We start from the raw sequence: 72,089 nt of genomic DNA on the forward strand, positions 1-72,089 counted from the left end.
CTGAAAATGAAAGAACACACTGACAATACAGTATCATTTGAGTTTCCAAAAAGTCTAATAATGAATTATCAACAGGCAGGTAAACAGGCAAAATACACATCATTTCTCTGAGTTGATTGCTCAAAACTGTCATAACCAGAGGGTTTTAATTCCAGGTGATTAAACCCTCCCACCCCCACACTCAATATCCACAGGCTTCTTCTGAGAAATCGGAGCAATTTCTCCATTGCTACATTAGTAATGTAGTATAGATAATAGATAATAAAAAATAATAGATATTGAGTTTCAAACTACTGTAGTGGATAGTAATAGATTCTATATATTCTAGTATTATTCTAGTATTGCACTGCACTGCTCCCCACCAGAAACTTTCCCATTTAAAATAAACCCCTTACACAACACTCTGCAATCAGGGATCAGTCGTTATCCATCTAAAGAGGCTCTGTTCACAGTGTGTCACATCCTCATTTGGATTTTTTTCACTTTAATATTTACAATGCTCAGCTTTTCTGTGTTTGAACAATATAAAAAAAGTTTCTGACTGTTGACATGCTGAGTATCTGAATTGGTCCAGTCTAGATTCTCCTACATGTTAAAGACAGTTAATACCATATTAGGTATTTTGTTTTTGAGTGTAAAACTTGGACTACAAGTTTGTTGTTTAAGGGAAAAAAAATGCTTTATTTGCATGTTGTTAATATTTAGTATGAGATTATTTTACAAACAAAATGTATTAGTTCGGGCAGTGCACTTCTGTTTCCGCCTGGGTCTTTTGAATATGAGACTGCAAAGTGAACACAAGTGTCTAAGCAAATGAGAAAACTGTGATCATCTAGTGTTTACGCACTCGCTGCTTTTAGCTCACTTCCAGTTCTCCATCCAGTTCTGACCTGTTCATCATGATCAAACTGATCCTTTCTCTGACTCTCCTCTGGGGGCTCTTCAACACAGGTAAGGCTACAGTTTCTGCAAATACTAGAGTCTGGCCTAATTTAAACCCTCAATGAACTTTTTACATTTAACTAGAAATAATTTTGAGAAATACATCTTGGTAAAACATATTGTTGAATTTGATTAATTATTTTGGGAGTAAAAGTTCAATATAAGTCAGAAAGTGGTTCCCCTGAAGGTAAATGTCTGTTACAGGTTAAAGAACTACATTTACATTTAGATTTAATCATTAAGCAGCTGCTTTCATTCAAAGCAACTTAGAAATAACCAGTGAAGGGAAGCAGCCAAAAATCTAAGGCAAAAAACATTAAAGCAAAGCGCAAATAGAAAAAGCATTTCCAAAAAGAAAATGCTGTCAATGCTTCAGCGCTGTAAGGATTTTCCAAGCAAAGCTAAAAAAAAGCTGAACCGTCTGCTGAAATAGCTGAAATTTTTGCTTTTGCTGAAAACTGAATTGAAGCTGAACAGGCTAAAAAAGGTGAACGTTTTGCTTTTGTTGAATTAGATGAAATTTGTAAAAAATTCAAAAATAATTCAATGAATAATTCAATCAATTTAAAACAGCTGAATCGTTTCTCTGAAAGTAACTTTAACATGAAAAATTTGCATGAAAATCCTGAAACTGTAGAAATGTAATAGCTGAGTGCAAAGTTTAAGCTAAACATTTATTAAATATAAATATTACAAACAATAATGTTAAAGTTGAAATCTCAATAGGTCAAAGAAAGTTGAAGAGATTCTAACAATTGTCCAATCAGTGAACCTGGACCTATTATTGCAGGTCGACTTCACCACAAACTAATTTTACAATTTAAATGCTAAAAAAATGGAAAAAGCTTCTGGCCAAATACTAGAAGAACCGTCACTATGAGAGTTAGATTTCCTTGAAGAACGCAGAAATACCTACGTTTGAATGTATAATTTGTTGAAGAAAGAAAAAAGTTGACTGAAGAAGAGAAGAAAAAGTAGAAAAAAGTAGATAAAAGTGGAAGCTGAGAAGTTGGAGTTCATGCGATGTCCCCCACTCTGGCTGCACCAACATTCTGCAATACACACTAAAGGAGTGTGTACAATTGCCTCAAACTAAAACTGTGATTATTCCAAAAAAATGCTGAATAGAAGACTAATAGCTGAAGGTCTTCTGACTTGCTGAAAGTTTGAATGGTTTCTATAGGCTAATGTATGTACAAAGCTTACGAGAAGCTGAAGATTTCCTCAATTCATTTGATTAAGAAACAAATTGCTGAAAAAAGCTGAATATTAAAAAGAATAAAAGATGGAACCAATGATTTCCTTAATAACATTTTAAAGTTTGAACAGTGTTTGAATGCTGGAGCATTAACAGTAGATAATAATAATAATAAAGATTAGAAAAAAACATTGTACGTTTAATGAGATGAACGTAAAAAGGGAAAAAGTTAAAAGTTTGCTCTGCTACTGGTCACATGAGAAATCAGATGTCTTTCCATTATGTCTCAATAATGAGACATAATCTGTCTCAGCTGTTTCTCCTAGTGAATGTTAGGATGTTAGTAATTTTTTTTCAAGCATTATAACACTTTTTCCATTGATTATTTTTCTCTCCATTGCAGATGAAGCTCTTCAGTGTCAAACCTGCACTGATCCACAGTGTTCAAACCCAAAACTAAACAACTGTTCCTCAGAGACCATGTGTGCAACTGCTGTTTATCAAGGTAGAGTTTTCTTGATGTCACTTTTTACTTTTTAATTCAACAAGCAAAGGTTATGTTTTCTTTCAGGTACTATTAACAAACTACACTCTTCTCTGTAGACATGTCTGGATCTACAGTGCAGATAACAAGCAAGACGTGTGCATCATCCTCCCTGTGTCCAGACACAGGAAATTACCAATTATCAGTGAGCTGGCGTAATTACAGTGGTGCTGTTTATTGCTGCGATCAAAGTAACTGCAACACAGCAACTTTAAACTGTAAGTACAGATGGATAAAACAGGGCTGTGCACATGTATTTTTGAGGGGCAGGAGCTCAAGCCACAGAAGCCCATATCTGTCAGTGACAGCTCTTTAAATAATTGTTTAGTGCAAAATAATAATAATCTATCTTCTGGCTTATTCCAAATGTACTTTGTGAGAGAAATATTAATTGTGAATTGTTTTTCTGTTTCAGTGACTGCTGCTCAGCCAAATAGGTTATTGTGTTACTTTTGTATCACCAACTCTTCTTGCTCCTCCCAGTTACAATGTAAAGGAGCAGAGGACCGATGCTTCAGTAGTGAGTCTATGATACTTGTTTTAACAAATATTATGTCCAAATGTGCTCTGCTGCCTCAGAGTATTTCATAAAACTTTCCTTCTGTGAAGTTTAGAAAATCTAATTGGTGAAGCAAATAAAATTTCGCTGTATACATAACTTATATTTCAGAGTTTCTTTATGTCATAGTTTGACAGCTGTAATGACTAGAAACTGCACAGATTATGATTTTGTGACAGGGCCACAGTGAGTAAAGAGGTGAAATACATTTCCTCATAATCCAGTTCCACAGTAAAACATCAAATTATGGCTGTAACCAACGATTGTTTTCTGTATTAAATAATTTACCATATTCTTTGCGATGAAATGTTTTAATAAAACAGCAGAAAACAGAACAACAATCCTACTACATTAAATGTACGATAATGTGAGACAAAGAAACTCAGCATATTGACAACAACATGAAGCATGAAGCTGTAGTTATTTGTCCATCAAAACTTTGAAGTTAAAGTGTTGCTGTAGCTTTAAAACAAAGAATACAAGTAAAACAGGAAGAGGATCGATTCTGTGTAAATTTCTCTATTTCAGTAAAAGTACACTTAAACTTTAAATATACCATGTGACATTATTATTCTAATGCAAATTATTGCTCCTTGTGTATTATAAATTGTGTATTAAACTGGTTTCTCAACTACAGCAAAGAGTGGAAACACTTCAATTATGGGCTGCGCATCTGCAAACCTGTGCTCATTTGCCTCGAACATCCCTGCTAACATCACCTGCTGTGGGACCAACTTGTGTAATTCTGGTTCAACAACAGCTACAACATCCATGTATCATCTGCTTGGTCTCCTTGTCTTTAGCTTGTATTAAAGCAAATTAAGGAAAAACATTAGAAGCTACTAGAAAAACTCTGAGGACTGTGACTGGCAGGGAACCTAATTTTTGTCCTGTGGCTTTTGATCTTATTTAACATGTTGATTTGTTGTCATCAGTCATCGTCCCCTCAGTTTTGCTGTTCAGCTTAGGAAGTTAGTGAGTCACAGCCCTAAAACGAATGAAACATTAACACATTAAACGATGATTTAAAGAAAAGTAAATGACACACAAACACCTGCACATAAAAAAATATGATTTTGCAGCTTTGTATGGCAAATAAAAAACTGATTGTATGATGATTGTGTTCTTGTACTTTGTGAAGCAAAACTTTCTCGGAAAGACTTTAAAACACAGTCACTGACCAAATAATAATTAATAATAAATTAATAATGTCTTTAATTCTGACGTTGAAACTTTGCTCCTCAGGCCACATGAACATTGAAACGTACACTCACTGTCCACTTCATTAGGTAAAACCAGCTCATACAGCAGCTCTGCTATGAATTCAGACGATAAAACATTTTGTTCAACGCTGAGTTCATTTCGTAGAATTTTTAACCTTTATAATAGTTTTTCTCTGTTGCTGTTGTCACAGTAGAAGAGACGTCAGTAAAGACATATAACTGTTTTTCCTCTTATTAATAATTACTATCATTATAGGCAGCTACAAAATGTGGAGACTGTCATGCATTATGAAAGGAACAGTTATTAATCACACACTCACTTCCTTTCCCAATCTCTAACCGAATTCTCTTCTACAAACTTCGAACTCAGTCAAACACTTAAACAACTTAAAGTAACAAAAATCCAAACCAAGATACAAAATCTGCTTCCAGCTCAGCTAAACTTAAAATCAGTCAGTGTGTCGAGATGTGGGTCCCACCAATGTGAGGCTCCAACTAAAGTATAACTGTCAATACTATTATTCAAGAGAAAAACTACAACAGAAGGTGGGAATGTGGATGAGAAAAGCTATATATAACAAGATATTTAGTATGTTATTCTAACATGAGGCAGTTTCTTGTTATTCTAAGAGAGAATGAACAATTTTGTTCATCAATTTTATTATTATATAATTTAAGTAAAAGTCCAATATGTCATATTCTAGATAATTCTCATTTCCTGTGTGTCCATGAATTGCACTGGGAATAAGTGACAAGTCTTTGGCTATAAAGAAGCAGATTTGTCCCACATTTTGTCACAGTCCAGGATTCCGGACTTCAGTTTTCTTTAGCTTTACTTCCTGCTCCTGGCTTTTATTTTGTTTTCCCTCTGCACCAGTTCCCTGTTAGTTTCATTAGCCTCTTGTTTCTCATTAACACTGATGGTTTTCACCTGTGGCCCCTTGTCCTTATACCCAGCTCTCCCCACCGTTTGCTGCCAGATTGTCTGTCTGTCCTCCTCTGTCCCCTTCCATGTCCTACCTGATCCTCGTGTTTGGACTCTCCCACTTACGTTTTGGTCTGAGGTTTGCTTTCCTGTCTGTTTCAGTATTTTGGTTTTGTCATGGACTGTTTATTTGTCGCCTTCAGTGTCTCAGTGCATTATGTTCAGTTTGTTCGTGTCTGCCTCCCCTTAGTTACTAACTTAGTTCCGCAGCACTGTTACTTAGTTTATCTTCATGTTCTGTTTACTTTCTTTAGTTATTACTTAATGTGTTACTCCAGGGATTTTGACTTGTTTACCTTTTGTTCATAAATCCCACTTTTGACATTTCAAACCTCCCTTTTGCTGTCTCCTCTTTTCGGATCCTATTAAAATATACGCTTAGAAAGTGTGACACATTTGAGCTGGACATTAAAGTAAAGAAGTTTTCCCATGTGCTTTCTTGCAAGTTACAGCCCAACGTTAATGACTTATCAGAAAACCACACAACTTCTGTGTTTCATCATTACCAGTCAAAGTTGTGTCTCATTATTTGACACTACTTACTACATATTTAGGAAACACACACTAATTTTCATCTGGACTTCACTTGGCCTAAAGTTTGACTAAATTTCATAGTCATTTAATCCAGTGTTAGCTAATGTTAGTCTGTTGTTAGCCCCAAGCATAAATGTCTGAAACTGATATAATCTAATCAGCCACAACATCCGACTGGTGGTTTTAATGATACGGTTCATCTCTTTACACTGAGAGTGAGATGCAGAACATTGTGGCCTAAAATGTCAAGAATAAAGTATATTACAAGTATCTGTAATTTGTGCTGTATGCACAGTAGTTATCTGACACTGCCCCTCACAGCCTGATACTCAGGGTGAGAGATGACACACCCGTTATTGTACTGTGTTTTTAACACTGTAACTCTGTGGACAAGTTACACAACATTCCTGAGAAGTAAAGCGTCAAACAAACAAGAAGCATCCGGTGTGAGAATAACATCACACCAAGGTTCTCAGCTATTGGCCTAATAAGACACCTTCAGAATAAATTAGGGCAGATGATCCTGCTCAGCAGGCTCATGGGGAAATAGGAATATTCAATTTAGGGGGGTGGGTACAATACTCAGGAGCCCGGGTTTGTATCGCACTGTAACATCTGTTCCTGTATCTTAGCTACGGTGTAATGGTCACTAGAAACACGAGATTCTGCTGTGGTATTACATTGGAATGAGCCTGTACATGATTTCTGTACTGCTCGCATTGTAAGCTCCTTTATTTATGCATTAAAATATACAAAAATAAAACCAGAACTAAACGTTATTTAGTAATGTTGAGCAGTGATGAACAATAACTACATTTACTCCAGTTCTGTGCTTTTGTACCATTTTGGCGACTTGAACTCCACATGTCGAGTAAAAAGTACAATATTTAGCAGAGTACAAGTATCTAACATTGTACTCAGGTACAGTAGCTGAGAAATGCCACACCTGGTGAAACCGGGTGTGGCATCTGTCTGCGTAAGACAATGTCAATATCAGTTACACATTGATATTCACGAGGAGGAAATTGTTATTGTGTCTCATATTTTTATTGATATTTGTGATCTATGTTGGCTGATGTGCAGGATAACAATGGTGCTGAATGTTCCTCCGTGAACTTCCTGACATTCAAATGGTGGAGTTCAGCCTCTTTAGACATTTTCTGTCCCTTTTCAGCCGGGTGGGCACAAACAACTCTTCTCTTATGGTCTCAGAATTCTCCTTTGTTCAACATGCCTTCACAAACATGTGGGGCTCAAATAAGACTTTTATTGTGAAGACTCAGATTTAAGAAGCTCAAACCTGATTGTCGTCCCACTGACTCTAATTCCTCCTTCAAATGAAATGATAACACTAGAGGTTCACATACTTTTCCCACACACATAAATGAATAGGTATAGTTTTTTTAATCACATTTCCTGCCATGTGATCGGGAATCTGATGGATCTGCAGATCATGTGTGGTGCTGTAGAAGTCGTTAAAGTGTGATTTATTGGTCAGAACCTTTGGTTGTGCCAGATCCTCATCCTGTTAATAAAACAAGGTTTTGAAGACGACAGCATGTGCAATTTCATTCCCCCACAAGATCTTACTAATCTTCCAAATTGTAATCTCACCATGGTTTTAGTCCAGGGTGTAAGTATGCAAACATGAATGCTTTTACACTCGGACTTGGACTTCCCTATATTGAAATATAGAGTATTCCTCTTCTTCTAGCTGAAAACCTCCTCCGTGATGACATCATTAGAAGTTTAGATGATCTCATCTGCAGGAGCTCTGCATAACCAGGTTGACTATGATCACAACAAGATGACATAATCTGAACCAAAGGTTCCTCTGTGTGACGTCATCCGAAGGCATATTTCAGCTAGAAGTAGAGAGATAGTTTGATATAGGGAAGTTTAATTGCATTCATGTAAATGTACTATACCAACTAGAACCAAAACCTGTTAAGTAATTTTCAAAGTTAATTTTTTCTGGTCCAATTCAGTGGACAGTTTGAAGACTTGGTGGTTTTTTTCCCTTCATCTGTTTCTTTTAAACATAGAAAAACACCAAAAAATTCAATGCATCACTACATGTCAAAGGAGAGTTGGTCTTGTCCACCCTAGAGTGAATGAGTTGGAAAATATTTCTCTGACGTTGGAATGAAGGAATGGACGTGGTTGTTTTGATTGACAGCTGAGTGCAATTGCTGTGTTCAGACACATGAGCGACTTTTGGAGATTTCCAAAATGTGTGCGTGATTCAAATGGGTGTTTGAGAAACACTGTGAAGCACTTTGGGAATCAGAGCACAGATCTACACCTTTATCATTTTCCACTGTCAGTGCAGATGAACGCAGCCCTAAAATGTACAAAGATCTCAGCTATCCACTAAAACATAAAAACTATTTTGACCATGGCACCTGCCATAAAATATAATTGGCAGAGATGCTCAGACAGAGAAATTTGGAGGAGGAAACACACAAACATTTGCCAAATTCTTTGTTGATTCAAAGGCCTGATGGCAATACTAGCAAAATAGCTGTTGAAGAGCAGAGGAAACATTTGTGGGAATCAAAGAGCTCGAAAACACAAAATACCATTTATTGCACAGCACAGACCACCTTCCAATTACTCTGTGATGGAAGCTGTGTCCACTGAAGTGTCTGCAGGAGTCCCCGTAAGGACATCACAGCACACTGTCAAAGCACCAAATCAAGCCGAAGAACGGTGCACCGTTAATCCACCAGACTTCTCTACTCAGTGCTAAGGTGCATTGAAGCTGCTCTGGTGGCACGTGGGAAATCAACACCTATAATTTACACGGCATCTCCTTTAAGCCATGTCTAAAAATAACAAAGACGCTGCTCCTGGTGTTTATTTGCTTAACATTATCAGTGCAAATGAACATTCCGCACCATGAGAAACAAGAAGCAACAGTGAGAGACTCACGTCATAGGAAGGCCGTTCCTAAGTGAAAAATGTCAGACACGTCCATACCTGTCAAACCGTACCAGCCCTAAAGACGTGGTCATAGTTTGTTTCAAAGAAGGAAATGAACCCGACGCATGAACCAAACAACAAACGCAAACCTGTGCGTGACAGAACTAAGTGTCATGGAATCATTGTAGTGGACCACATGTTGGACATGTTGCAAGCATGAGGTGCCTGGGTACAGCGTGCAGGAGGCACAACATGACACAAAAAAGTTTGACTTAGAGCAAAAGTGTGGATGGATCAGGACAGGTGTCCTGCACACAGACAGGAGGTAGCGTGGCTAACAGCCTGGTGAAGCAATACCAGCCTGGGGTTTATATAGAGCCGATAATGAGCTTTAGTTTCCACTGCAGCCAGAGAAAGACACAAAATGGGACATTGTCTTTCGTTATATTGCTGTGAGTAAATCGAGAAGCTCTTCATTGAACACTGCATCCCCGTACATTTCAGCTCCAGCAGCACATGGAAGCAGAAGCTCGTCCATGCAAAACACAATGCTGAAAATAGTCCACACGTTTGATACTTTTAGGTTGGGCGACTGTAATTCCATATCCTAAGATCCTGCAATTAATCGTTAATGCTGCAGCAAGAGTGCTGACTGGAATTAGCAAGAGAGATCATATTTCACCTTCACTAGCTTCTCTCCATTGGCTTCCCATTAAATCTAGAATAGAATTTAAAACCCTGCTTCTTACATATAAAGCTCTGAATGACCACTTTGATCTCACAATGCAGGTCTACTTGTGTTTCCTAGAATTTCCAAAGGTAGAATGGGAGGCAGAGCCTTTAGCTATCAAGCTCCTCTCCTGTGGAACCAGCTCCCAGTTCAGATTCAGGAAACAGACACCTTCTCTATTTTTAAGTCTCGGCTTATAACTTTTATTATTGATTTTATTCTGTAAAGTGCCTTGAGATGACGTTGTTGTAAATTGACGCTATATAGATAAAGTTGAACTGAAGACAGCCTTTATAGCTGTTCAGTATTTAACTCTTGTGACCACAATCAAGTCTTAAGGCCAATGGATCCCATCCAGTCAGTCAGTGCCTTTCAAATCATAGGGGAAACCAATGCAAAAACAGCCCTTTAACAGAAAAGTGGGACGCTCTCTGTCTTGATGCTGAATAAGAATGCAGGATTGATTCACATTACAGGATTGTAAGCATTTACTGTTTTATGGCTAAGTGCATTCATTTCATGAGGACAATGATGGATGCAGATGCCGGATTCCATTCAGAGAAGTAAATTCCTGCAAGTCAACCAGTACTTTTTAAGAAACTGCAGGCGCTGTGAAGCCTGTGTGGTTTCTGAGAAGACTCTTGTTTTTTTATTACATTCTCTACAAGTGCAGGTACATAAAAATGTTGTTAAAGACACATTTAGATTAGAGAAGTGGCATCCTGGCATCTTTTTCAGGATGTCGATTTCATTTTAAAATACAGGCTACATATTTCTCTTGAAACCCCCATCACACTTTATATAAATGGACTGTTTTGGAAATATTACAAATATAGCATATTACTGATGTTTTAGGTTATAAGCAGCATTTGGGGTCAATGGGTTAGTTGTAGCTGCTTAATACAGACATTTAAAACACTGATTCCATCAATCTAAATATTTTTTTAAGTTATTTTAATGTTAGTCATGTTCATGAATAATTGGACAATGATGCAAATGTTATCCTTTTGGCTCTGTACACCACACTGGATTTGAACATTTGATGAAATCAAGATGTGTTTACAGCCATTGTAATTCATACAGCCCCAGTTTCTGTGGCTAATAAATATTCAAATAATCTTAAATTGTAGAAAGCTTTGTTTTCAAATGCATTGCAGTCAATAGCTCCTCTTCAACACACTGCTGTGAATTTCCACTGAAGAAAAAATAACATGGTGACAAGACGGTTGTGAGAGATGGTTTCAAACTACTTTTTAAAAATCTTACTTTACACCTAAATTGTAATTGTTCCAAAGCTTTAGCACATAAATTGCAAAAAGTGTCACATTTTGTAAAACTCTTATCAGGATTCTTTATCAGGATTAAAAAAATGGCCAGATAATATTTTTATCAATATTGTTGCCACCTACACTATAGACGAAGGCATCGTTAGTGCTGAATGATATCTAATAATAATAATAATAACAGGCTTTTTCTCTACAGCACCCTCATGTACAAGTGCCTTAAAGTGCTGTATATCAGCTACATGAAAATATTAATAGAAGCACTTTATATTCAAATCTGGAGCTGTGCCAGGACAGGTGTAATGTTATTGCACCTTTTAGTTCTGTGATTGTATGTATATGTTCATGCAGCATTGGGGACTTACATATTCCAAATATAGGATGCCACACCCGTGTGTGTAATGTCTTACAAACCCTTTCATTATGATCAGCATGAGTCGCATAACATTCTAAAAACAGCGTGGGAGCAATGTGACCCTGTAACATTCTTCCTGTTAAATATTGCAGGTAGTTTTTGTAGGAATAGAGTTACACACTGCAGCTCTAAAACATTAAAGACCTGACAACTCCCCCCCCCCACCAAAAAAACAAACAATGTAATGACCATTTTAAAGTGTAAGTGTTTCCTTACACTGGAATTTCCCAACCAAATCCAACTCAAATCAGAAGTGGCCAGTTTGTCATCAGGTGTTGCTGCTTAAAAAAAAAAAAAAAAAAAGGTGTGGTGAAGTGTGATGTCATAACGGTTTTGTAAAGAATTCTGAAAGCTGATATGATTGCGATCACGCCCAATTTGTCAGTCCAGACTGACAGCAGTGCATAAAGCTCAGAAAGATCGTTGGCTGTAGTATCACCATCCAGAAGACTAGTCCACACTACTTTACTGTTCATCATGATGAAGCTGATTCTTTCTGTGACAATCGTCTCATGGATGCTCTTCAGCACAGGTAAATGCATTTTTGTATTATTTATTTAAAGAGCCCGGCCTAGTTTAAGCCTGTTTTATATTATCAGACCTACCATATGATGTACTTTAATAATCCCTGAAGTTACACATCCAGAGGGGAACTTCCTTTTTAAAATCTATGACCACCAGTAACCGTAACAACATTCCACATCTGACTTGTGTTTTTCCCCATTTCAGCTGCAGCACTTCAGTGTCAACAGTGCTCAAATGAGACCTGTTCAGCCACAACAGACACCACATGTGAAAAAGACTCTGCATGTTTGACGTCTTCCGGTCTACGTAGGTTTCCGTCATCCCATTTATTTCATTTTCAGTGAAATACATGTATTACCAGACAGTGTGTGCTTCCTGTCCACCCTAACGTCCCGCTCTTGGTCTCTGTAGTCACCGTGTCTGGAGTTACGGACCGGGGCATTATCAAGACGTGTGTACCTGCCTCCACGTGTGCTTTAGGCAATCAGACATTCTCACAGAGTGTTTTTAACCTCAGCATTATTTTGAATGCTTCGTGCTGCAACACAGATAACTGCAACTCTGGAACTCTGAACTGTGAGTACAGATGGTTAAGTCTCTTGTTTGAAATCTAGGATAGATGAGACAACTGGATACTTCACTTGCCGCTCTGTTCTATTGTTGAATCCCCTCATCCTGTATCAAATGATGCTTTCTGTTTCAGTTCCTACCACTCCACTACCCAACAATCTGCAGTGCTACACTTGTGAGTCCACCAGCCCTGGCTGCATCAAAACACAAATACAGTGTAAGGGAGTTGAGGATCGCTGCTTTCGATCTGAAGGTGAGTTTTACCAAAGCTTCACTTTTACGGACGTTTCTATTTTAATTATCTGGCTTTATTTTATTTACAAGACCTGAATGCAGTTGGGTGCAAAGGTTTGAGTGCTTCTATATTTTGAAATAGCAACAAGAATTTTTTAACCTTTTGTTCTGATTTATAAAAGTCATCATTTTACTAGAACTTTTCATATATCCTCCTTGAGGACATCTGATGATGAAAAAACAGTTGTACCAGCTCAATGTGCATTATTACTATTATTAGTGTTACATTTGCATCCCCCCGCATGCATTTCCCTGAAAGGGGATGCAAACTTAACCCTTAACCTCAATTAATAATATCATCGTTGCGTCACTAACAGTAATCCAGAGTAGTGGCAGACTCTGCACTTATATAGTGCTTTTCTCCCTATTGGCTCTCAAAGTGCTTTACTCTGCTTCTTATTCACCCATTCACACTAACAATCACACACACACGCACACACTGATGGGGGAGCTGCTATGCAGCTGGCCAACACTCGCCGGGAGCAACTAATTTTCTTTTGGATTGTGTAAATATTCTAATCTGTATTCTAGTAGTTGTACTTCGTGATTTTTTGTAAAACTGACTTTTCCTCTACAGGGACAGTTGCAAACACCACCGTTGTGTCCCTCGGCTGCACATCTACAAACCTGTGCACAGCTGGTTCCAACTTAGATTTCACGGCCAGTGGTTCTAAGATCCAGTGCTGTGGAACTCCTTTGTGTAACGCTGCTTCAACAACAACTACAACAACCATGTATTTTCTGCTTGGACTCCTTCTCTTTAGCTTCTATTAAGTCAGTAAATGTGGAAGAAGCACCTTTGAAATCACTCTGAAATGACCTTTTGACACTTGAACTGGGGTCTACTTCTCACTACCATCTTTAATTTGCTGTTACTAGAAAATCCAAATGTGGAAAAAGCTGAGATGGGATAGCAAGTTAATTACCACATATAATACCTGAATATTTACTCTTTATATACTGAATACCATATTTTTTGTACAGTTGAAGTTGTTTTCATAAATGTATAAATACAAAACTCCAGTTAATGCTACGATATGTGACATTTGAGAATCAACTTAGCAGTAATATGACATCTGAAATCAGTCCAACAAGGACATTTATTGACCACACCTTGGTCCATCTTAAGTCATCTGCAGGCTAATTTGTGCACAAGTCTGTAGGACGTAACAAGGCAAAAAGGCCTCACACTGCCTCCTTCTGGTAGAAACAATTTACTGCAACGTGCAACGTGTCAACACAATATTTTGCTGTTGAATTACTTTGGAATATATGGATCTATATATGATAGAATTGTTGTTCCAATCCAGACTAACTTCAATAATGGATTACAGCTTTGGTCATTTGCTTAGACACGTCTGTCCACACACACAGGCCAAAACGCAAGTTCACTGCACAAAATGACACATTTTGTTCTTAACACCAGTAAAACATTCCAAACATGCAACGAAAGCTAATTTTCCCTCAGCACAACCTGTGGTGCCTTCCTTTCACAACAAACCACAAAATACACTGGAGATAACCAAGCTGTTTCAAAAAGGCTGCTGAAATACTATAAAGATTTTCTGAGAAAGTTTTGATCCATGTCTGTGGGCAGATCTTTCTGTGCCCAGCTGTCTGACAGTGAGTATCCAGACCAGACCGGCTCTCACTAAAGACCAGCACTGGTTCTGCATTCTTCCTTTCATTCCAAGATTCAAATAACTGTATTGATCCCTCAAGGAAATTACATTGCCTTGCTACAGCTGATCTGGCTGGAAAAGTAGAACAGAAAAGAAAAGCACCTCAACAATCTGAGGGGAAACCACATAGACAAAGAAAAAAAGTTACTAACTACTGAGATACAACAATAAACAAGCTGATCATCAATGAAAAAAAACCAAAGGTATTGCCACCTACAATCAGAAACTTTTAGTTTACTGCTTCAGATTTCTTTTTATTCCATTTTGCTGAGTAATGTAAATGCTACAATGAAAATGTATTTAATTATTTATTTGATGTAAAATAAAATGTATCTCTTAAAACTGTCAGTTGTGACAGCACTGAATTGGTAATGTTGCAAAGCAGCATCTTTCCTGTTTCTGACCTGACAGAATCTATTCTAATAGCTCAAAGGAAGCAAGAGGTAAGTACAGTTTGGGAAGGAAATGGTGCTAAAGTTTGCAGTGCACGATGGTTTTCAGTAACTCTGAGCCACTGATGTCCCACAGCCTTCCACACAGATCACTTTGAGCAAAGTGATTATCTACTGTGTGTAAACTGCTACTCAATCGTGAATATTTACTGTGGGGACGTATCTTCTAAAAGTGTCCTGCAAAGTTGGGTTAACATGAACATAGTCCTAAATGGATGCTTGCCAAAGCCAGAATCTCAGCCAATCCCAACTGTCAGTTGAAACCCCAAAAACTGTTTGATCTGGCATCAGACGTCCAGAGGATGAAACATGCGTCAACTCGAACTAGTTTAGATACATTCTTGTTGATTCTAAGGCTTAATGGCTTTGCCTTTCAAAGCAAGAGCAGAGTAAACATTTCTCAAATTGGTCATAGTATGTGTTACCCATTGTACGTCCCTTTGGACAAAGACAACTATAAAAATACTTAATGAATGATAAATGGTCTGCACTTATACTGCACTTTTCTACCTTATTAGTGCTTTACACTGTTCCCACTTCACCCATTCACACTCACCAACTGGGCCTTCACTCAGTGGGGGCAGCTAACTCGGGTTCATATCTTGCCCAAGGACACGACATGTGACGGAAGGAGCCGGGAGTCCAACCAACTAACATCCCTAAGGTTGATGGACAACTGATCCACAGTCGCCTCTCTTGCAATTGTAAATAACAAAAATGAAGTCACAGTGGGTCTAAAGGTGACACCATTACCACCATTACCTGGGGTTGTAATAATGAACATCATCAGTCAGTGTGAACTCTTCAGATGATAAAAAGAAAAAGCCCAAAAGGAGCAACTAGTGTGAGGGTCACACTAAAGTATAAATAAATATGTCAAACAGGTTTAACCAACCTAATAATACGATCATTGTCTTTTGCATGAAGGAAACTCACTCACTTCATTTCACATTAGGCTCTTTAGGCTTGTCACTATACTTGTTCTGTTAGATCTTAGTGCTGCATTTGATACCATTGATCATAACATTTTATTAAAGAGACTGAAACATGAAATTGGGATTAAAGGAACTGCACTAATTTGGTTTAAATCTTATCTGTCTGATAGATTTCAATTTCTTCATGTTAATGATGGATCCTCCATGCACACAAAGGTTATCTATGGAGTTCCACAAGGCTCTGTGTTAGGACCAATACTTTTTACTTTATATATGTCTCCTTTAGGCAACATTATTAGAAAACACTCCATACATTTCCACTGCTATGCTGACGATACCCAGTTATATTTATCTATGGAACCACATCAAAAAAATCCGTTAATCAAGCTTCAAGCGTACAAGACATAAAGGCCTGGATGTCCCACAATATCTTAAAGATATCCTCACATCAAAAACTACAACAAGACACCTTCGTTCCACCAACACTTATTGCCTCTACCCTTCCAAAACCAAACTCCACACAATGGGGGAACAGGTTTCTCAGCAGCTGCTCCAGGGCTCAGGAATGCGCTCTTCCTGTGAACCTGAGGGCACCACAGACTGGAATGTTCCAATAAATGTTTTTTTCTGTTCAGAAAAGCATTTTAAAGTGATCATTACTTTTTTTATTATGCTATTATGCGATGAAAGTAGAGCGATCTATGTTTTACATGTTTTTTATGTTTTATTCTTGCTTTTAATCTGCTTGTGTAGCACTTTGACATTTGTCAACAAATGTAAAGTGCTTTATAAATAAAATTAATTATTATTATTATTATTATTATTATTATTATTATTATTATTATTATTATTATTATTATTATTATCATCATTATTATTATTATTATTATTTCTTACTTCTAAACTCACACAAAACTACAGTTATAGGATTTGGGCCAATAAATCTGAGATACTGCTGTCCTACCATATTGTTACTCTAGATGGCATAAGTCAGGCCTCCAGTACTACTGCAAGGAACCTTGGAGTTATTTTTGATCAGGATCTGTCCTTTAACTCACATATATAACAAATCTCTAGAACAGCCTTCTTCCACCTACGGAACATGATGCCGAAAAACTGGTCCATGCATTTGTTACCTCTAGGTTGGACTACAGTAATTCCCTACTTTCAGGATGCCCCAGTAACTAAAGAGCCTGCAATTATTCCAAAATGCTGCAGCAAGAGTGCTGACTGGAACTAGCAAGAGAGATCATATTTCACCTTCACTAGCTTCTCTCCATTGGCTTCCCATTAAATGTAGAATAGAATTTAAAACCCTGCTTCTTACATATAAAGCTCTGAATGGTCAGGCTCCATCATATATAGAAGACCTCATAGCACCATATCATCCCAGTAGACTTGTGGTTCCCAGAATTTCCAAAGGTAGAATGGGAATCAGAGCCTTTAGCTATCAAGCTCCTCTCTTGTGGAACCAGCTCCCAGCAAGCAGACACCCTCTCTACTTTTAAGTCTCGGCTTAAAACCTTCCTCTTTGATAAAGCTTGTAGTTAGTTATAGTTATGCTGCTATAGGCTCAGACTGCTGGACTGCACTGAGCTTCTTTCCTCTTCTTGTCCCTCTCTCCTCTCCTCTCACCCCACATTTATTTGTCACCATCGTGTGAGATTAACTATGTGTCGTCTTCTCCCCGTAGTTGTCTTTGTCCACCTCTGTCTCCCTCTCTCTGTCCCTTTCTGCAGATGTCCCCAGCTTTGGAGCTGTGTGTTTTCCAGTGTGCAGCTACTGGTCCAACCAACCTGCCCGATGTTTTGTTGTTGGTTTTGTTGCTCTTTTTCTTTTCTTTTTTCCTTTTCCACTCACCCCAACCAGTCAAAGCAGATGGTCATCCACCCTGAGCCTTGTTGTGAATTGGTGCTATATAGATTTGAATTGAATTGGATCCCAAATAAAAACAAAAGCACATACAACAGAACAAAGCACTCGGCCACCCTGAAACTTCAAATCATGACTATATACACACAAAAACTGGCTTAGGGTTAGGGGAAACAACGTAAGGGTCAGGTTACATTAGGAGTAAACATAGGTTAGTGTTAGGTGCAAAAACTTCAGGGTAAAGTTAAGTTACAAAATAAATTACATAAAATCAGAAAGCAAGGTCACACACATACTTATTTACTATAGTAATCACTTGCACCACGTTGTGTTAAAATCATCATTAAAGCGCACAACTCACAATAGTTGAGAATTTACCCTGTCAATGTCCTTATGAGACTATTTCACTATATTCTTCATCATTGCAGTTGAAACAGGGTTAACTGGGCTTATCCAGGACAGGGATGGGTCTGGGTACAAACACCAAGTTGCACGGCGAACATCCTATGGCAAAAGCAGCCTGGAGTCACCCTACAGATACTAGAGCTGGTAGGTAAATTTACAGAAGAACAAACGGAACAACGTCGTCATTCAATATGTCACTGGAGTGTCTGAGTAACTCGAGAGACTCTTCATCATAAACCACATCCAGGTGCATTTTAAACCAAGCAGCATAATGAAGCAGCTTGTCAACCCTGAGGATACAACACCTAGACATATGCAGTCAAAAGAATCCATAAAAAGTATCAAGACAGTATTTCATTTTCATGTTTATCATACGTTACTTTTTGTCGGTGTTACTTTCCAAATGTTGTTACACACATTTTTACTTTTGTCCTTGTGGGTCCTCATTAGTCTCAGCTATGTGTGAAATTTAATGGCTGACCTGTCTTTTCTTATGTCAATCTGGTAAATCTGCAATATTTTTATGTCCCAAAAAATGCACAAGCACAAATCCAAAACACACAATATTTAGTAACTTTATATGTTTTCACGTTTAGAGTCTGTATTGGTTGAGCCTCTAAAATACAGATGTCCACTTCGATTTAAAAAGGTATTTCTTTACAAAACAAATAATGAGATTTTGTGTTTTCTGAGGAGACTAATTAATGGGAAGATCCTGGTATTTTTACCACTCTGTCTGTAGAAGTAAACATGGACAAGAATTTTGTCTAAGGCAAAACCAGATTGTGCCATCTTAGTTTCTTTTTGAGACACATCCTAAAGTGTTTCTGTTTGTAACTATGTATGTTTCATACCACTCATTTCCTCCCTGATCCAATGCAATGGACAATGGACATGGAGATGTAAGCCAAGACTGTAAAGGCTGCTTTGAATAACAAATGGTGGCACACAGTTCACTTTATATTTTAAAAAACTCAAAAGTTTCTGTCTTGATTTTTGTATACTTAACTACTGACTTTATGATAACCATAATAACCATCCAATCATTCAGGCTCATGGGTGGCTGGAGCCTATCCCAGGTGTCACGGGGCGAGAGGCTGTTTAAACTCTTTGTTTGAGCATGAAAACACAAAGTGAACTTTAAACAGATGACAATCTCTGTACCTGGATAATGCTGCCACTGTCTAGTTAAGTTAGTGTGTCCCTCGTTAATAATATTATACATATTTATTCAAATTGCTGAGTTTAGATATTGATCTTTTGATATAAAAATTGATCAGCTGGGACTGTAAGTATAAGTAGTTACTCTGCTCTAGGAGACTATCAGCATCCAGTGCAGCTGGAACTTGAGTACATGTTCATTACATTGCTGTGAAGATATTTTTAAAAGTACCGTATATCACATAACAGTATTGTTTTGGTTGCTGGTGTGTTTTCTAGTAGCTTAATAGCATTGGGTTAAACACTAGCTTCTAAATACATCAGTTCATTGACTATTTTGTTATTATTATTTCTCTAAAATGTAAGAGAATATTTAGCCACAGGCCAAAGCGAAGGTAACTTTTAAAGCTGTCAGATAAATACATTTAGTATTAAACGCTCTGAGTGAGTGCTGACGTCCTGCTCAAATATTTGAGAAATAAAAGCCACACCTGCTGAACTACCAGAATTACTGAAATGAGTATCTCAGGTTGGGTTTCATAACATTCCAGCTGATAAAAAGTGAGAACAATGGGGAGCCAGGGCGTTGCTTTAAATGCAAAGAACTATGTCTGACAGTTTCCAACACATGATGATACCATCACTGGCTTGTTCATGAAGGATGTTCTTTCACTTTGCTTTAGGCTGAAACAAAACAGAAACAGCCGACAAAATGCTGCAGCACGTTAAAACGCTGAGAGATTGAAAGATTAAACAACCATTATAAAACAAACTTAATCATGTGGTTTATCCTGCATCAAGGCAGCCACATGCAATAATAATAATAAGTGCAGTTCATTCACCTCGTAATTCAATTAGTCCTTCCATACAAAAGGTTGGACTTATTCGATTATTGTATATGTATGTTTTACCAAACAACGATTTTTAATGCAGACATCTTTGTTTTAAAACATGTTCCGACAGAATTTACTTTCCAGAGTCGGGGATAAAATGTTGGGGATCTTCTGGTATAAAAGCCGAGCAACTGTTACTTTAAAATCACCCCATTAATTTCACAAACTGCTCTGCGTCTCCTTTAAGACCATGTCACTTGCTTGACAGTCTTACGGGACTGTCCTCACCTGTCATAAAATACAAATGAACGATCTCATAGCAGAGAGCAACAACTTAAATCAGAACTTTACTCCAGCATTATGAGCTACAATTTTTGTATTTTTCATAGAGAGGGAATGTTCCAAAAAAAATATGTGTTATCTTTGAACTATTTATAATCAAAAAACGGTTTAATTATTGTTTCAGTGTTTTTATTATCAAAATCTTCTGAAGAATCAAAATTACAAGGACTCCTCATAATTAATGGCCTCTGTCCTTATTTTATTCAAATACTGACTAAACAGTAAATATACTATTGTATTTGCTGATGGCACAAGATGACAACTTTAAATACATTATTATAACTATGCCAACCTGTGCTAGAAATACCAGTACTGGAAGGATTTGTTTGCTTTGTTTCAAACTACACACACCTACTAAACTGGCATTCTGGTGTTTTCCTACATTGTTTTAGTTTCATTTTTACGAAACAACTTGATTCTCTTTTAGACCTGGGCACATTTACAGTGCATCCAGAAAGTATTCACAGCACTTGACTTTCCACATTTTATTATGTTACAGTCTTATTTCAAAATGGAGTAAATTCATTATTTTCCCAAAAATTCTACAAACAATAACCGTTAATGTCAACGCGTAAGAAGTTTGTTTTAAATCTTTGCAAATTTATAAAAAAAAAAGAAGAAGAAAAAAAAATCACACGTGTATAAGTATTTGCCAATGTACAACTTCTGCGGTCAAAGAAATTATTTCAACCACTTACTGAAAATGAACTTGGACTGGAAATTCAAGTAGTGTAAGGGTTTCCATGAAGCCTATTCTTGTTTTTCCAGATGTAAAGTATCTTAGTTAATACACATTTCCAATTTAATAACCCACCATTGACAATATTTCTGTTTTATATAGAAACACATATTTTCTTTACAAATCCCATCACAATTATAAAATACAATGACAGTAATAAAAAGTATTACACTGAACAGAATCCAGAGTCTGTATAGTAAGATTTAGAGTAATCCAATCATATATAAGTATATTAAATTATGTTAAATACTGCAAACAGATACAGTGCAGTAAATGATGGCTTCTGGAAGGAATTACTTTCTGTATTTTTCTTCATGAATCAAAAAACCTTTTGACCTTTTGACAAGTGAGGTGTTTGATGCTTTTAAAATGGAATAAAAATGGATTCAATTCATTATTTTCCTCAAAATTCTACAAACAAAACTCCAAAATGACAACGTGAAAGAAATTTGTTTGGAATCTCTGCATATTTATTAAAAATAAAAAATTCAAGCTTGGTTGGATGGGGAGCACGGCCATTTTCAGTCTGGGCTCTGGCTGGGCCACTCAAGGACATTCACAGACTTGTTCCATCTGTGAATGTCCTTTGTTATCTTGGCTGTGTGCTTAGGGTTGTTGTCCTGTTGAAAGATGAACCGTCGCCCAGTCTGAGGTCCAGATGGTCTGGAACAGGTTTTCGTCAACGATGTCTCTGTACAATGTTGCATTCATCTTTCCCTCCATCCTGACTAGTCTCCCAGTTCCTGCCGCCGAAAAACATCCGCACAGCCTGATGCTGCCACCACCATGCTGCACTGTAGGGATGATATTGGCCAGGTTGTGAGCGGTGCCTGGTTTCCTACAGACATGACACTTTGCATTCAGGCCAAAGACTTCAATCTTTGTTTCATCAGACCAGAGAATTTAGTTTCTCATAGTTTTAGAGTCCTTCAGGTGGGCTGTCATGTGCCTTTTACTGAGGAGCGGTTTCATTCTGACCACTCTACCATACAGGCCTGACTGGTGGAGTGCTGCAGAGATGGTTGTTCTTCTGGAAGGTTTCCTCTCTCCACAGAGAAACGTTCAAACTCTTTCAGAGTGACCATCGGGTCACTTGTCCTGAAATAGAAACCACTGGTGAAAATCCTTGAGAGACCTGGAAAGAAAAAAACAAAACCAACAGTCAATGACAATAGCAACAGTGTCCACATAAGAGGGGTGAAGATTTCACAATCCACCATCTGAAGAAAAAGTTCATGAGCAGAAATACTGAGTATGAACCCACAAGAAGATTAAGAGATGATCCACAAAAGTTCTGAAACACAGTTTACTGACTGATCAAACCAAAGTGTGGAGGTAGAAGGAATCTGGGAACGGTCATGGTAAAGCTCATTTGTGGCTGCTTCTGAATGAGGCTCACTGATCTTTATTGAAGATTTAAATCATGATGACAGCAGCAGAATGATTTTGACAGATGAGTGCATCAACACTATTTGGGAGCAGCTCCATTGTGCAGCAACACAATAAGTCAACTTATGTGAAAGTGAAAGAGGCAGCGAAAACCTGGAAAAGCAAATCAAACAGTTTGGTGATTTCAGTGAGCTGCAGGTTTGATGCAGTTATTGCAGAAGATATTAGCCCAAATATTATGCTTTATTTACAAAACTCTGCATTATTCAATTTAACAGCTGAAATATGTTTCATTTTGGTTTATGTCTTTAGTGTACAGGAAAGACAAGTAAACTGGTCTTGGTGTTCCAGTATTTTGAAGGGACTGTAGGGTGTGGTAAAATGTGCAAACATCTCGGCTAAATAGGAAGTGGCAGTCTGAAAGGACATGTGAAAAATTGGAACCATTCCAAGCCCTGAGATTTCTACATATTCATCAGCTTTGTGTGACACCTGTGCAGTATATAAATCCCAGCAACACTGAAAGTTGCAGTATCACAGTGAGAGAAACTGCCTACTGGACCTGTTCATAATGATGAAGCTGACTCTGTCCCTAACTCTCATCTGGATGCTCTTCAGCACAGGTAAGTTTTCTCATCCTTACAACAAAGATTTCACAGGTGCTATAGCTACACAATTTAAACCTTTTAACATTTATTTTAAAATTAAATCAAACATTTTTTTATCCATTTAAGATTTAGGGATTTGGATGATAAATTAAATAACACACACCCTCAGTGAGGAACAACTCTGAGCGGTAACGTCACACAGATCTCGTCACTTTATTCTTATTTTTCCACCATGTAGCTGGAGCACTGCAGTGTGAGTCCTGCCAAGGCCAGTGTTCAACCACAATCAGTACTGCATGTCCCTCAGAGACAATGTGTGTGACAGCAGCCATTCAAGGTAATCTTCTAATGATGCCACTTTGTCAGTGAAGTTCACTTTTTGTTCAGCTTTCTGTCAACTTTAACAAACTGCACTTTGACTCTGCAGCCTCTACACCTGGAAATAGTTTTACGCAATTCTACAAGACATGTGCACCAACCTCTGTGTGTCCAGCCACTGGAAGTCAGACATTTGCGGTCAACACAAGTAGTCTGAGTGCATTTGCATCTGTTCAGTGCTGCAACACAAATAACTGCAACACCGCAACTCTAACACGTAAGTAGAGATTATGAAAGATGAAAGAGACAAAAAAAGACAAAACTCTGGCGCCCTGCCATCTTATACTTTCATTTTGTTCTCCTATTGTAAAATGAATTATGTTCTGTTTCAGCCCCTCCTGCTCTGTCAACTAGCAAGCTTCAGTGTTACTCCTGTGACTACCTGAGCACCAACTGCTCCAATAAAATACAATGTACTGAAGGGGAGGACCGCTGCTTTCGAGCAAATGGTGAGAAATGATTATACGTGGTTTTTTGTTTGCTTTTGGCTACTGACTTACAGATCACAGTATATTACAGTAAGTCCAGTAAAGTAGTAAAATGAATTCCACCATGAGCAGTTCCAGTCAGTGAGGTAAGTATGGTTGTAACTAATTATTGTTTCCGATATTTAATCATTTGGCCGATGTTTACTCAATAAAACAGCAGAAAAGTGGGAAAAAACAAAATAAATTTACCGAAATGTAAGATCAAGAAAAGCATCGAATTCTAAATAAACAAAAAACATTTTTTCTTCAAAATACATTTAAATGACTATTAGATTATAAATAGATGAGCTTATTTACTTGTGATCAACCTTTGAATAAGCGACTCAAGAGAGAGTATGTGAACAATAGTATAGTTACACACAGACAGACAAGTTTATTTTTGACAGTGTAAGTACTTTTGCATTGTAATAGCAGTATTTGTACACAGTGGTATTGTTATTTAGGTTTTAGAATTGAGAATTATCCGAATTGATGTTTCCTGAATTGACTACACAGCTTGTATAGTAAAATGGATTTTTTTATCTACAGTGACGATTGAGTCGACTTTTCTAACTATGGGCTGCGCATCCCGAAACCTGTGTGTGGCTACTTCCAACCCAGCATCCCTAACTCTGGTGAAAGGTATCTCCAACATCACCTGCTGTGACTCCAATCTGTGCAACGCTGCTCAAACAACTACAACAACCCTCTATCTTCTGCTGGGACTCCTTGTCTTTAGTCTCTATTAGGACAAGAAAGGAAGGAGCTTGGACTTAGGCCTGGACATGGGCTGGAAAATCCAAGTTTACGTAAAAGAGAATAAAGTCAGGGTGAATCTGAGGTGGGCAAACAAAAATTAATGTACTTAGTAGCTATATAATCATTGGGGTTTGTCTTTGTGTGTGATATAATTTAAAAGTTGAAGTTTTGTTAAAAATAATACAAATCTAAGGCTGTGTTTTAAATATATATATATATATATATGTATAGAAATATTCAAAACTAAGTGGATCAGTGCAAGATTCTTAATATATATTATCACATTAATGTGACAACATGTTTTTGACTTTGCTTCACACTACGAACGTACTGCATTTCTGATCTTAATCATAACCAATTCTGAACCAATGCAATAAGGTAGATGTGCACATAACAATCAATAGTCGGATGGTAAACAATTACTCTGAAATTAATCTATATTTATCTTTGTTTTGCATATTTTTCCGCATGTTCCAATTTCCCCACCTTTAATTATATCCCATTTCTGTTGTTAAAATAAAGACATTCTGAGAAAAGTGTGCTGCAGTGTACAATTTCTACACTTTGGAAAATCTAACTTACAATGATATTATGGTGAAAAAATAGAAGTGCATTTACTCATGTTTGGTGTTTATATAGAAATATTTGAAATTGTGTGGATAGTAAAATAAAAAGGCACAAACCATTCAATTAAATATGCAAAGTACAAGAGCCTAGAAATATAAAGTACAAATGGTAAGTAAGGAAGTGGAGTGAATGTGAAATAAATCACTTTACATATCGGTGACTTTAAGATGAATAGAAACATGAGATTCGTTTCTGTTAAAACTATGTCCAACGCACAGAAATGATCATTGGAAGTAACTAAGTTTGACCATCCAGGCTGAATTACAGAAGCTGCTTCCACAGCATTTTATTTTCCTTGTGACGCTAAAGAGGCCTGGAAAATTCCAATCAGGAGCAGCTTTACACACACTTGACGATGCACAACCACAGACCTGTCTGCTTGTTGTCCCGATCATCACTGTAGATAAAAGAAAACGAGGTTTTTTCTTTAATGGGACTTATTTCAATAGGTTTACAAAGCAGCACGGGGACTCACCATTCACCCTGACACAGCCATCCTGAACTCCCAAACAGTCTAATGTATCGTTGCAGACACTGCTTTCAGAATCAGCATGAACATACGGTACAGTGTGTGTGTGTGTGTGTGTGTGTGTGTGTGTGTGTGTGTTATTTAACCAATATTCACTATCGAGTGACATATGCTATTTTATAGTAACCTTACTCTAAGACAAAAACTTCTACAACAATCTAGAAGTGCTAACACTAACACCCCTGACACTCCAGGGCTTCAGCTTCAGCTCCGTTTTTTAAGAGGTCCTCAGTTGAAAGGTCTGTTAGCACCAGGGTGTGTGAGTTCTCATCCCCATCACACAGGTCTAAGGAAGAACCGACGGCTCCACAGTTGCTTTGTGAACTTTAAAGTACAGCAAAGAGTCACTGTTAGCTATTGATGATTGACAGCTTATTCACCAATCAAATGCTCTTTTGGATCCACACCTTTGAAATATAAGGCTTTGTAATTGCCAGAATATTGAAGGTGCAAAATGTGTTTGATTTTTACTTCAGTTAAGCTGTACTCATCATTCAGCATCTGGGTCAACAAAAATCTTTTTGAATAAAAGCCATTTAAAAATGACAACACTTGTCTTTGATGATTGTCACATCAGATCAAAGGAAAGTTATGAATCATGTTGCTTAGTAGCGAGAGTCTGCTCATATCTTCACAATCATTGTCAGTGCCCTTCCTGCCGTTACAAACACAAATAAATTTGTGTGCGCAGCTAAAAACTTTAAGAGACGAGGCCAGAATGTCTGAGCAACAATATCTGAACGACGGCAAAAAATCCAGCGTTGCACCTGGTCAGCACACAGGTGAGTTCAGGAGTTTGCAGAGACAGAAAAACAGCTGGTGAGAGATTAAAGAAGTTCGAAGAGGTGGAAAAGATGCTTGAAGAGACCAACACCCGCGTTGGCAGAGTGGAACAACCTGTTTGCAGACAGTTCCAACTTTCCCGGAGAGACAAAAAATGGCCTGACAGAGAGAATAAAGGTGTTCGAAGAGGTAAAACAACAGTTATCAGAGAGAATGAACGAGTGTGCAGAGACAGACGAACAGCTAGCAGAAAGAAAAAAACTAGTCTGAAGAGGTGGCAAAGATGTTTGAAGAGACCAAAACCCAATTGGAAGAGATGAAAAAGGATTTGGCAGCAGCAAGCCCCCCGTGTGTGTCCTCCCACAGTTTATGTCATTAATTAGAAAATAATACAAATTACAAAAATAAAAGAATAAAGAAATAAAAATAAAGCTGCTGTGACCCAGTGTCATTGTAGAAGTAAGACAAAGCTCAGTGATATTTAGGAGACGGTTAAAGTGAATGTCCACCAGTTTCCTGCGGAAGCAGCAGTGTGGCTGCATCACTGTTTCTCCACCAACACATTTTATCAGGGAACTGAACTGATGCTTCCTCTGAAATGGAAAAGTTACACAGTAAAACAACCACATACAATAAAAAAGCTCAATAGACAAAGACTGTTGTTATGAATGAGGTCATTTCGAATGTTTAATGTTTGACTTTTGCATTTCTTCTAAAGGATGAACAGTAGATTCTGTGAACTGATGTGAACTGGCAGATATTTGGTGATATAAAAACATGAATGTGAATCTAATATTATCAGGTGGGGAGATTCCTTTATTGTGTCCTTTCAGCTTATCCAGTGAGTCCAGGGTCACCACAGCGGATCATTGTCCACATGTTGATTCGGCCCAGTTTTTACCTCGGATGCCCTTCCTGACGCAACCCTCCCCAATCACTACCGGCCTTGGATCAGCACTGCACAGCTGGGGAGGGGAATGGGCTGTTAGGGGTGTAGTGTCCTACACGCTTTGTATATTAAAAAGCCCTTTATACATTGTTCTAATCTGTGTAGTAAAAAACTCTAGATGAAAATTCCGACATCATGTGCAGAAGTTTTGCTGCAGGTTTCTGCTGAAACTGCACAGTGTTACCAGCAGAGGTCTGTGTTTGTCCAGATCTACTGAGGATGTGTTGAGACATCAGCATGAATTTAGTGCCTGTTTTCACTGAGGGTGTGAAACTGGTGGACATTCACTTTGACAGTCTCGTAAATATCACTGAGCTTTGTCTTACTTCTACAATGACTGAAGACACTGGGTCACAGCAGCTTTATGTTAATGATTCTTTTATTTGTCATTTGCATTATTTTCTAATTAATGACATAAACCGTGGGAGGAAACCGGAGCACCCGGAGTAAACCCACTTTGTTCAGAGTTATGCCCCCTTTGCATGCTGTGGGTAGCAGATCCTGGTCCGACACACAACCATTCACCCTGTTACACCTGGCTGTCGACGCTTTTAAATTTTTTTTCAATAAGGTTTTCGATTTCTTCGAACCTCTCGTCAAACTCTGCCAGCAGTTCTTTTTGCCCTGCGAACAGCCTTCCTTCCTCTTCCAACAGTTCTTTTTGCTCGGCGAACAGCCTTCTTTCCTCTTCCATTCCTGCCACCTGCTTTTTTCACTCTGCCAGGTCCTCGTACTCCTCTGCCTCCAGTTCTTCCTCTCTGTGGTAACTGTTTTTTAGACATTTTGGTCAAAACCTAATCTGTGTTTGAAGGTAATGGGCTGAAAATGATTATGAGAATATGGGCAGACTCGCGGTAATTTGCTGAATATGGGTCATAAAATGACTTTGATCTCATGTTTCCTTTGATCTGATGTGACATCAGCAACCATCAAAGCCGAGTGTATCGATTAAAAATGTCTTTCATTTGTGAAGTCTGACTGTGTTTGTCTGAGAGTTTTTTGAACAGAGAATGTTTTTCTCAGAGACAAATGTGTCAAATACGTGTTCAGGTTTCATTTCCTTTTATGGCTGGATTTTAGATGAGCATCCTGGATTTAATCTGGGGAGTTTTCCGTTCTTCAAAGAGCTAATAATTATCCTCCATAAATGTTTCCACATGACACCCTGGATGTTGGTGTGGTTCACCAACAGGCTGGGTTCTGCACACTAGTGATTATAAATTAGGATATGACATTATAAATATTGTAATGGCCTGGCTAGCCAAGCAGCTAGTGGACTAGCATAGCAATCTCTGGGGCATTATGGGTAGAGGAGATCTATCAGCAGCACAATCTCCATCATTAAGGACCCTCACCACCCCTTTCATGGCCTGTTCTCCCACCTGCTGTCTGGACAATCCGTTGTCATTTTAGGATTTTCTTGTTTGTTTTTGCAAACCAAAACTGATACGGCTGATTTGGCACAGTTTTTACACCGAATGACCTCCCTGACGAATCCCTCAATTTCTACCGTGCTTACACCGGCACAGTGCAGCTAGGAAGGGGAATGGGCTGTTGGGGGGTCAGTGTTTTACCCAGAGACAATTTGACATAGAGCCAGATCCAGGGATTGAACCACTGACCCTGTGGTCCATGGACGACTGCCTTCCCAACCGAGCTACAGCTTAACCAAATCAAGTGGCTGAGAAGAAACAGGTTTGACATGGATCCAAGAAATTAGCATTGGTACTATTTACCTGCTATTTGCAAATTTGTTTCAAATAATGTTTGGAAAAACCTCCCGGTCTAGTTGTTATTCTTATAAACTGTTATGAGTTTAAACACCTGATTTTGGATTGTTGAGCAGAACCTTCTCAGCTCTTTGTCCACAACGTGCACGATCTCAAACCAGGTGATTGACTAACAAGGCACAGATGCTCAAATCTGTCCCCCGAATTTTTCACCCACTCAGAATGAAGGACTGGAGCCTGAAGACTTTTTCCACTTCTGCAGTCCTCAATAGTATATCAATGAGTCTATGGGACAATTAAGAGATCACTCATCAACTCACCAACATTTCCAGGCCAACAAGAAGTGTGGCTGGAGCTACACATTTGCTTGACCTAAATTCCTTTGCATAGTCTCCGACATGGATGATGGACAACTTTGCCTCCCTTTTGCTGCAGGTTGCTGCTCAAATTGCACATTATTACCACTGGAGGTCCCCGTTTGTCCATATTTACTGAGAAGTGCTTCTGATATTTTGGCTGCCCTGATTCTCACAATGCACTTCAGTAAAACTCCACTATGAATTATCACTTTTCTGATAGTTTCAACCTAAAAACTGAGAAATTGTAGCACTGTAAAAGTTTGTGGCAGAGCTGCTGTATTGGATTGTAAATGTTCTGCACTTGTATAACGCTTTTCTACCCATTCGCGCTCACACACACACACTCTCACACACTAATGGGGGGAGCCGCTGTGCAGCTGGCCAACAGTCAATGGGAGCATTTACCTTGGGTTTCAGTGTCTTGCTCAACGACACTTTGACATGTGACCCGAGAAGCTGGGTATCGAACCATCAACTGTGTAATTTATTGATGACTGCTCTACCTCCTGCGCCACAGTTGCCCCCACAGTTGTACAGATGTACCTAATAAAGTGAGTGTGACTAAACATGTAGAATGATGTCATGCAGTCTGACCTGTCTATGTATAAACTCCAAAATAAAAATTAAATCCCACTTCATTATATGGTTCAGTTTTATGCCAAGAGAGAAAATGTTTCCGTTTTTAAGCCGCGATTCCCGAGGCAGTTTTAAACGTGTCCTCACTGACACCAGCGTCCCAGGCACTTCTGTGTGCCACCGAACACTTGCAGTTATTATTCGTTGTTCCTGCTGTGGAAGGTGACAGACTTTTGTTGTTGCTTTGTGGATTTGTTTTTCCTCAGCAGGCGTCTGTTTCCTGTGTTCTCCTTCCAGGATGATCTGATCGTTTCCCGTGTGACGCTCAGCTCTGCAAAGACAAGAACCACATGCAGCTAACTGTTAACCTAGTTGTCAGCTTTTGACATGATTCTGGCTTTAATTGAGAATATTTCTTCAATTATTCAGTTGGCTTTTAAGGGCGACTTCATCAGTTTTCAGTTTGCTTTCTATGGTTTTAGTTTAGAGTGTTAATGTACATTAACGCTTTTAAACTTCCCTCTGACGTATGTTAAAATTGCTGTCTTCTTCTAGCTGAAAAACTCCTCCAGATGACATCATCTGTGGAGGCTTGCAAAAGCAGGTTGACCAGGATTACAAACTCCATAGTGTGAGCAACGAGATGACATAATCTGAACTAAAGGTTCCTGCAAGTGATGTCATCTGGAGGCATTTTTCAGCTTGACCTAGGGAAATCACAAAAACTACAGTTTTTTTCTCTTTTATTTTGGCACAGAAGTGTTGAACTGGAATGACTGAACCACACCGTGAACATTTCCTTTTAGGTTGTGCTGCAGCTTTCTTGCGTCTGAACACATTTGTTTGCGCACAAAAAGTAAAAACAGTGTTGTTCCATAAAAATCAATAAAGCCTGATGATTACGTTGCCTTTTGTGTAATTTAGCAGGTGGCTTAATTCCTACAAAGCTAAATTTATGGGATTCTGTGCTGGTTTAATAAATGTAGTAAAAGTACAATCCTGGACTCTGAAATGCAGTGATGTAGAAGAATCTCAATGGAAATACCCAAGTAAAGTAGAAACCCCTCAACACTGCTCAGGTACAAGGAGAAATTGTAATGGGAAAATGGCTGATGGACGGATTAGTGAGTGTTTCAATAACAGTAACAAAGAGAAGCAAAATGAAAAAACCAAAACGTGTCCTGAAAGTGACCTGAAAGTGTCCAAAGGAAACACAGAATGATCAAAATCAGACACAAGACGCAGATTCTCAACATCCAAATATATTTAGTGTGAGGTCTTAACACCACCACCGGCTGCTGGAACTGATCTTCTGCAGAACACAAAATACAAACCGCTGTTCTCATGTGACAAGAAGAAACTAACAACTACTGAAAAATACTATGAGTGATCCTCCAGCAAACACCAAGCAAAATGCCAGTTTCCTGTCCTGTGTTCAGTGTCACATGATGTCAGATGCTGACCGGCTTCTTTAATCCACTCCTGCTTGGTTTCTGTCCTCCTCCTCCTCCTCCTCCTCCTCCTCCTCCTCCTCCTCCTCCTCCTCCTCCTCCTCCTCCTCTTTCTCTCTCGCTCTCTTTGTTATGGGGGTCCTGCATGGAGGATGTATATTTCATGTGCGGCTCTGGAGGCTTTTACCATTAATTATAGAGAAACACTAAGCTCTCCATTTGCCAGACAGATGTTATTTTTTACTTAAGGAGAGAAAGGGGACTGTTCCATAATTCAGAGGTAATCCCGCTCAGCAGAGAACAAATAAATAAATGAATAAATAAATAAAGCAAAAGCAGAAACCACAAACATTTGGTACAGTGCTCCTGCGTGCTCCGACATGTAACGCACAGATTTCCTCTGTGTTCAGCCTTTAAGTGCCTTCTGTGCAATAAATATGGAACAGCTGCTCGGTCGTTTCATTTTTTATTCCACCTGCGTCTCCAGAAGTATTTTACAAAATCACACACACATTAGTTTTAAGTTGCAATATTTACCACCGTTCTGGAGTTGAAAAATTAAAGTTGGTGAAAAGGGCAAATTCAGTTTGTGTTCAGCATCGCACGCTGTGCAGCCGAGCAGAGCGGAAGTTTTAGTTGAATGGTAGAAAATGAATCACCAACACGTCGCATCATAACAAGACATTTTAAACAAGTGTTCCCGTGTCACCTTTCTCAAACCTGCAGTGTCTTTTCCATGCTGCTGTGGGGGTGTGTCAGCGTCATGGCTCTGTGACAGACTTCGAAACAGGCGTTTATGGCTTTGATTGGAGAGAATCCCATTTGAACAAAATCCTAAAATTAGTTTTCTGTAATCTGGAAAACATAATTCGGCAGTTAACAGTGAAGAAAATGTTTTTTTATTAACAAGATGGAAAGAAATCATTAATTTTTATAATATGCATATGAACTAATGAGCTGATTATTCAAAATCTTACTACTCAAGGACACACACACTTTAAAGTTTACTCTTAATTATATTTGATACTGTTTGTGTGGAAATAAGATTTTTTTTATTTAAATAAAGGTTGTTTTAAGGAGGAATTAAAAACATGAAAAAAATGTTAAACCACATAAATAAAGTAGTATCTGGATTAAACTCTATTTTACATTTAATTCACCCACTAAAATCTACATTTTCATGTTTAAGTCTCTATAACTCAGGATGTCTTTTGCACAGTTTTTAAACAAATGCTTTAAATCTCAGATATATTTTCTCCATTGGTTTTTCCAATTTATGAAAAATCTTTTTATTCTGAAGGAATCTGAGAGTAAAACACTATCGTGTAAAAGCTTCTGCTCACTGTGCAGTGAAATAACCCACTGCTCAACCTGAGGGAATTATTCAAATCAAATAAAAGGGGAATCAGAGCAAGTTCATCTGCAAATGAAGACGACTTGTTGTGATGAAAACTGTCAGACAGCTAATAAATGGACACGGTTTTTACTTTGTACACATTTCTTCAGAAGTGCATGTGATTGTCGAAACACTGGAACCTCCACTAGAATTTCAAACCTTTTTTTAAAGAGTAAATTTAAATGTTCAGTGGGTTTAAACGTTTAGCTGCACAACAAGAGCTTGTGTGTCCAGCAGCAGGTGAAGTAAATGTGAAACACCTCAAAATGCACAATGCATTTCCACGTGTGCAGTCTGAACGTAGAAGATTTGTGATGAGTTTGGATTTCAAACCTTGGGGTTTTCGGGGTCTTGGGACCATTCACTTACCCTCCCTCCGGCAAGCTGAAATCGCACCCCTGGGCCAGTGGATGACCCTGAACCACACACACACACACACACACACACACACACACACACTGAGTGAAAAGGCGGCAGGCTTGTGTGAGGAATCCCATCGTTTTAGAGAAGGATCCATTAAAAGTGCATGAGTGTGTCTGTCTAAGAATCAAGCCACCTGCTATTCTGCTGTTCGGTCGATAGCTCTGTATGAGTGTGTGTGAACATACTGTGTAGTGTGTGTGTGTGTTATTTATTCATACACAGAGTTATTAGGGCATCTGGTGGCAGGCTTTACTCACTCTGCTGGTAACAGAGAAGGGCTGCTGAACATTTTGCAGCTCCATCTCCTGGTCCTCAGATCTTTGAGGGGTCTCCAGTTTGTCCTGAATGTGACACTTACCGTCATGCAAACACACAATCTTTAATTTTCAAATTCAGATGCAGTGAAATACATGACACAGTTTTTATGGCACAGATGAGTTTTCTCACACTGCTCCTCCTCCTGCGTCAGCGTTTGTGTTAAAAAGACCTAAAGATGGATTTACGGCTCCAACAAAACCAAAAAGATAAAGGAGAAATAATGCAAACATGCCATAACATTTTCTGTCAGGCTCAAACTCTTATTATTCTGCCTGCACTGCTGGATGTCGACACCTTCATTGATCTGATCATCAACAAATGATGACCCTTAAATATGCAACTGACAAACTTACATTAATGATCCTTGAAAATCGACTTAAATGTAGTAAAATTAATTGCGATAATATCTAAAAAAACACATGAATTAAAACAAAGAAATCTTCCCCACATTAAGTGAATAAACTCCAACTTACTCGTCCCTCAGCTGAACTCCTCCTCCTCCTCTCTCCTTCCTCCACGGTCGGGACGAACGGAGCGAGGTGTTGCTCAGTCTGTGGCCGAGCACAGTGAGAGCAGTGCGGCGAACACCTGCCGCCGCCGCCGCCGTCGCTGCGGTTCCTCTTCCGAGCAGCAGGCGGCGCCGCACGCACACAAACCCGGGGGAGCTTCGAGGCCACAGGGAGGCCAGAGCTGAGCGGCGGGTCCTGATGGTGCGTCATCGGGACCCCGAGGTTCGGTTTCAGACATTATAGATTTGATTAAAGTTGATTTACTTCTTGGCCTCTATTTAAAAAAAAAATCATTTTACTTCTTTCTCCTCTTTCTTCTCTTCCCCTTGTTTTCATCCCATCCCCTTCTGCTCTGTCTGTCTCCAGCTCTCTCTTTCCTCTTATGTCCTTTCCTCTTGTGCTCCTCACTTACACCTCCTTGGTGTTTCCTCCCTCATTTCCTCCTCCTGCCAATTTTCCTTATTTCCTTTCTTAACTCATTTTTCTCCTAGTTTGTTTCCTGTCCCATCTTCTCTTTCCTTCCTCCTCTCATTCTTTCTAAACCCTCCTTGTTTGTCTCCTCTCTATGCACATTTATGTCCTCTCTGCCTTCATCCTCGTACATTTTTTCTCTCCTTACCTCCTTTCTTCACCTTTTCCTTTCTTTTCTGTCCTCATCCTCTCCAGTTTTTTGCCTTTGTCCCCACTAATCTTTCCTTGTTTCACTTTTCTCATCTCCCTCCCCATTTCTTCTTTTATTTTCTCCTCTCCTCCGTCTGGCCACACTCCAAGGACGGATGGAGGGGGAGCATCCGGAGGGCGCTCCGTGGCGCTGACAGCTGTCACTTTCCCTGGCGCTAATGCACATGGGCTAACCTGAAATGAGCAGCGACAGGCCTGAGGCTCAGCGCATCACTGACCACCACCTCCTCCACCTCCACGGGGAGAGGCAGTGGCGGAGGACGTGGCGAGGGCTGAGGTGCAGGGTGCTGTGGTGGGCTGGGAGAGATAAGGCGGCGGATATTAGAGAGGTCAGCCGGGTCACGGTGTGGTTAGCACCAACAGCAGGGCTCTGAAAGTGATCCAGCAGCAGTGCTAATAGAGAGGAGGAGGAAAACACAGGACAAGGAGGAGCAGTGGGAGAAGGATGGCAACAACTGGAGCTCAGGCTCCCACACTCTGTGGCTTCTGAGCCTTAATTGGAATCATTTTCAAATGAGGAAGGAGCACAAACACCCAGCAGAAACAAAAAAAATGGTTTTAGTAAGAGTTGATTTGAATTTTGAATTTTGAATTTTGAATTTTACCATGAGGTCAACTGGTCAGGACTGAACCTTTGTCTCCAAATATAGACTGAAAATACATGAGAACACACTGCATGAAAACGGCTCCTCGTGCCTTCAGTTATTGTAGGACTCCTTATGTTTCTGTCCCAAAGCAGAGGCTGTGAATCTGTGCATTAGAGAGACGAGACAGGGAAGAGGAGAAAAACCAGTGCAGGCATGAAGAGACGGTGACAGTTGTGCGTCTAAGTTGTGTGTGTGTGTGTGTGTGTGTGTGTGTCCCACTCTGTGCATACCCACTGTGTGTGCTGATTCAGCTCGTTATCTGATGGAGCCATAGACAGAATGAGTTTAAGTCTCAGCCACAAGCTCCCACACAGTTTTATCCACTGTTTGCTCTCTCTCACACACACACGCTCACACACACACACACACAGAAAACATCATGTGTTTAAAAAGCGTTAAAAAAAAACTTTCTCCACCTACATTTTCGGTCTGACTGATCCTCAGACTGATCGTGGACATGTAACGCCCTCCACTCTTTGTGGAGTTTGAAACCTGGCTGTATACATTCAGACACGAGGACCTAAGTGTGGCGTCTGGCTGCCAGTCGAGTTGTTGTGTGGGGGTGGGAGCCTGCAGCAGCACTGTCACACTGAGACAGGAAAGGGACAAACTGCTGCCACAAAGCTGGGGGGGCTGACAAGCACTGTGTGCCTGGTCATTCAGAGAACCTGGAAACAGTTTCTGCAATAACCAAGCATTCAGTGTCTGCTGCCTGTCCACAGTCAGGGCAGCAAGATAAAGACCAGGTAGTCCAGACGTGTCTCTCACCAGCTCTACCCGGGGATCCCCGAGCGTTCCCTGGACAAATCACTTGTAAAACTTCTCCAGTTTGTTCTGGGTCTATCCTGAAGTCACTTCCTGTTTGTGATCCGGGATCCAGCTCTGCTGGCTCCTTTAAATTCAAAGACCCCGAGGTTCCCTCAGATCTCAGAGTAACTTATACTAAGGCTCAGGTGTAGCGTCTCCTCCACAGAGATGCATGACTGACAGGGAAATGAAATGTAGCTCCTCATGGGCCACAGTTAGGACCCTGTAGAATACAACACAAGAACCACCCAGTTTTAGAGGTAAAAGTAAGCAGTCTTCAAACAGCCTGTGTGTTTGCCTGAAGAAGTGTCATAGGTGACACTTCAATTATTAACCGCGATGATTTTATCAGCAAAACTAACACATTGGCTCCAGAAGGTGAAGCAAGCTCTCTGGTTGCAAAAACCAGATGCAGCAGTCCTTCATTTCATCGTGGGTAAGTCGTAGTAATCACTCAGTTAACCAGCAGCTCGTTTTCATGCACTGTCCTGGTGAAGCCCCTCTCACAGTGTCCATCAGAGGGCAAGTGGAAAGTGTGACGTAGCCTTTAAGCAGATATTAACTGAATCGGTGCCTGCAGACAGAAAGACTTGTGGTGTTTCCGAGACTTATGCAGTGAAAGTGAAAAGGGACAAAAACAAGCTAATTTTGAGACTTGGAACATGATTAACACGCATGTTCGAGGTTTTACCGCATAATCACATCTCATTTAGGGATTATTCCAAATTAAAAGCTGATGTGTTTCAAACAATTCTCTCAGTAATTTAAGCCCAGAGCCTGAGGAGCCTGTATGAACATCATAATCAGGATTATCGGCCTGTAATCGCCTGGATTACAGCAGCTAGAGCCTAAGCTCTAATTCATTAATCAACTCAAGCCCGTTTTAAGGCCTAAGAGACACAGCAGAGCTCTGAGAGCATGCGTCGACCCACGACCGGCCTGGTATTACACAGGCAAACACAGATCAAACCCACAGACCTCATTTTATGTTAATCATTAAATTCCACAGACATTTGGTCATGTGGCAGATGCTTTTCTCCAAAGCGACTTGCACGTAAAGAACAAGCAGGACATCTGTTCCACAAACATCAGTAACGTGCATGAATTCACTGACATTTAAATGATGTTCACAATGTGAAGTCGAGTCCATGTTTTGCTTTTTAGAGAACTAAACTCATATGACATCTCTAACAGCTGTTAGTGAGGTCAATCAGTCTCAGTGACTGGGTCCCCCCCCCCCGGTTTTTAGATCACTTTCTACCTGTGGTTCAGACATGGACTGGAATTCTGACATTATCCTGACTTTTTAAAGTGGGAACAAAAATGTCAGAGTAAAACGCCACCGACATTATCTGGACTTTATCCTTCGAGCCGGGAGGATTCAAAGCGAGCGAGTGGGCGTGTTGATGACGTTTCTATCACTGAAATGTGATGTGAATGAAGCTTTTTTTATTAGATGCACGGCTTCACAAATGTGCTGTCAATAAAACCCAGATTCACGCAGATTGAATGTTATATCCTACTGTGTCACACTTCAGGACGCTTCTCACTCGGGTGATCTCCTGCTGTGAGCTCCGTGTCTGAAAGGTCACTCCAGACAATGTTGGAGTATGTACATAAAGTGGTTCTCAGAAAATCCAATATTAACGCCAAAGGATGTAAAAAGGCGACCGGGTTGACGCCATCATCGGATGTTGTGGGATGAGAACGTGTTTGTTGACCAACTGTGGCCTCTGCTCTCTCCATCCTTCTCCAGCTATGATGGTGCGTTCCAGTCAACACCTCCCTTATCATCACCATCCCTCCTCTCTCCTGTCTCCTCACCGACCGATCGTGGTGACGCTTTCCTGCATCGTGGCAGAAAATTCACAACACAACGCTCACAACCTAATTTCGGCTTTACATTCTCTTTGGGAAGGAAAATGTCGTTATCTGTAATGGAGGCAACGTTAGATCAGTGGGTAGAGCGGCACTTTGGGGTCAAGCCCTGCCCCCCTCTGCCCAAGTCTGAACAGTAGAAACAAACCCGACCCTCTACTGTATGAACAAATACTGTCCTAGCTGTGGTCCTTCTACTGGGGGGGGGCAGGGGGCAGGTGGGGTGTGAAACGCACGCAAACATTTAAATATTTCAGGCAGTACTCTCGCTCGCCCTCCAAGCAGCACACGCCCAGAGAGAGAGGGACGGCGGCGACAGCTTCATAAATAGTCCATGAGGAACCAACGGCCCCTCCTCACCACAATCTGTCAAAGGCCCACAATGATTTATTGACTTCTGTGTTTGTCACATAAAAAGGGAGGCTTGTTTTTTCTTTCTCTCACTTGTCTTCTGCGTCCTGTCATCTCTGCTGTGAAAAAAATAAAAGACAAAGTTGACAGGTTGAACAAGAGGGAATTCCCCGTGTGATGTGTGTGGATCTTTGGCTCAGCTGACGTCATCGCTCCTTTTCTTTCCTCCCAATAAAACTGAATCATTTTCACACATTTTAATTACACAGCACATCCTGTCCGTCCGTCCGTCCTCTATCACCTCCTATCATCTCCTTTTTTCTTCCTCCCCGACTTCTTAATGTCCTTCCTCATGTTTCCTTTGTTCTGTTCCTTTTCTTCTTTTTCCTTTTTCATTTCTCTTCATTAATCTGTCCCCCGTTTCATTTCATGATGGTCCTTCCCATTTCTTCTCTGTATGTTTCCTTTTTCTTTCCTTTCTCCTTTTTACTTTATCAGTTTCCTTTTCTTTCTTTAATTTCTTTCATTACTTTTTCTTTTGATTTGTTTCTTTTAGTAATTGTTTATATCAGTTTTTTTATTGATTTGTTGTTCACTTTCATCCACCTTTCAATTTTTGCCACACTTTACTTTTTCTTTTCTTTTTGTTCTTTGGTTGCCTCATTTCCTCTTTTTTTATTTGAATGTGTCCCACACTAATCTCCTGCAACCTAAAAACCTGAATACACTAATTTCCTCATAGATGAGTCTCCACAGGGCAGTGCAGGCTGACAGGGACAGCCACGTCCAGCTGAGGACACAAGACTGACAGAACAATGAAATGTCTTCAGTTTGTTTTCCTCCAGACTTCCTCTTCTTGTCCACTCACCTTCAGTCTTTCCCGTCCTTTCTGTTTTTCCTCACCACACATTCTGCATATGTCTGTCTCCTATTCCTCCCCCTTCCTGTCCATCCATCCCAGTCTGCCCCCCCCCCCTCTGTCTGTCCACGCCCTCTGCCATCAGAGGCTCTCTGAGCGCTGGCAGCCTGTCGATGAGAAGCATTGGTTGGCGGCCGGTGCAGTCGATGACCCTGACAGCGTGCAGTTATCGTTCTAATTAAGATGCCACACTTGAGTTAAACCGCAGCATTAGGATTTGATGGGGAATTGATCAGGGTGTCAGAAGCAGAGTGAGACGGAGAGATGGGGAGGGGGAGATATGGTGGGTGAGGAAGAGACGGCGGGAGTGTGCGAGGCATCACGTGGAGAGAGTAATAATGTGCTGTTAGCAGAGTGTTTTGGAACATTGGAGGGACACAAAAGACACTTGCTAATTCTAAAATGTCCAGGAATTATGTTTATTTGAATTGTTTTTTTACATTATCACCTTAAGTTTAAATGTCAACATTCAGTGCAGCAGCACAAGAAACAAGATTCTCCCCTTACAGAGATCTTAACTTTACGTCTTAGCGGTTTTTTCAAGGAATGAATTAGTTTAGCTGAAGGAAAAATTAGAGCTGTCAAGGAAAAAATTAATACATGCTCTGATTAGTTTATCAAAATTATTTGCAAACATCAATGTTTTTAATAAATATTTCCATTCAAATTAATTCTGCAATGAATAATTAACTTAATTAAGTTCAACATCACACAACATAGATTTTTTTTTAAATAAATGGCCATAAAAATTAAACATTTGAGCTAATATTGTGTGGAAATTATTGTAAAAGTTCTTCACAACTCCATCAGTTTCTTTGGTGTCTTGCCTAGTGTGACCGGGGGGAATCCGGCTGCTAACCACCAACCCTACAGTTGATAGCCCCCCCACTCAACTGAACCACTGCCACCACCTCAACACGGACCGTGATCAGTGTTCATTTTTTTACATATTTTGAAAGCCCAAGAAAAAAATGAGCAAATATTTTTTAAAAGCCATAAAAAAATGTTTTATTTCAGTCTTGCCTGTGTCATGTTTGACCCTAAATAATCCTGTGTGTTTGTTCATGAATCTTTGTGGAGTCTGAGGAGCAGAAAGGCCAAGGTTAAGATAATCTTTGATTCCACTTGATCACGAAGTCAATATCTTTCAACGACAGGAGTGTGTGTGTGTGTGTGTGTGTGCGTGTGTGTGTGTGTGTACTTTCACTCAAACTGTTTGCAAACACCGACAACACTCTTGCTGCACCTCTGGGATGTTTAGCATTAGAAACTGGAAGCATATGATTCATGCATTGGAACAGCTGTGTGTCCAGATGCATACAGGTAAATATGAATGAGCAGCAGCTCATGGGTTTCATGCAGTGGTGCCTGTTCACAGCTGACTGCACACATTCACATGCGTTTCACACACTTTCTAACACGGGCGGTTACCGACATTTCTGCACGCACTATGGCTCTGTGGCTTTCAGAGGGGGGCTGGTTAAGGCTGAAAAGTTCTGTTTATGTGTGAGTCATGACTGCGTGCGATGGAAGTGCATGGACACAAACAGAAGAGCAGGTAAGTCTTATTACACAGACACTTCAGCAAACACTGAATAATCTCTATTCATGTTTGGTTAGTTGTTATTCTGCAGCCTGGACTCACTTGATGCCATAGACCTCATACAAATACATCAGCCAGCACGAGGAAGTGCCAAATCAGAGCATATGCTGATGTGTGTGTTAAAATTAATGATAATTAATGATAAGAAAATGTGATTCTGCGCTTTTTGTTTTCTTAACCAGTGTAACAATGTAGTAAGAAAACATCATTGGACATATTATTTAAACTTTATGCTGATCAGCCACTAATCAATACAACCATAAACAACATTATCATTGATAATGAAGCAATTAGTTGCAGGCCCAGGCGAGTTGGTGTCGTGTCAGAATCGATGTAAAAGCATTTCTACCTTTGCCCTTGGCTGTTATTATGCAGCAGCTGGAGGAAAGATAAAAGAGGCTTGTGAGCTGTCAATCCACATCTGGACTGGACTGCATTGTGACGTCTACCTTATGTCCGTCCCCATAAATCTGCTGTGAGTGAAATAAGGACACAGAGATATAAAGCACCTGAGGGACAAGCTCGTCACCCACACTGATAAAGAGCATGAATGACACCTGACAATGCGGGTCTCAGAGTGCTGTGTGCTGCTAACAGCTGCTCTGAAAGGCCAGTGATGGACCAGACCTGACACAAACACAAGTCAACTCACACACACACTTCTTTGCTGTTTTGCTGTAAACATTCATTATTCTATTCAAAGAAGCATATCCAGCTAAAAATTATCCTAAGTCGCCATGTTCCTGATCCTGCCTTTGTGTACTTGTAAGACTTCTCCAATACTGCACCTGAAACCGTGGTAACCTCTACAGGTAGGTGGAGGTGGAAAGTTTGTGTTTAAAGATAATTAATGAATTAATGACGTGCAACTGACTGGCAACAACAAGGGTCATATATTTGTTTGGGCAGAAAACGTACAAGTACAATTTCTGTTCTTGTGGGATTTGCTCAACTGCAATGGGTTGATGAGGATTTTACTGTCCAGTAACTCATTCTAAAAGCAAAACACTTAGTACTTGTAATTGTATTGGCAAGTACTCAAATGTAACTACTTGGACTTGTACTTCATCTGGAAATGTGTGGTATTGGGAAAAACCTAGCCAACATCAAAGAAGTAGCGGTACAATGGCCGACTGTTGCCTCCAATCATTTCGCCTTCATCTGGGCCAAAAAGAGTCACAGCAAAGACTGAGCCACTGGCCAACTAGCATGTACGTTCTTTGATGTAGATGTAGGGATGCGGCGTTGCTCCAAATAGGAGGAAATAGCTGTCTGAGCATTTGATCAGTACATATGTGGCAATGATCTTCACTCTAGGACAAACTGATTGACTGAAGCTAACATGTGTAGGAGGCAAAGCACATAAACACAACATGAAAGACGTGTATTCAGTCAAACAAAGCCTTGGTTAATGATCATTATGAAAAAAGCCTCAGCTCAGAAGCAATGTGACCCCTCGTCTTGTCTTACAAGGCTGTTACAACCAATCGCAGAAGGAAATGTTTAAATCGAAAATGTTCTCAATAACATTTAAGCTCCTCAGGGCTATTCATTCATTGATTACCACTGATGGTGACCATTTACATAAGTATGGAAATGTTCAAGGTTAGTTCATGCTAAAATGATTTTCTGAGACCGTTTCAGGTCATTTTAAAAAATAATGCATTTCCTATATAATATCAAGGTCCATGCATGCCCATCTCCACGCTCTCCTCTCTGCCTCTGATGAAAGAGAAGAGCTATCGACTAACCATCAAATCTCCTATCTGCACGCTGGGCCATTTCTCCTTGTCTCAGCACTCCACACCTCCTCCATTATAGCTCATAATCTCATCTGAACAGGCAAATGACCCTGTGAGACGTACCGAGCGAGCAAGAGACACAAGGGAGAGAGAGAGAGAGAGAGAGAGAGAGAGAGAGAATGAGCAAAATGAACATAGCATGGTTTTAATAACATCCACCTGCCTGACACACGAGAGGTTGCAGGAGAGAAGAGATGGATAACTAATAGGGGTATGGATTTGAGCCCCTGGAAGATATTTGATGCGTTTCACACAAATATTAACAGTGTTTTCACAGAGCGTTTAGACTTTTCAGCTGCAGCACCACTACGTCTAATATCTGACGTGTCATCTACAATCATGTCAGAGAAATTAAGAGCGACAGCAGGTTGCTTTGCTGATCTTCGGTACAGTAACGTGTTGAGGAGGTCTTGATGAACGAGACTTCCTTATGACAAATTCAGTACACTTCAGGTGACCAGGCAACACACTACCGTACTACACGTCTACTCACAATGGCAATTTCATCATGATTCCCATTCTGGTCGTCTGGTATCTGAAAATTCTAGGTTCAGTTTTTCGTCCTGGTTCCTGAATGAGAACTGAACCAGTTTCCTACAAAAGGCCACTGTTCCTTTGCAGAAACATCCTGACTCACAGTGACACACATGAACCCTGAGCAGCTGGTGTTAAGAAAGAACAAGTGCAGATTCTCTCATTTAATGCTGCACTTATGGAGATGATACCAGTTTAAACAGCGTGTTTGTACTTTGTAATTATGGTTTACTAGTGTAAACCAATAGGAAAAATGTCTAACAAAAACGAAGGGTCGTCAACACTTTCTCAAAATAATACAGGACAATTACATTTAGTCATTTAGCAGATGATATTATCCAAAGTGACTTAAAAGTAAGTAGGAGACACTAGGGACCACTTTGGGCTCCAATGTCCTGCCAAGGGACACATGTAGCCAGGACCCCTGAGTAAAACTTGCGGTTCTTGGACGACTGCTCTACAAACTGAGCTGCAGCTGCCCCACAGGAAAAGCTGAGTCCGGTTGCAGTCTGTCAACAGATTTTCTGTACTTCACTACATTCTGCACCTTTCACCATCTTGACCTCAGTAAAAGCAAAGTACCCATCACCCTCCCAGTTTTTTGGGGGGGTAGTTGACCACTGCTGACCCTTCCCTCCTCCCTCTGCTGTGACGGTGATGTCTCTACTCAAACAGAACTGTCCACTGAGGAGGTTTCCTGGCCCCCTGCTGGTTACCGTGACAACTACATCCTGAGCTGTTATTGGTCCAGGCCGCCTCCCTGCCTGCCTGCTCTGACTCGTCTTCCGTTGGCAGCCATAACTCCTGGCAAACGAGGCTTATGATCCCTCGCCTCCTACGCCCTTTATGGGTGCTTGGGGAGACAATGGGGCGATGCAGGAACCCCCCCACCCCATCTCTCCCTCTCTCCACTGTATTTCTCCCCACCCCCTCCCTTTTATCACACATAGATATATGGGTGAAAGTGCCGCCCCCACCCCCCCACAAACTCCCCTCTTTCAGCTGCTCAGTGATGTATGGAGAGGCAGCGTATTAACCTTGGCTTTATGGGGACTCCTGCCACTCTCCACTGCTGTCTGAGACCCCCGTTTGCCTCTGACTTTGTTCTCCTGATTATTGTCTGAAGGGTTCCTCCCAGCGAACTCCCCATGAACAGGGAAATGATGCATATTGACAAATGCCTCCAAATGAGGATCGATTTGTCTTTGCACAACTGGAGACACTCAGTCAAACAGGGAGGACAGTAGCCTCCAGTTTAAAATATGTGTTTCACATGAGACGACTCTGAACAAATGTGACAAATATTATAAATGTACAACTTTGATCATGTTTCCGTTTCATTTTCTCATCATTCATCTCAAAAACTTCACTTTACTCCTTCACATTTTTCCACTTTGTAGGCTGTTTTGACAGTTGGTGCAACGGGCTGATTCTGCTGCAGACAGACAATCAACAGGACTTACTACAAAGAAATTGGTCTATAGATGTGTTTTTTTATGAAAGCAAAAGGTTAAGTACTAGCAAACCCATCTGCTAATCATGGGATCTGTGCAGCAGGACGTTGCATTATTCTCTGTATTCCGTCCTTTGTGTTGAACCTCTGTTGTCACAGTTACAATAAAAACACAGTTCATCAGGTTTAACACAACTTTAGGTTTGACACAACTTCATACAACAAAAACTTCCCTATTTTAAACTTTCAAACTCACTTTGTATTAAGAAATAAAAAGCTGTCTGTTGTGTCCACCACCCATTTACCACCAACTCATCCCTTTATGAGTGATGTTATTCCTTATGTGATGAGTTATGCTCACAGATACTGTGTGTACATGACACAGTTGACAGTGATTGGGCTCCAGCAAACTGTAGGTGTGTTGTGCTGAGCCTGGATGCTTGTTGAATTCAATTAAATTCAACTTTATTTATATAGCGCCAATTCACAACAAAGTCATCTCAGGGCACTTTACAGAATAAAGTCAAGATTATAAAGATATATAAAGAGAACCCAACAATTCCCCCTGGAGCAAGCCATAGGCAACAGTGGAGAGGAAAAACTCCCTTTAACGGAAGAAACCTCCAGCAGAACCAGGCTCATGGTAGACGGCCATCTGCCTCGACCGGTTGGGGTGAGTGGAAAGGGGAGAGAGAAAAGAACAAAGCAACAAAAAGCAACAGAAAAACATCGGGCAGATTGGTAGGACCAGTAGCTGCACGCTGGAAGACACACAGCTTCAAAGCCGGGGGACACCTGCAGAAAGGGACAGAGAGAGGGGGACAGAGGAGGACAAAGACAACTACGGGAGAGAACACACAGAGTTGTTGCTGTACACATCCACAACCAGACAAACAAAAAGTGGTGGCAAATAGCTTTTTTATCCCTCTAACGATAAATAACATGTTAACCAAGTACAGTATATGTCATAACTATTCGGCACTCGAGAGAATGATAATGAACTATTTTTTTATATCACTTCTTTAGTCTCAGCTGGAATCAAGATGTTCATGACAGGCTGACCTGCCATCCATTCATTCTTCACTTATTCAGAGTCAAATCACAGTGACAGCAGCTTTATTATGGTTTTTCCAGACGTCCCTCTTGTTTCACAGCTTAGCTTCCTCTTCACCACAAAGGTTTGGTACAACTTCTGCATTACTGTTAATGCTGCACCAGTCCACTTATCAATCCCACGATCCATTTTATCCTCACTTCTAAACAAGACCTCCAGATACTTAAACTCCTTCACTTGGGGCACTGACTCATTTCAAACCCGAAGGGAGCAATCCACCGTTTTCCAGCAGAGAACCATGGCCTCAGACATGGTGCTGACTCACATTCCAGCCTCTTCACGCTTTGCTTCAAATCGCCCCTTTGCATGCTGAAGGTCACAGTCTGATGAAACCAACAAAACCACATCATCTGCAAAAAGGCAGAGAAGAGGATCTGAGGTCCCTAAACTGGACTTTCTCCTTCCCCCAGCTGTGCCTTAAAATTCTGTCAATTAAAATATTCAACAGGATAAAGCACAAGAGACGAACCTGGTGGAGGCGAACACCAACTGGGAACATGTTTGACCTCTTACCAAAAATATGGACACAACTTTCACTCTGGTTGTACAAGGACCAGATGACCATCAAAGTAAGAACATAATGAGTTTTCTAGCCCCTTATTTTAACCCAAACCCAAGTCTTAACTCTCAAAAAGCTCTTACAAGGGGTGCGAGAATGACTTGACCATCCTCCTTTGTCAAACTGTTGTCACTTTAATGGCCTTCACTTTGCTCAAACTCAAAGCAGAGTGAAGTCTTAAAGCAAATCATCACAGTGAAATTCAATGAGTTCCTCATAGGGACCAGCATCTTGTCCCCACGAAGAAACCATCACTGCAGCTCCACATGCCCATAAAACCAACAGAGTGAAATGTCACATAAAGCCACCAACCCTGCTCTTAACCCTTCTCCATCACCTCTGTTGACCCTCCCACCACCCCTCCACCCCCAGCCAATTGCAGGTAGTGATGGTGGAAGTGGGAGGGAGGACAGAAGGGAAATTGACAGGAGCAATGGGTGAGAGAGGTGGAGGTGATGGAGGTTAATAGTCAGTGTCTCTTTACCTGCCATGAGAGGCCCAGAGAGTCTGTTAGTGCTTTAGTGCCAGGTCAATCGTACATGTCCCTTTGTATTTTAGCTCAGAGGAGACAGACAGCAGGATGGTCACATGATGGTAGAACAAATGTGCTACAAAGCATCAGCTGGTATATCTGGTGTATGTAAACACCACATACTGTATGTGAAGCTCAGCAGTTAAACACGTTTACTTTCCTTCTCTTTGGGCTTCTTTCCAGCCTGTACTGAACAATATGATTTTACAGTAAATCTTTTACAAAAGGAAGCTTGGAATTAAACCACCAACCCCTGCAGGCTGTACCAACTGAGTACTGTTTCCTATGCTCCAGGAAAACACTGATCAGAGGTTACAGGCTGCCTTTAAAACAAGCACAGGTCAGAAAAGGATTCGATTAGTATCCAACACGCCGACGACTGTCCGTGAGAAATCACATCAAACTGCGCATAACTTTAAACAGGTATTTTTTGTACTCAACAACTGCACATAGACACATAGACACGTTTATGTAGCGTACTGTAAAGGTCTCCACTTACGGTTCCAGCTGCCATTATATTGCAGTTTTTATCATACGAGGCTGCATTAAATGACATACCATTAGATGCAAAAAACATTGGATTTTACTCACATTGCGCTCAGATCATAAAAAGAGATATGTCAGCATTCAGACTTGCCCTATGATGGGAACTGTGTACAACCTGGACGCACTCCAGGCAGAAGGTGAGAGCTGTGTAGAAATTCAGCCACATCAGCCTGAAGCCAGAAAACATTTCTTAAGATACAAAACACATGCATGAAGGATCATCATTATATATTATATCATATTTCATATTATGTTTTCACAGTGCACCACAAGCTGCACCGTGTCCAAGAAAGACTAACCCCTGCTTAGACATTAGCAGACCAACACACTCCTCCTTTTTAAAATCTCCTTTTTCTCACATTTACTTTCTTTATTCTCTTCTGTTTTAGCTGTCAATGCCTTTGTCTTTGTCTATTTTAATCTACATTTGTTTCCCTGTATAGACTGATTGAAGCAGTCATTCCATTGTCACATTGCTTTTTTTCACAAATAATGAGGTAATTAATTTTACAAATTTAAAGCATAAAAGCTATTGTGAGGCCAAGCAGGAAATGCTTGTTATTTAAAGCAAAATTAGTTTTCTCTCTCTCTCTCTTATCTATCAATGCCTTTGTCTTTATCTACTTTAATCTACATTTAATTTGATTCACAGTAATGCTTTAAAAGTATTTTCATTGATTATAATCTTTATCTGTAGTCTTTTGTTTTTGCATTAGTTTAATTGTGTTATAGTCTCAGAATAACACAATGATACAGAGCCGTCTTTGTTTGTTGTGTTATCAACTTAGATTTTTTTCTCAGCAATATTCTCATTCTATTGACTGTTTTTATGTTTTATTGTCCTTGCTAGGTTCAGCAACTTTTTAATCATCTGTACAGATGAATTGCATTAATTTGTAGGAGGTCAGGAAAGTGTCAGGACATGTTTGTTTGCAGGATAATAAAGTAAAGTACTGGGTACATGGTTATTTTGCTGTGATGATATATAAAAAGCCAGAGCATCAAAGATCAACAAATGTTCCTGATTTGGACATAAATTTGTGTCAGTTCCTTGACAATTTACTGACATGGAGATGTTCTAGTGGATAAGTGAAAACTTTAAAACCTTGCTATTAAAGGACAACAGGCAATAAAAGACAGCAGAATTCATACCACAATGATAAATGCTTGTACAAAGTTTCATGGCAAATCATTTAAAATGTTTGAATATTTCAGTCTGAAGCAAAGACCAGTTCATGTTGCTGTTACCTACATTACATTAGAGCCCCTGTGCTGACTTGGCCAAACAACCCTAGATTCAAGATTCAAACAACTTTATTGATCCCATAGGGAAACTGTGTTGCCTTGTTACAGCTGCTCTCCGCGTGAAAAGTAGCAAAGAAAGGAGAAAACTTTCACCAAACCAAGACAATAAACAAAGTACAAACTACTGATCAATAAATAAGAAAAAACCCAGAGGAAAACATAAATGAAATAAACATAATAAAAGAAATAAAAACAATACTACGTGTCCATTTTTACCATTCAGTCCCCCCCCCTTTTTTTTTTTTTTTACAGAAGGGGGGTGAGTTGAACAGTTGAATGTCCACTGGGAGAAAGAATCTCCTGTGTTGTTCTGTCGAGAACTTGACTGTGATCAGTCTCTGGCTGAAAATGCTCCTCTGTGCAGCCAGCACACAGTGTAGTGGGTGGGAGGGAAAGTCCAGGATTGAGAGGAGTTTGGACGACATTCTCCTCTCAGCCACAACATGCAGAGGGTCCAGATTCTACCTCCTTATCAGTTTGTCCAGTACTGTCTGCCACCTTCATATTACTGCCTCAGAAAACCACAGCATAGAAGATGTAGCTGGTACCACAGACTCATATAAAATCCACAGCATGGTGCTGCAGATGTTGAAGGACCTTAGTGTCCTTAGAAAATACAGCCTGCTCTGTGTTTTCCTTTTTATTGATGCTAGTTTAACTGACAGGTCCAGTTTATTGTCCAGGTGGACTCACAGGTATTTGAACTCTAAAACTACTTCTATCCCATCTCCCTGTATAGAGAAAGGATTGAAAAGAGTCCGAGACTTGCTGTCCACCACCAGTTCCTTTGTTTTACTGATGTTGAGCTGGAGATGATTGTGCTCACAGACCAGTTAACAAAACTGTCCACCACTGATAGATAATCCGTGATATCTCCACCCTGGATACATCCAACAACCACAGAGTCATCAGAAAACATCTGAAGGTGGCAGGACTCGGATATGTACCTTAAGTCAGAGGTGCACAGGGTGAAGAGAAAGGGAGCTAGAACTGTCCCTTGGGGGAGAAACTGTGCTGCAGGTCACAGTGTCAGACAAACAGTTCTGCAGACAGACGTACTGGGGTTGGTCAGTGGGGTGGTCCAAAATCCAGGCAACCACTGGGGTGTCAATGAGCTCGCTCTTTAATTTCTCCCCCAGCAGGTCAGACTGGATTGTGTTAAAAACACTGATGGGTGGGTGTAGATTTGGTGCAGCAGGTGGATGAGAGCATCCTCCACCCCCAGCTGAGGCTGACAAGGAAACTGAAGAGAAGGTTTCAACAAGGGCCGGAGGGAGTCCAAAACCTCTAATAAAACCTTCATGATGTGGGAGGCTAGAGCCACAGGTCTGTAGTCACTGGGGACACTGAGGTGGGCCACTTTTGGTACTTACACCAGGCACAGTGTTTTCCCCCTAACCGACAGTTGTATACCAAATTGCCCACCTAGATGCAGTAGATGAAACAATCTCCGAAACGGCTGAATATGGCCGCCAGACAACACTGGAAACACGGATGATGGTAAATCCATTTTGAGCCTTCACACTGTTTGTGTGTGACAGTGAGGGAAAGTGAATGCTCGGTGTGCAGCTCTGACTGTTTAGGAGAAGCTACTGTCCTGCTACATGATCAGGTGTGGCGGCTGGAGCTCGTCTGTCTCCCCATCAGCCTGTTACCGTGGCGATAGGAGCTGAGCCCTGTCCCCTTTTAGTGTCAGTCCCGATGACATTCATGTCAAGTCGGACTGATGCACCACACAGACGCCATGACTGTGTGTGGAGCAGTCGAGTGGCCCTGGCAGTCTGTCCCTTAGGATCTGTCTTTCCTGTATGACCCACTGATCTCCACACACAAACGCACGCACACACACACACTATAGGTTTATACTTTACTTAACAGCACTGGCTGCCATACCTGGACACAGATAATAATAATATTTATATCAATAATAAGAAGAAGAACTAAAAATCATTTACGTGACAACAAACTGTGCAAATGCAGGAGTTATGGCAATTTGGAGAATTTGGCCTGGTTAGTTTTTAAATACGTTGACAAAGCACTTCAGAGTAAAGAAATGATGCCTCACGATAGCAGTTTATTAGTCTCAAGCACAGATTGAGATCAGCTTGGAAACCTCCTGATGTTCAACTGTAAACCACCAGGTGTTTCGTCTTTCAACCTCAGTGTGAATGGACTGATGTTTGAAATTGAAGTGCAAATGGGGCTAGATTTTTCCCATTTCAGTCTAAGGAAAATGTCTTCATGTATTCATGAATGGATTTCTGCGAGGCAGTTTGTCAGTGAGTGAGTTTCAGTGAAGATTAAGTGGGCATGTAGAGGTGTGCATCATCAGCATAGAGGTGGAGGCATTGGCGACGGATATTACAGCGGGGATGTGCAGAAGATGAATCCAGACTGAAACCATCTTTAACCATGTGAGGTTACATGAGATGTTATGAGAGAAAGCACACTCTCCAGCACCGGCTGAGGAAGAACTGTCTCTCTCACACACACACACACACACACACACACTTACACACACACACACACACACACACACACACACACACACACACACACACACACACACACACAGAGTAGTGTGGCAGACAGGAAAGAGAGGGTTTCCAAGACGTGGGGGGGTGGGCTGCTCTGCTATTTCCTGCATCTGAGGAGGAGCATTAGACCCAAGACAATGTCACAGCCAATCACCTTCATAACTGTCACATGACTCCTTGCAGTTGGCCATCTCATCCTCCTTCCTCTGCACTAAGCCATCTTGACAAGCCCCCATCTGAAGGACTCCACTTGTCCAAACACACATTCCTCCCTCTCCTCTCTTCTCTTCTCTTCATTTCAAAATGTTTTCCTCTTTCAAAATCTCCTCCTCCTCCCTCTCCTCATCTCTTCTGTTCATGTCCACGCCAGCTCATTGATCTCTGTCAGTATTGAATGTCAGAGACACATTCAAAGATGCTTTTCGCTCCCCATTAATAATTCACACAGCCTGAATCATCAATAATAATTCTCACCGAGCAATCATTCAGCTTTACCACCACTTTCTCTGCTTCCCTTTATCCACGTCCTGCCCTGGGCCATCCTTCCCTTCCACACCTTATTCCCTACTTAAACACCTCTCGCTCTGTGATATCTATTTTTGCTTATTCTGCCCACTTTTCTGGCTCTTTTATGTGCATCGTATCTTCGTCCTTTTTCCTTGCCAAGGCACTTTTCATGAGTTTGGGTGGTGCATTTACAATTATGGATTATGACTGATTTTCCCCTTATTGAAATGGATCGAACTGCTGTGTTGTTTTCCACCGGGTTCCCACACATTAACATTATTATCAGACTGTCTGAGCAAACTGGAGTCGTCTTCTTTAACTGTGGCAATAACTCAGGTCTTGTCAATCACCTGCTCAAAAATGAATGAGGATGGACTATGTGTCACCGCCCAGCCGTTGTATATTTACTTTAATAGATATAGTGGAGAGGAGGAAGAGGTGGAGGAGGACAAATAGAGGCAGAAAGCCTCTCTTAATGTACATGTAAAACTCTCCGGTGGTCCCATGCCAAGTGTAAGTGGTTGAGTGATATTGGCAAAGGGAGAGAGGAGGGATGGAGGGAGAGAAAGTGTCAGATTTAGGCATTTTCCTTAATGCTATAAGAGCTTATTGATATTTGGATTTTCACCGGGGCCCAGCAGGTGCTGAGGCAGCTGCTTTTCACTCTGTCTCTTTACGGGTGAGAGATGTGCAGTTCATCCCGTCCCGCTCATGGAAAACCGTACGGAAAACTGTCTCCTGGGAGATGGAGAGAGAGAGAGAGGGAGCTGGGAAGCATTCGGAGAGAATGGACCATCTAAGCTCCATCAGTTTAGGGACTTGTTTCACTTTCAGAGCCACAGTACAATACACAGCATCATGGCTGCAAACATGGCTTCCTCCAGTACAGATGTCATGAGGCCCTGCATTCTCCACTGCTTATGTTGCAGGGCAACCGGGAGACTTTCATATAGGAACGTAACTTAAGAGTCTGGACTAAAATAGCTTGTAACTAAAATAGCTTTTTTCTTCCTTCTGTGCCATAAGTAACCTGTCGCAGTACATATGTGCTACAGACACCATGTTTATTTCCTCCTGTGGTCATGGAAATGCTCTGTGCATTCAGTGGCACATATCACCACCTTCTGACTGAGCTTGATCACCTCCACAGGTGAGTGCGTGTCCACCATGTTTCCTTGGGCTTTGTGTCAGCTGGACTGGGCTTTGGCATTTGTATTCACATATTTGGCACCACACACACACACACACACACACACACACACACACACACACGATGCTGATTAACACATTCGTCCAAAAATAGCAGCTGCCTTCCCATTAGTTGTGAATCTGGAAATAGGCAAATATTTTGCAAGCAAACTCCTGAGAAAAATGTAAAAGTGAATAAATATTTGTATCACAGAACATGAAGTCATGTTTTTTGAAGTTGCTTGGCTGCTAGGTGGTGAATTACTCCACTAAAACACACGACTCTCGTAAGTGAAACTACCTTCACAGGCTGCATTAGCAGAAAGTCTAATATTCTCAAATGTAGTTGAAATATATCGGTTACTAGTAACAGCTGCAGCCCTTTAATGGCTAAACTACTAAAACTGGATTTTAATCGTCGACAGCAGCTACAACAAGCAACAAAGAACTTACGATGCTTGTGGCTACGTATGTACAACATGTTCTCATCCCACACTTTCAGATAACGGTGCTTCGTAAAGCCACGTTTTACATCCTTAGCGTTACATTAAGAGACAACATGGGTTAGAGTCAGGCACAAAAACTGCCGGCTGAGCGGAAATTACAAGATAAATTAAAAACTAAATGCTACAAACAGTGACAACAACACACATGTACTTTCTTACTATAGTAAACACGTGTATAATGTTCTGATCATTTAAACGCACAGTGTCTTTCACTGGAGTAAATCAGAGCTCATCAGTTGCAAAGTCCTGTTTCTTCTTGTTCCGCCCACCTGCACCTGCCTACAAGGACATTTTTACACAGCATCATTGCTTTAAGCGTCAAATATTGGGACATTGTACTTCACTGAAAAGCCTGTGCGTTGATTACCAGTGCAGTGTCCAGCAGAAAGCGATGCTTTTTGAAACCTGGGATTGACGTTGGCATAGAGGTACGTGATGATGAAATGTTGCTCACTCACTGTAGTACTGTAGGGGTCTAATGAACCACAGGGTTTCAAACTTAAAGTCTTGCTACATTCACCTCCCAACAAAACCAGAGAGTTTTTCACTTTCCGTGCAACTCTGCTGCTCTCACACTGTAAATAAAAATCACATTGATTGTTTAGATTCAGTTTTACAGCATGTTCAGCCGCATCATTGTACAATTATCTGATTTGTGAATTCCAATGATGAATACAGCCCTTTGATTACACACTGGATAATGAGTTTCTCCAGTTTTATGGATGCATAAAATCGGATCTGCAAACCAAATATAATCTTGCAACAAATAAATAAAATAAAAAACAAATAAAATAAAAAAAAGGACATGAGCAATAATAATAATAAAGTGCAACTATTCCTTTCAATATACTTCACACTCCGTCTGATAATTATTTCTTCTGTCTTCAGTCTGTCCACAGCGGACAGTCCTCTATTATAAAGAACTTCTGCAGCTCATTAAGAAGAGGAAGCCCATAATCACCTTAGACTCTTTACCCACCCCGAGTCTCTGCAGCTCACTTTTGTCTTTAATTGAAAACGCTCTCTAACAACCCTCTCAGGGAGCCGGCCCAGTTTCCACAGCCTCCTCTCTCAGGAGGGGCTGCAGTCACACAGCAATAATACATAATACGAAACTCCATCTTGTATGATTTAAACACGCCACAGATCAGCTGTCACACACACAGACGTTTTCCACGTCAGAGTGTTGACGAGGTCAAGGGGAAACAGGGAGTCAGTGTCCAATCGACTGTTGAGAATGAAACCATCCTGTTCTAACTGCTGCAAAGTCAAGACACTGAATCTAAGATCAGTGTTACTGTCAAGAAGTTGCAGCTTCTACACTGTATAACTTGCAGTGATGTCACAGCGAACAAAACGAAAGTGAAGTAAAACACCACAGCAAATCTGCATTTGTGAGACAAAACACTCACCACATGTAATAAGAAACACTCATTTTAACACCACTCTTCCTGCATTATCCACTTCTCTCAATGCTCACAAGTTCCAAACTCTCATATCTTCACCTATATACGGCCAAATCCACAGGTTTAGCATTAACCCTCAGGTACGAGCCGGTGAGGATGAACACGTGTGAGTTTGGTTTGAGGCCACCTCCTGTGCCTCCATTGGCCAGAGCAGCTCCACCCGAGTTCAGTCATTGGCTAAAACACACTTCAACACTTCCTACGACAGAACATGGCTGAGTCTTTTAAACGCAACTTTCAAGGTTGAGCTTTTCAGGTCTACTTCACATTTGACAGATGAAGTATCATGTGAGGTTGTTTAAACAAATGTCTATGTTTTCTGTAGTTTCTTAAGTAAAATTCAGTGTGAATGAGTTATGTCATTTAAAAAACAAACTAATTTCCCACAGCCGGGGAAGCTACAAAGTGTGACATTAAATCGACTAATTTACACGTTGTCGTCATCTTTACTGCAGATTATGAGTAAATAACCAATACAAAGGGGAAAGAGAGCACAACAGGTAGAATTAAAATGAATTTAGAGGTTTACTTCTAATGGGATGCTAAACTCAACACAGTCCCTCACAGACTGGTTAAAGCAGAAAGCGTCAATCATCCTGGACTAAATATGAAGGAGCTGTTTTTGTGATACTGGAGCAGTTTCTGTGGCTGTGGTCACAGAGTGCTGCTGATTTGCACATTTACAAATCAGTTATATGATCCTGCTAAGTGGATGCAGGCGTGATGGGCCCGACTTGTTTAATCACAGTATCACTGAGTGAAATGTGAAGGGAGAATCTGCACTTTTTTCTCCCTTCTCATCAAAACAAGTCCATTATTTCACTGCAAGGAAAAACCTATTACTCTATTAACAGTCTCCCAAGAAGATATTGATTATGATTAAACAATAGCGATTGAAGTCAAATCTACTGTAATCGTCATGAAAAGAAGTGATCGGTGAAGGCACTGGCTGCATTAGGGAACATTTGTGTGTGTGGGTGTGTGTGTTTTAACTGAGCTCTGCACCTTTTAAAGAGGAAATATTAACATTCACCACAATCAGAGAGTCCATCTCTCAGGCTCGTGGGCCTGTTCACAGTGATCCATCCCTGTATGTAGGTATGGAATAGTCCTTCAGCTGGTTCTCAGGGTTGACAGATCTCTCTCCCCCCTGTTAATAGAAACAATTGATTTGTGTACTGCAGGTAAGTGATATTCAACACCAGGGAGGACGGACTCACCTGTGTGTGAGTGCAGGCCTCCTCTGCTGCTGGCTGCCCTCAGGTCACTGCACGTACTACATACACATAATGCTGCTTTTATACTAGGCTACTGTCCAATTGCAGTTTCCCAACAGTGACTTTATCGAAATCATTTGTGATGCAATTGTCACACAGGGAAGAAGCTCGGTGCTTCACACATGCAGCAGAAATGAAAGAAATGTTGTTAAGCAACGTTTTATAGGATAGAAATTAACTAATGAAATAAAGATGACTGATAAAACAGAAGTTTAAATAGGTATGTGATTAAAAACAGCATTTTAAGACAAAAGGTCACACACACACACACACACACACACACACACACACACACACACACACACGGCTTGAAAAACAAAATTTTAAAAAGTCTCTTTTTATAGAGAGATTTGTTTCAGAAGTAAAACTAGATGTTTTGGCTTTAAATAACATAATGTAACTTAACTTCAAAGTGATGTGATGGAAATAATAAATGTGAAATTGTTCATTGTTTTGTATTTTTCCTGCATTATGCTTATAAGATATCTGTAGTTCACTGTCCTTTTGCAGATTCAGATTAATAATACAAAATATAATAAAGGATGATGCAATATTATACCTGCAAGGTTTGTCCCCTGGGGAAAATTCACACTCCTCAGTAAACTACTTAAAATAAAATCCACTTATATTAGAAACAACATTAAAGTGATAAACACATGAATGTTTCAATGACTAAAATGTATTATCTATAATTATACATAAGTACAAAAATGCATCGTTTGTGACTATTTGATGTTAAAACAGTTGCTGAGAAGCTGCTGTTGTGAGATGAAAAGACGTCCACTTTGTCTATGATCAATGTTTTCATTTATTATTATTGTAGTTTTGCATATTCCACAGGACAAAGCCCTGGAGTTTTTGCTTCTTCAAAGCTGGTTTAATTTTTTTCTGAAGTCTTTAAGCCCAAACATGCAAAAAGGGGCATTTTGTAACCATCGACATTAAATTCCTTGCAATTACCCATGTTAAAATAAAACAATTATTAAAAATGCACATACTTAAAATGAAACAAAATGAATTTTGAAATAGTGCTGAACAAAACCAAAGTAAAGTTCTGACTTTTAAAGAACCAATGAAGCCAGAACCTTTAAAATGTTGAATCCTCCTGTGAAACATTTATAATATTCATATCTTGTTGCTTATGAGGTCACATTCACATCTGTTTCTTTTCTACTTGAATATTTTTGGTCTTGTTGGTGTTTGTGATTTCATTGTCCCTAAACACACTAGTAGCTCCCTCCATGTTTCTCACGTCTGCTCCTCTGAGGCTTCTTTGCTCCGCAAGTGTGTGTGTGTGTGTGTGTGTGTGTGTAGCCTGTGGTCACACACACACACATCGCTGGCATCAGGTCTGACAATATGAGTAATTTAGTTCTGTTAAAGTTCACAGATGTGTGGAAATAAATTGGATTTGTTGGATGCTGAAGTTTGAATCTGACATACTTCTTATAAATAATGAGGTATTTTTATGAACTGTGTCATAAGAAGCAGTTCCCCTCAAAAGTCCCACCTCTAGGTTACACTGCTTGCAAAAATACTTTATAATACTTTTATGCATTTTTAAATTCATAACAAAATCTGTTGTAGTTATAATTTGACCGGTTGCGTGTGAAGCAGGAACTCACCAGTGATGGTCATGGTCTGAATACGTTCGGTGAAAACAGCTGCCTGAACAGTAAAGAAAGTGGAAACAGTGAGAAAATGATGTGACACAACCAAATAACAGTGACTTACACACACAAAAGTAGGATTTACACACAGAAATCTCTCATCCTGCTGCATGCTGGGATAGTGTCTCTCCTGTTCCTTCAATCACACGATCAACACACAGCTTAACAAATATGGTTTGAGGCACAAGCACAAGATAAGTTCAGCTTAGCTTTAATATCAGAGTACCTCTCACACCACTAACACCTCAATTAAATTGGACGTAGGATGTGATGGCCTCATAAAAACATGTTAGAGCATGAAAGTGTGATTGTGTTAGGGACATTTTTCAATTCTTGAAAACATCTTAAAGATTTATTATGAGTGATTTTTCATGAACGGGGTAATGTCACCTTCAACTTTACGTTTGTGAATTTCCAAGCATTGTCTTAAGGCGGTGAGTGAAAACATACACTTTCATACAGGCTGGGTTATGTGTTGATGTGTGTGTGTTTCAAAGGAATGGGTGGTAAGGGATATCTAACACCTTAGAGGACAGACTCACCTGACGCCGGTGCCAACTTTCACTTCCTGTACTTATCGACAGCTGCTTCCTGTTGCAGGAGGAAGCGGCCACGCAGCCTGAGTGAAACTGGAGAGAGCGTTTGCACCGCTATGCCGGGATTGTGTCGGCAAAAAAAACAGCCTCCGGATAAATTATGAATGAGAGTGATGGAGGGGATAAGAGAAGGAAGAGGAGGAGACGGAAGGCGGAGGACGACGTTTTAGTGTTATCTTGTGTTTTACTGAAACAGCTGGAGAGCTGAGAGGAGAAGGCTGGTCTCACACCGCTGCGTCCTCTTCTCCCACCTTCACTTCATCATAGTCAACAAATAGTTTGACTGCGGCTGAAAAGTCCTCAATGAAAAAAGTCGTGTTTTGTAAATTAAGTAAAAGAGTTCAATGAGCTGTAAATTGTCCAAAGGTATCATGAGCAAAAGGGAAATAGAGATGAATGTTTCATGCTTTCAAATCAATGAAAGAAACAGAAAGAAAGGATCCAGAAATGTTTAAGGAAAAGATGAAGGACAAAATACAGGAAATGTCTGAGACAAGGAAAGTAAAAGGCACATGAAAACAAAAGAAAATATGCAAATTAGGAAAAGTATAAAGAAGAAGAAGAAAGGGCCAAAGAATCTGGGGAAAGAAAACATGGATGAAGAAAGTAACAAATGCATTCGGACAATGTGACAGGACAGTAAAGAAACTGAAGGCCGAAAGAAAAAAAAAGGAAAATGTGCATGAAAGAAAGAAAAGAAAGAAGGTGTGAAGTAAACAAAGAGGAAAAGGCAAATAAAAGATAAAAAGAAGGTGATAAACGAGTATAATGATTCGTTGTGAATGATTACAGGTGTAAACGCTTGTGTGAATACTTGTCCCCGGCACTGCACTAAACTGACCCTGGACACTTGTCCCTCTGTAACTGTGCAGACGGACACTGTGAGCTGGTGGACTTCCCGCCTGGATGTTTCCACACGACGAAGGAGTGCAGGAGGACAGGCTGTGTGAATTCAAAAAGAAGCCCTCACTTGATCCATAATTGATTGTCTTTATATGAGACGGCTGGTGAGTGGAAAGCAGAGGCAGCCTGATCTAGTTAACAAGCGCTCCTCCCTGCACCGTGACGGCTGTACGTGACCGCAGGTTGGAGAGAGGCGGGCGTGAGAATGCCTCGCTTCCATCTCTTGATGTTTTTCCCTCTTTTCTCTTTTAATGAGTGTCAGAATGCAGGTTTCTCTCTTTTTAAAGGAACGAGGGGGGGGAGGGAGGAGGAGATGGGGGATGAAAAAGAAAACAACAAGAAAGCAGAAAAAGACCAAAAGAACAAGCGTTTGTGATAAAGTGCTTACGGAGCGTTTATAGCAAGTTCTGCAGACATGCGGTGCAGCGCTGATGTAGGGCACAAGCCCACAAGTCATGTGGGGGTTTATCTCATTGATTAGAGGCAGAGCAGGAACGATAACACACAAACACCAGGATGTGCATCTCATTATGTGCTGGCTACTCCTTCTAGAAGAATTCAAGCTTTCACCATCACGTCCTTATCATTGTCCTGTTCAAGGCCCATAGGATCCACACAGGCAGCTTTCAACATTTCTGTCTGAAAACAAAGAAAAGTCCAAAAATACTAAACACAACAACAGAATGAATTGATCCGACTGAACTGCACATTGCACAGTTTAGACCTGATGATGATGATGATGATGATGATAAAGACAGAAGATGAACAGATTGTTATAAAGTTCTTACGGTTCATCCTCAGAGGAGTATGAAGAACCGAGCCTGATTTAATGGAAATGCAACCAAATGACAACAAAACTACAAAAGTTGACCTCATTGTGGATCAGCAGGATCAGGTTGCCTCAGCCTCTGAGGACCATGAACGTCTTACCATAGTTCCACAGCATACACCAATCAGGCATAACATTATAACCACCTGCACAATCCAATACCGGAGCTCTGCATGAATTCTACTTTTACAAGTTCATAGTTTGTCAGTTTAGGAAGAAACTGTCAAAAAGCTGATCATTCTACTGTGTTTATTATTAAGGTCAAAGTGGGGGGTGGGGGTGAACTGGAGTGCATTATAAGAAGAGGAGGTTCTAATGTTTTGGCCATCTCATTCATTTTAAATAGGGTCCATCTGTTTCCTAAAATTCTCCCTGGAGTCGGTGGACAATTATGCTCTGACGCAACAGATTTTTGTTGAATAAATGAAAAGTGCTAAATTTAGTATTTTACCATAAACCCAGGTTTAAGCAGCAAAGGCCTTTGGTTGAAGACGTCATATTACTGTAGCATCATTCCTGCTTTAGACAATTTGCAATTCAGTAAACAGCTTATTTTTCCCACAACGGGCCTTTGAGCAGCATCTCTTCTTGAAATGAGTCATTTCCTGTCTCTTTAAGTCTGGGTGACACAAAACAAGAAAGAGGAGAAGGGATTTTTTTTTAGGTTGATTGGTGACTTTAAATTACCTGCAGGTGATTGTCAAGGAGTGTCTGTCTGTGTATGTCTCTGTGTGTTGGCCCTGAGACAGACTGGAGACGTGTCCAGGGTGGACCGCTCCTCTCACCCAATGACAGCTGGGAACTGAACGGGATAAGAAGTTGTGAGCAGCTTAGTTTAGTTCTGCAGTAGTTAACCACACAGACCAAAGCACCGAATGTGACGACGCGGCCGCCTCCTCCTGTTTCAGGAACTTTTGTTAAAAACTACCGCGGTGCTTAGTAAATCATGCATTGAAAGTACTGAGAGCGCTGTCAGCCTGATGCTGCAACCACTGACAAGTTGCCATTTCCAGCTGTGCTGCCATCACAACTCGTCCCTCTTTGGGCTACAGGGAAGTGGATTTGTTTTCCTGTGCTCTCAAAAAAATGGAGAAAAGACAGAAGACAGTCAAAACAAAGGGCCCATCCTATACAAGAGAGGTTTGTCTGTCATTAATAAAACAGCAGCCGTCTCTGTGCGCGCGTCTTTCCAGACAGGACAGCAGCATAAAGACTAATGTGATCACAGCAGATACTCTCCCTCCCTGAACAAATGTGCTGAATGATGAACACCTCCACAACAAAACGCCCATGAGGAGACAAAGACAATATTTTAATGACTGAATCCTTTCGGTAAACAATAGGCCTCCGTCTCCTTGTTGTGCTCGCGCTGCACCCCCCACCCGCCCCCTCCTCTTTCATCTCCTCCTCCCCTCCACCTGTCTCTTCTCGCAGACTGCTGCTGACTGCCGGAGACGCCGCCGTGCGATGAGCTCTGACTGCGAGCTCGGCCGGTTTGGGGACGCTGGACCGTTGTGACAGGCGCTGTCCCGGCCCCGTCTCCTCGGTGACACAGAGTTTGTGGTGACTGGCTGTCTCCATGGCAACAGGGCTGTCAGGGCCTGTCGGCCGGTAGAGGGAAAAACACCTGCCTGTTACCTAACTGGTGCTGGGAAGAGCTGAGGACACAGTGCTGTGGAAAAACTATGAGTATTGGAAGTTTAGTATGTTAACGTGGCCAACGGGCAGAGAAGACGTAACGTGGTCCTTCAGTAAAGCGCACGTGCTCCCTTCAGTCAGCTGCGGGTTGTAAACTAGGCTGAAGCGTTAACAGTGGTTTGTAGTTTACTCAAACACAATTCTAATTCCATTTTCTGCGACTTCTTACTTCAACTTCGCTTCATTCATGAAACAAAAGTTGCACTTTGACTCACCTACATATATATATCACCTACTATATAGTTACTACTTACAGTTTAGATTCAGATTAATACTATGAAGAAAAAATACTGTAAGACCTTTTGACCCTTATTGTGAAATTCACAGCTATGTGGTTTTTAGATTCAAAGCATGTAGTCGTCAGATCAGTGTAGAAGATCATTTAAAAGGCATCAGTAATTATAAACCTACAGTATATGATCATATTGACTGGTGTGAAATGATAAAAGAATCTTGCATGAAGATTAGTTTTACTTTTGATACTGTGATAGATTTCTGGCATGAGAAAAGCTCTTTTTCCAGTTCTGAAAAAATGCAAATAAAGAAAAGAATGAAAGGAAGAGAGGGATGAAAGAAGGAAGGAAAGGAAAACATTAAGAAAAAAAGAATTTGAAGAGAATAATGTGAAAAGAAGGAAAATCAACAGAAAGGAAGGACAGAACTAAAGATGCAAGAAAGACAGGAAGCAAAGAAGAAAAATAAGAGAAGATTTAAAGAGGCAAAGAAATACAAGACAGAAAAAGATGAGTAAAGACATTCTAAGGAAGGACAAAGGAAAGGGACAATGCAGTGTGGGGGACAAAGAAGGACAGAAAAGCGGAATCGAGACAAAAATGCAAGAAAATAAAGGCAAACTGAAGACATGAAGGAAAGAAAGGGACGGAGTGAATAATTAAATAATGCGTTTATTTGGTTGTTGTTTGGCAAGTTTTTCTGACCCTGTGTGAGCCTCTGTCACCTCTGACGGCTTCTACCGCGTGAAACAAACGGGATGTTCCTGTGGTTGGTGCAGTGTCGCACTAAACGGCCCAATGAGGAGGACGAGACCACGAGGAGCAAGAACAAGACAAAGGGGCGAAGGGCAGAATGAAGGCAGTAAGGATTGACATGAAGAGCGAAATGGAGCGAGGAGGAATGGAAGGAGAAAAGAAAAGAATTTAAATCAAAGATGGGAGGATTTATTTAGGGAAATAATAACTTACCTGTAGGTAGAAAAGCCTTAGTGGAGTAAAATCTATTAAACCGTCTAAAAAGAAGTGGAGAAAAGTCAAATAAAGTTCATCATCAGATCTGCAGTTAACTACAGTTCTTAAGTGAATTAGTTCCACACTATTTTAATTAAGTCCCATTTTCTATTTGGCACGATCACAGAACCTGTTGTAGAGCTGCTAAACTCCTGCTACACCTCCTGCAGCTGCAACACACCGAGTGTGAATGTGAGCGTGAAGTTAAAAATATTAAAGTTCAGTTTTTTTAAACAGACGTTGACTTTGAAACACTTAAAAACACAATCGGCTTCACGTGCCAGAGCACAAACAGCCCTTGTAGCGTCTACACAGGATAGAAAGAGGTAAAGCGACGGTAAATTCAGCCTGAAGTGTCACCATGCCGCCACCAGAGCACCGTTAAATAAATGCAAAATAAACCCTTAAGTGCCGTAATCACCAGCGTGCAATTAAATATGAAGTGAAAATGTCAGAGGAAAAGACACCAAATGGCCATAACTGCTGTCCCATATCAGCACAGCCAGGCCGCTGCAGTAAAGCTGCTGTTTGTCTGCTCCTCCTCACTTCAGCGTGTGTGTTTACGATCGGGCCTCAATCATATACAGTATCTTAACGATGATGGTAATTAGACAGCAGGGCTGCGGGGGTTGATTTAGCCCCCACCCAAATGTGCTGTAGGAGAGCGATGGGCTGTAGGGAGGCTTCAGGAGCAACATCAGGGAAACCCCAGCGAGGAGCTCGATTGATCTGCAGGTCATAAACAGTCCGGGGTCAGAATCTCCAGCTTCTCTGTGGGTTGGTTAATACAATTAGTCCAGCTTTGCTCCGAGGCTTCATAAGCTATAAACACCCCCCCCGGTCCTGTATTAATACACCCGGGGACATCGAGGATAAATAAACCACAGTGTGTGTGTGTGTGAACAAGCAGGTGGAGTAATGATTAGATTTCCATTAGTAAAATGGGTAATGAACGCAATGTGTGTGTGTGTGCGTGTGTGTGTGCATACGTGGCTGCTAATGTCCATGTGTGTGTAGTAAGAGGTGAATTAAAAGCACATTGACTATATGGCAGCACATGCTATATATTAAGACCAGGCTCAGCCGGCCTGCCAGCAGCTCAGGCCAGAGGACCTATTCATCTTCTGCAGTAGCTCTGCCCCCACCCCTCCCAATAAACCAACACACACACACACACACACATCCCCCTCCACCTAACCCTGGAGCCCTCCCCTCTGTGAACGTAATCAAATTAATTAACATTGGTAAGATCCCACACTCATTAATCTCACCACAGTGGTCAGCAAAAACAGGCAGGCAGGGAGAAAGTTCACCCACAGCAGCCTGAAGTTCTGTGGTTTCGTAGATTCCTGTGACCCTGAGGGTGAAAACCGTATGATCTGTGACAGACACAGATGATGGAGTACGGCTCCATTTCCTAACCATGAAAAACTCTGTCATACATATACACAATGACTTTTCAAATGTAAAGTTTCCATCCAAGTGTTTTTCAGTCTGTGGCCTCAAAACATCCCTGCAGGGCATTTGTGGCCCCTCGGACCATCTTTCACTGTTCTGGTGGTGGGGAGCTTGTACACAGGTAGGAGGTGGATCAGGTTGTGGACAGACCTGCTCAGGGGCAGAAGGGGCAGTCACATGACCAGTATGACACCACCTGTTGCTGGTGTACAGGACCAGGCCCCCTCCTTTCCTCTCTCCTCCACCATGTGTCGGACACACCGTCCTGCAGACATGTCTCTGTGAAACACATTAGTCCACTCTCTCAAGAGATATTGTCCTTCTTACTCGTCCACCATGTTCCCCAGAGACGTCACGTTGCCCATAACCAGAGATGAGAGATGCGGCTTCAGTCTTCTGTTTTCCACCCTTTCAGCCTCCGCAGGAAACTTAAATCCACGGTGCCGGTCTGCTGCAGGCCGATCAGCTGCTCCCCACTGTAAACAGACGAGCGGCTCCAGCTGCAGACAGCTGCTGCGCGCGTGTCACAGCTGGAAGCAGAACAAGTTCCGCGATGATAAAAGATAAGCTAGTATGATCAGAGAGAGTAAGCTCTACACTACAAAGTGGATACTTTACACTGCAAATATGAAAAAGGAAGAATAAATGAAAAGAAAGGGAGGCAACATGTGCATTCAGAGACAGACGCAAACACACTACATGGTGAGGAGGGGGATTTCATACACACACTGAGTCCCAGATTGTTCTTTTTACTTCTTTAGCGTCACAGATTGTGCTTCAGCTGAGGCACCTGTGTGCATCATGTCCAGGTGACTCTGAAGAAGCACCTGAGCTGACGACCACCCACTTGGAAACTGAACGGACCCCAGTATGAGCTGGAACAAAGACGTGGAAGCAGCCCCGTCTGTCTGTGTGTCAATCTGCTCCGACTGTGGAGTTTATTTTGAACCGTAACTCTCTCACTGTCTCGCCTTTTCTAATTAATTATTATATGATATTACGCGGATGCAGGAGCTGTACCTGCTAATGAATTCACTGGAGTGAGCTGTAGGAGATTGATTAATTCATGACAGGTAGCTGATGCCCTTGGCCCTCGGGTTCCCCTGTGGCCCAGTCCCACCTTCCCCTACCCTCCTCCTAGACCTGTACCCCTTCTAATTGAGGTTGTTTCCGCCTCCTCCTCTCGCTCTCTCCCTCCCCTCCTCTACCTGTTGTTGCTCCCTCTGTCTCCCCCGGGACTCCTCAGGAAAACGGGCTTATTAATTAAAACTTCCACCCTCCCCTGTTTGGTTGGTTCTCTCACCAAACACTTCCAAAAATATATTCGGAATGATCGAGGGAACGAGTCGGAGAAACGAAGGTGAAAATAAGAAAATCAGACTGAAACAAAGTGAGGAGAGAAGAGAAAAATCATGTTGGCAGGTGAATCCTGAGAGTTTTTCCAGCTGTGCTCGAGTGGAGGCTCAGCCAGAGAGGAGAGCATCTGTAATGATCCCTCTCCTCTAACAAGGGAAGATTTGAGCAGATTTCCCCTCCATGTCTGGTGGAATACATCCCATTCATCCTGCTCACTTCTCTCGTTTATCTCTCCACTCTTCCAAAGAGCACCTCCAATCCCTCCACCCCACTCCCAAAGCCGCCAAGTAGTGTGTGTGTGTGTGGGGGGGGGGGGGGGGGGGGCTGTTTGTGAAAGCTTCAGTAAGCCTCCCAGTGCACATGCACCTCGACGTGCCGGCACATCCTCTGTTTACATTCCTATTCTTGTGTCTACGCTGACCTTCATCTAAACCTCACTGTAGACTTTTACCAAGTCTTAACCTTCAAATGACCTTCTAACAACTGAGCTGACTTATCAAAAACACTCCTGATAAAATATACATTTTTAAATTACTCTAACTGTCCAGAATGTCCTCAAAGGTCAAATCTCCTCTCGAGGACTTTTCATTACATTTGGTACTGTTGTATTAATGTCCGGATTTTTCTACTTGTCTTCAACTATTTACTTGGTCCACACCTAAGAAGACGAGAAGCACTAAAACAAGCTCTGTGTGGACACCTAACACGTTCTCGCAGCATCAGATAACGAAGATTCTCAAAACACCTGACTGCGCCATCTTTTTACGTCCTTCTGTGCATCACGCTGACCCCACAGGTTCCCTTTGTCGTTAGTATAGGACGCTTCAGAAGCGCCACCATTTGACGCCACGGGAACGACGTTACGTTCACACTAGAACTGCTTTAGGATTAGTGAAAACAACTTCAGGGCAAGAACGGGCCAGAGTTACACAATACAGGGTGTGTGGATACACTGCAGATATAACTGTCATGTGTGCTATGAAAACAAGATGGAGATTATTGTGTTTGACTGAACAGCAAAAGCAGCACTACAATACTACATGTAATACTACATCGATGATTAATTCATTTAGAAAATTAACCTTAAGAATGTGTTTACACTAAATTTCACTCTGCATGAAAAACACAGTCCTTTAACATTTGGACACAGTGGATCATTGTCATGTGCTAAAGCTACAGCTCTTCCATATTTAGGCACGAAAACAAACCAAGCGGTTAATAAAGTGGTCCATCTTATCATATTCACCATCTTAATCCCACCTATACACCACATCTATGAATGTGACCCCACATGAACAAAATGTTTATCATGGATTTTTTCCACTTTGTGCCAAAAGTTCAAGCAGGTTTCTAGAAAACAGCAGGTTTTTACGCCATATGAGAATCGATATGGATCATCTGAAGTCTGGTACTATCCTGTCTGTGTTGGCCATCTCCATTAATGTGCTTTGTGAGTTGAATGCATTAATTCAGGCCCATTTCCAGTGTGTCTGACTACCTGGTCAGTTTGTAGGTGTGTCGCGGGGAGGAGGGCGGCACTGGGATGAAGCCCCCTTCACCAGGGGACAGCTTTGTGTCGCCGTCCACCCTCCCCAGCCCCAGCATCCCCCCGGAGAGGCAGCAGAGTCATTTGCTCAGTCTTATGATGTCGTCACGGAGTGTTAGTGGTGAGTGGTGGAGCCCGCCGCATGCCCTCGCTCGTCATTCTCCATCCCCCTGCTGCTTACCACCTCCTCTCCCCGCTCGCTCCCCATTACCCTCCCCCCACCACATGAGCCTTCTCCTCTCTCTCCCACCACCACTCCTCATCCCTTAGTGGTCAGTGCAGAGGGAAGAGCTGCTGACGCAGGCTGGCAGAGGTAACAAGCTTACCTGCGGATAATCTCCTAAGAAAAATTTCAAGGGAAGAAATAAGAGAGAGAGAGAGAGAGACAGAGACAGGAAGGATGGATGGAGAGAAACTTAGCAAAGTTTTTAGTCCCTGACTTGCTGCGTTAAGCATTTCCTATTCTCCAAGCCAACTTCCCCTCCGTGGTCAAGCACTTACTGCTCTCACAATGCCCTCAGTGAGGAGAGGGAGGCGGAGGGAAGCCACAATAAGTGAGGATACATGATGAACTTTAAAGACAGACAAAGTTATTTTCTGATCTCTTATTATGGATCGAGTCAGGGAAAGACTGACTGAGTAAAAGAATTATATGATAATAATACGAATAGTGATTGTTAGGATTTCTTTCTTTAGGCTTCAAACAACATGAAACTCCTATCAAAATAAAAACATCTCAAGTTAAAACTCCAGGAATGTACACGTGGAAACACCTGAGGCTCCAAATTCCATTTGATACATTAAAAGTATATTTACTTTTTATGGTTTGTGACATTACATTCAATACATTTAGTTAGGAAGTCACCTTTTCACCATTTGATATGTGGCCATAAAGATGCTTCTTTAGATTTTAAAATGTGATTCTTCAATACACCACAGAAAACGTTTTGTCGATATTCTCAGTCATGTTAGAGTGAGGGCAAAGGTCAAAGAAGCATCTGATACATCAGCGAAGAAAACCAAAGTGCTAGAGTTAGTGCTCTGAGAAAAAGAATTTTCATGAATGTTCATTTTCCAGAATTGCATTGATGTGTGACACTGGGTTTATGGCAGCGTTTTGCTTTACAGTATGTTACATCCTGCTTAGTAAAGCAGGATGAGAGATGCATTTTCCATTTTTTCTGTAAACTGTAAATAAACTGTAAATAATGAATTTTGACATTAAGAGGTTTGTCGTCTGAGGTGAAAACTGAGCCAAAGCAACAGTAAAGCTCTAAAAGTTGACATAATAACAATGTCATCACATCAGTGGACTGAAGGTGCGTGTGCACGTGTGTGTGTGCGTGAGATTGTGTGTGTGTGTTCTCTCTCTTTTAATCAAGACCACCTGTAATGAACTGTCTTTGTGCATCACTTTCATTAGCACATTTACTCAATCAATACACACTGTGTATTCAAGCAATTCAAAGAAAACTATAATGTGATGGTTGAATTGGAAAGGGTTGGTGTGTCTATGTGTGTGTGCGTGCTTCAGCGTGCACAGGCATTCGTGTGCATGATTTGTATTCATTTGTGCATGTTTGTGTTGTGTTTAAATGTGTGTATATATGCACAGTAGCCATTTTTGCATGACTTTAATTTTCCCTGTGTGTGTGTGTGTGTGTGTGTGTGTGTGTGTGTGTGTGTGTGTGTGTGTGTGTGTGTGTGTAACTAAGCTGTCCTAAGCCTTGAAGATGCACCGAGATGGTTTCACAATTAACTTTGTCATTCCTGTTCAGCCTGAACCGTCAATAGCGATATCCGTCACTCAATCTCTATTCGTCCCTACTTCTTTCCCATCATGCAGCAGTACGGCCGCAGAATGCACTGATTAGCCCTCTGACCATTTAATTAATTAGGCTCGGCACTTAATTATGACAAACTGCATTACTGGCGCAGCACGCCGGGGCTCAGGCAGGTTATGTTCGGTAACAATTTGATTTGAGTGAAAATGGGAAGCACTGATGGAGGAGGGGGGGTTTATTGAGCGGAAAGAGACATATGATGAGATTAACAATAATCAGAGCAGCGGGAATAACCCATGACCAGCCGAGGACGAGGGGGGTGGGGGGGCGGTGAGTGAAGGGCTGAGATGGATCAAATTAGGTTTTTCTCTTCTCATTAGGATCTGGAGAGAAAAAGTGATACTGGGGGGAGCGTGTGTGTGTGTGTGTGTGTGTGTGTGTGTGTGTGTGTGTGTGTGTGTGTGGTCTGTTAGATGAGGATTTAATCTGCTCAGTGCATCTAAAGCTGAGATAATCATCTCATCTACGTTATTCCTCTCTGCTCCTTGAAATAACAGAGCAAGATGATAAGTTATTCAGCTGAGTTTGTTCCTCTCGTGTCGACCTGGACAAACCATCATGTTGTTCTCACAGAGTTTGACAATCATCCCACCTGGGCTGTGGTCATGTCTCCATCACCAGCATGATACGTAATTAGAAATATATTCTTCGTTCAGTGAATTCAAATAATTGTGTGAGAACAGAAAACAGATTTTAATGCTTCGTTATATAATCATGAAGTTTTTGGTTAAAAGTGTCTCATTTTACCAAGTACTACACTGTAAATCTGAATTCTGGAAATTGTATTCGTACCGTCCAACACTGCTACTTTTGGCAAACTGGCCTCTGTGTGTGGAGCTGCAACAATTGAGGAGCAGCAGATATTATAGGATCATAAATGGCCCACTCTTTTTACTCTCATGCTTTTATGATCCATATTTCCCTGACAAAACGCCGCGCTGTAAGCTGTTAAAAGCTGTAAGCAGAGAATTTCAGGGGATGAACTGTCCCGCATCAGTGCTGTGTGCTGTGTGGCCCCCAGCCACACCACAATATGATAATGCCCATGTGAATAGTGAGGGGAGTGGGTATGGTAAAATGATGAATTATGATAAATAAGGCCATAGCATAGGCATGAAGGAGGGGAAATCGCCAGTCTAATGCACCGTGGTGTGTGTGTGTTCATGTGTGTGTGTGTGTGTGTGTGTCCTGGTGATCTGAGCCTCCCAACATCACAGACCAGGACGGCTGACAAAAAGAAAGGACTGGATAGAGAGTGAGGGGTGTGCCCGGAGGGATAGGAGAGATGGAGGGGATGAAGGGAGGAAGGCAGGGGGGATGAAAAGGCCATCTCCCAGACACATATATATTAACCCCCCCGCCCATGCCCCCACCCTGACACCGGGAGTCTGATCCCTTCAACTCACTCAGTGCAGATTTAGAGTAGCAGGACCTCCTAACGGGGCGACTGTATTAGCTTGATGCTGCCACGGAGCGATAACATCCCCACAACGTTCCACCGACGCTGACACAACTTCAGCCTCGAGAGGAAGGGGTGTCAGCCGACAGTCGGGTGATGTTTTCATGTTACGTTTTCCCAAGGCCCAAACGTGAAGGCGACGGATCCACGCGTCGACATGCTGTAGTAACTACAACCTGCTCAGCGTTCGAAAGTGTCAACTCCTGCAGGAGAATAGAGACATTAAACACACTCTACGGGAGTCGCTATGGCAATCACAACAAATCGATCAATCCCATCGGACACGCTGAGGCTTGACCAGCTCACACCACACACACAGTGATCCCACAACCCTCTGCTCGTGTGTGTGTGGACGGTTAATGCACAAGAACAGAACAACACTTCGTTCAAGATCATTTGCGCAAAAACTGAAGCAAACAGCAAAAACTAAATCCGGAACTGGCACAAAAATATGAGAATTCCTCCTCAGATTTGTGCAGGAACCTACTGTGCCACCTTCTCACCCTTACAGGACAGATCCCTGCCTCCTCATTAAAGTACACAAACCAATGTGTGTTAGTTTCTATCAGGAACGAATTCAAATCATCAATAAAGCAGGACATGCTTTTCTCCACCCTCTGAAGCTGTTTCAGTCCCTTCAGTATGTGCAGTTCCTCTGCTGTGTTTCCCTTATGTCGCCTGCACTCAGACACAAATGCAGTGTAAATGTAGACATTTTCCCTTCTGTGATGACAGATTAAACAGTATTGCCACAGTGAAGCGATACGTTTGGTGGGGGTGTAATTTGTGTGGCGTCATGCAGCGAGCCCCCCCACCCCCACCCCCTCCTCTTCCTTGCAGCATGGTTTGGTTCCCTCCCTCAGGACCTGGGTTCA

At 41.1% G+C, this 72,089-nt stretch overlaps 2 protein-coding genes and 1 long non-coding RNA gene across 3 annotated transcripts; all 3 read left to right on the forward strand.

The window, feature by feature from the left end:
- The first annotated feature begins 859 nt into the window (after positions 1-859).
- LOC137132063 (uncharacterized) lies at positions 860-4,297 on the forward strand. Its single transcript, XR_010915065.1, has 5 exons — positions 860-951; positions 2,544-2,645; positions 2,744-2,902; positions 3,100-3,204; positions 3,881-4,297. It is a non-coding gene; the product is annotated as an uncharacterized lncRNA (long non-coding RNA).
- Positions 4,298-11,711: 7,414 nt separating this feature from the next.
- On the forward strand, positions 11,712-14,757 carry LOC137132181 (phospholipase A2 inhibitor and Ly6/PLAUR domain-containing protein-like). Its single transcript, XM_067514396.1, has 5 exons — positions 11,712-11,870; positions 12,068-12,169; positions 12,275-12,439; positions 12,567-12,686; positions 13,305-14,757. Exons 1-5 carry the CDS (start codon positions 11,816-11,818, stop codon positions 13,499-13,501), a joined length of 639 nt encoding a protein of 212 aa, XP_067370497.1. The 5' UTR covers positions 11,712-11,815; the 3' UTR covers positions 13,502-14,757.
- An 8,263-nt stretch (positions 14,758-23,020) lies between these two features.
- Positions 23,021-25,285, forward strand: LOC137132191 (phospholipase A2 inhibitor and Ly6/PLAUR domain-containing protein-like). Its single transcript, XM_067514410.1, has 5 exons — positions 23,021-23,160; positions 23,384-23,482; positions 23,573-23,740; positions 23,856-23,972; positions 24,540-25,285. Exons 1-5 carry the CDS (start codon positions 23,109-23,111, stop codon positions 24,737-24,739), a joined length of 636 nt encoding a protein of 211 aa, XP_067370511.1. The 5' UTR covers positions 23,021-23,108; the 3' UTR covers positions 24,740-25,285.
- The last annotated feature ends 46,804 nt before the right edge of the window (positions 25,286-72,089 follow it).

This window comes from Channa argus, chromosome 8 (assembly GCF_033026475.1).
Source record: "Channa argus isolate prfri chromosome 8, Channa argus male v1.0, whole genome shotgun sequence".
Classification (NCBI taxonomy): Eukaryota; Metazoa; Chordata; class Actinopteri; order Anabantiformes; family Channidae; genus Channa; species Channa argus.

Bases quoted from the DNA above. Each gene is read 5' to 3' on its own strand.
- LOC137132181 (XM_067514396.1), top strand. From the start codon at position 11,816: ATGATGAAGCTGATTCTTTCTGTGACAATCGTCTCATGGATGCTCTTC. The intron at 12,440-12,566 runs GTGAGTACAGAT...TTTCTGTTTCAG, and splicing joins CAACTCTGGAACTCTGAACT to TTCCTACCACTCCACTACCC. The intron at 12,687-13,304 runs GTGAGTTTTACC...TTTCCTCTACAG, and splicing joins TCGCTGCTTTCGATCTGAAG to GGACAGTTGCAAACACCACC.
- LOC137132191 (XM_067514410.1), top strand. From the start codon at position 23,109: ATGATGAAGCTGACTCTGTCCCTAACTCTCATCTGGATGCTCTTCAGC. The intron at 23,741-23,855 runs GTAAGTAGAGAT...GTTCTGTTTCAG, and splicing joins CAACACCGCAACTCTAACAC to CCCCTCCTGCTCTGTCAACT. The intron at 23,973-24,539 runs GTGAGAAATGAT...TTTTATCTACAG, and splicing joins CCGCTGCTTTCGAGCAAATG to TGACGATTGAGTCGACTTTT.